Source organism: Polyodon spathula, chromosome 6 (assembly GCF_017654505.1).
Source record: "Polyodon spathula isolate WHYD16114869_AA chromosome 6, ASM1765450v1, whole genome shotgun sequence".
Lineage (NCBI taxonomy): Eukaryota > Metazoa > Chordata > Actinopteri > Acipenseriformes > Polyodontidae > Polyodon > Polyodon spathula.
Window position 1 is genome coordinate 4,651,561 of NC_054539.1, and position 72,089 is coordinate 4,723,649.

The following is a 72,089-nucleotide window of genomic DNA, read 5'->3' on the forward strand; positions in this document are numbered from 1 at the left end:
AAATATTTAACGTCTTACAGTTTAATAGCCTATTATGTGTAATTATCTATTGTTGTCTCTGTTCACGCTTATTTGCCATTCTTACTACGTAGTCTAGCAAAAAAGAAAACTTCACTCCAGGCTCTGAAGCAGGATCTGAAAGTGTAATCTCACCCAACTGAAAACTCATGCCCATTGATGACCAACACATAGCTGCCTTGATCTACAACAAATGCCGTATCACAGCTCCACATTAAAACTGCAACAAGCTACTCAGTACAAGATGAAATTACCCTAGTTCCATATATGATTGAGATCCTGACAACTCACTATAGGGTCTCTTAGATGTCTACACTCACAGGGAAATAGTAAAAAAAGTAATCTTTCTGTAATCTTTCTTCTCTCTTTCTCTCTCTCTCTCTCTCTCTCGGTTTGCAATAAGATTGAAATTGTCACAATTCTATAATGTGCTGCACACAAAGCCCAGCAGGGATACAAACTTGTAACATTGATTAGCAAAAACAGAGCTGGCTAGTTTACCATAACTGCACTAAATTGTAACATTGTATACAAATTTGGCATTGGTATTAGAAACAAAAACATAATGTTTACAGCATTACAATTAATATTATAAATCACTTGACATTAGAAAGAGACGTGAAATAGATTTGTCTTGAATTAACACAGAAAGTGTTTCAACTTTTCAGGAATTTCCAACAGGGAGTAAATCTATGATTAATAAAATATAAAAAATGAAATAAAAGTTAAAAAAGACACTACAAATTAACAAATGAACCTATGAAAGAAAAAAAAAAGATTTGAAAACTCTGTTGACCAGTTTTATATTACAAAAGGTAATGGTGCAAGGGGAGCTTTGTTACATCAGAATAAACAACAACAACAACAACAAAACTTTTAACTATTTTAATTTATTAATAAGATTCCACAAATGCAAATGGCATGTGTTCCATAAACAAGTGGCCTGAAAATAGCAAAGCAAAAAAAAAAACCTCTTGTCTGGAAGTTCCAAGCTCATAGTAACTCACAGTATAACTCTCTGGCCAGTATCAGGTCACAGGCATAGCATATACATCACCAATGCTTGGTCACTGTAGGCCTATCCACTAACTCAGTGCAAGCCATGACCAAAATATTTGTTACTGTTCTTTTGTTTAGTAACACCCCTGTGTGTCGTCACTGAATAATACTGAGTCAATCACAGAGCACTGGGTGTTGACACGCTGCACAGGTGTGCAGATTTAATACCAACACAAGTGCTGCCACTAGGGTACCAGCAATGGTAGCCCTAGTGTCAGATCTAATAAAAAACAAAAAAACAACACAAAGCTAAAAATAAAAGTTTGCCACACAAGGTGAGCGCTAGTCTCACGGAAAGGCACGTTCTGGTCCAGGAAACTACTACACTACAAAACCCTATACTGGTGGGGATCAGCATCCCTTAAACTAACCTACTGCTGTTGCTCCCGAAGTCCAGAACAACCTCTATTTATATTACAACCATGTCTCAAATGAGGTAATTAAAGAGATGATGCACTGTAAAAAAATGTGTAACACTCACAAAGAACACTTTAGTGTTATTTTTATATAAATATTATGGAAGTTTGTTATCCATTACTCAAGGTAGGAGATGGATCATCTTACTTATAGTGTGAGTCATCAAGCATCTACGATGCCTTCAAAAGACTAAACCCTTGACTGTACTGTGTGTACCTGATATGAGCTGTTTGATCCATCATGTACCATCCAGGAATATCCCTTCTGATCTCACACCATCTAATTTGTTCATAGTCATCTCAGAGTCCATAACTAAGCACAGGACATTTTTTTAAAAAGATGATTCTATTCAACTAGGATAAGTCTAGGTCACAAATAATTATTTCAGATATAATGCTAGCTGCGCCTAATGTTCTTACCAGATAATCAATGGTAACAGTTCTGTTTTGTTATTGTTTGACCTACCAATTGTATCGTACACCGATAATTCATTGCAGTGTATGAGTGTGTTTTTTGTTTTTTTTTGTGCTATCCCAGTGGCATTTATTAAACATTAAATAATGGTAAAAACAGTTGCTGTTATTTCTAGCTGTCTCAGACTGTGAATGGATTAAGCCTTCGTCCCATTGAAACATCACAGCCTGTTGTTGTTTCCCCTGACAAACATCAGGCAGGTCCCTGTGCAAAAATATTCCATTCAGGTAGACCACTGAAATGTTTATGTGAAATTGGTTTCTTTTACGTACTGGGCTTTAAATCTGTTATTTTCTTTAACACAATGGACATTTTCCGGTATTTCTGTAGATCCCATTACCTTATATGTCCCCTAGACTGTTTTATCCTCATAATTTTTCCCACTTAAAATTCATTCATTCCTACTTAATTTGGCAACCAGGGCACATACACTTACCCAGCTGCAGTATCCTTCCAGTCCCATTTCTCTGAACTTTCCATGCATAGTTGTAAGTGATCCCATTCTGAATGTCAACATTTAAAGCAATCATGATACATTCTGACAGTTGCCTCTTTCTGAGGTTGCATTTGGTAGCTTTCCTCTTTAGATAATGTCAACAAGAACTAGCATATGGGTTAGACCTCCTTTTCCTTCTACGTCCTCAATAACAAGTGCCCCTTGTTATAATAACTTTTTTTTTACACCTCTTAATTTTCCTAAAGTATTTTAAAAAAATCCATCACCAGCTGTCAGCATGTCATAATTCAACCTTTTCTCTTCAAGATGACAAAAGAAAACTTCATTAACAGTTGCTTAAACACTTCCTGTAAAACCAGTGACTAAACTGTAAAAAAAAACAACAAGGGTCGCTATTAAAAACACTTTAAATTAAAATATCAGTGAAGCAAATCAGATTTGCAAAGCTATTTTCCATGAGTAAGGGGAAGAACATTTCTCACCATTCCAACTCTGTTTTCCACCTAGTCAACACACACATCTACAGTTTTCTAGCACAATCTAATTTTACAGATAACTTTACTAAATAAGGTTCATTATTAGGAATTCATATAAATGTGCAGCCATAATTGTTACCAGATAGGTTATGGATTTCTCTCAGACATCATCCAGGATGAAAATACCTTACTGCATCTGTCATCCCTGCTGGACTGCAGCATTACCTTATATCAGTTAGTCTAATGTATACCATTGTTTTCATTGAGACGTGACATCATATTATTTCATATACATTTTTAATGTATGCATCGAAGGAACCCGCAGAAAGCAGAGACAAACGTTGCTTCTAAAAGGACGTCCTTGTAGGGGGAGAAGCATCCTGTGTGCTATATCGATGAGGGATTCCAGGATTTCCTTAGTGATGGGCAGTTGTTAGCTGATGGATTGGGAACAGATTTTTTTAAATGCCTCGTAGTAAAATTTGTATCCGTGGTAGAGAACTTAAAAGTGGAACTGTAAGCTTGATAAATAGTGGTGTACTGTGGAGAGAGACAGTTTGCATTGGTTAAAACAAAAAGTAATACATTTTATTATAGTTTTCTATAGGTGACATCAAGTTGAAATAAGATTGAGCACAGAATCTAATGAACAGTTGCAATCCTGAACCATGGGAAACTGAGTTAGCCATTAGATTGAATGCATGATCAGAAACGTGTGTCACTGAATTGGGAGGTTGAACCAGTACAGAATGAGATCCTTGAATTGAGAGCATGGAACAGGTAGGAGGTTAAATATAAAGCAAGATAATGAGTAGCCAATAACATTCTTTATACCTGGTATGTGAGAGGTTTTGATTCTGAAGTTACCTAACACTGAAACCCAACCAAAAACAATGTCAAGAGGGAGTAAACAAAAAGGGCTTTTACAGGGCTGATGATTACGCTATTGATTAATGGGTGGATACTCCTATTCAGAAAAACAACAAATTTCCAAGGAAACTAAGGAAATGAAAACCACAAGTCTTCAGTACTATGTAGGGAAAACTAGTAACTATTATCACTATCATCATTAGGAAACTAATTAAAAGAGAAACAGATGGAGAACAGGCTTTTTCCATCACATCCCCTCAATGCAATTATACAACATTCACTGCCTATCATTTATAATTCCCCCTCTATATATGCTATTAGATAGCTAAAGACACATAATACAAATTATCCCTTCAGTGAGGCAAAAACCTTCATGACAGCCAGTGGTGGGGTGAAGCCTAGCAGTGCACATCTACAGAACCTAGTATTAGAGAACTCAGCTGGAGTGGATACTGTCTGATCAGTAGAGGTTGCAGTGAGGAAGTGAAGAGAGCCAACCGCTGCCAATCCCCCCCCCCCAGCCCCTGTGAACACAAAGGCCAATGCAGGGCTTCCAACGTATCCCCAGTCAAGTTCAGTAATTCTGGGCAACGGGGATTCAAATGAGACGTTCGTTGCTGCATGACTCAACCCTAATTTGTGCAGTCATATTGTCCTACATGCTTAAAAAATGGCAATTAAACTGTAACTTCACATTAAGCCCTTATCATCATAGCTTTACTCATCATAATTCATACTTCACATCTCTGTCTTTAAAATGATCACTTTCCTCATCTTGAAAAATATGTATAAATAAAACAGGTACTTTACAATCACTGACTGACTGTTTGGAACAGCAAAGACACTATCGCGAGAGCATTTGTAGGTCAAATAAACAACATATGGCAATTTGGGTGTTGCCTTTTATAAAATATAAATTATGCGTTCAATGTTTTGGGAATGTTTCCAGTGTAAACTTGTGGTTACAAGGATGAGAGTTTCAGTTGTAATTTCATTACAGTCATCAATTTCTAAGTGCAAGAATCCACAACAAATTGTAAATGTAGTATGTACAGATATACCTACAGACTTTGAATCCCTCACTTGCCAAAACACACAACAGACTTGTAGATATATACATTGTAGATATATGTGTGCATATGACTCATTTAAAAGTCTTGCCAATATGTAAAATAAATGGGTTTACTGTAAATCACTGAGCAGTTGTGTGCTTCTTTTTAATGTTACTTTATTTACTTTCCATTTGTAGTCAAATAGCAAGTAGCTTCAAATGAAAGTTTCTTAATTTTGTTCACTGTCGGTTTATGATGTTTACAATCTATCTTAGTGGTTCTGTCTAATACACTGAAATACTGCGTGTTGTGTATACATTTATGTTAGTAAAATCAGGAGTTCAGGTGCTCTTCAGGTGTAGTTGCCTGCCATATATCTATATGTAACCTGGACTGATCTGCCGAAGTGTCTTTATAGCAATAAGACCCACAGCCACCAAGTGCATTCCCTTTTGTTTTGCTGGCAATACACATCCTGTGCACTAGATGGTGTTGTGGCTGACAAATATAAAGACACTTTGGCTGATCTTGCCAACATTACACATGTCTTTTGGCAAGAACTAGGACCTGAAAAAATGCTATAAGAACCGCTAAGAATGATTGGAAACAACATGAAAAGGTAAAGGGACTGCAAAATGTAATACAAGCTCTTTATTGTCTGATGATTACATAAGCTTACCACAGTAAATGTGTCCGATATTTGTTTCAATTGCACATGCATATATTATACTGAACATGGGTTTTACAATGCTTTACTTTTGAATGATTTATAATGCATTGGTTGTCTTTGCAATGACTTTACCTCACTGCAAGCACTCTCCAGTGTGTTTAAGTGCATGTCTGTTTGACACATTCTTCTCAGGCTTCTGTGCACCCAACTGACTTTAATTACATTCCCCAAATGCTGCAGAGACACTTGCTTCCTCTTGGCCCTTGGAACCTACTTGCAACTTGACACTTATCAACCAAACAAGCTGGCTATGAATGGCATGTACAAAGTTCTTGTTATAGCCCTGGAAGCAAAACAGAATTAATTCATCATACTGGTAATGCTGTTATACCATAATGGGCACATGCAATTTAAACATGTAAAGATCATTTAAAAACCAAATGGAGCACGGCATCTTTTAAATGTACAAAACAACTTCACCTCAGCATACAATTCAGCAAAAGTTATTTAAGGCAACCATTGCAAATTATTAGCAAGGTATATGCACCCAACTGATTTTACCTGTAAAGATAATTTAATCTGACAGATTCCTTCAGTACTGCTGTGTAACTATTATAAAGCAATGCTTTCTTAAACAATCCTCATAATGCTGTTTGTTAAAACAAATGCATTTCTATTTTATATATTTGTGTATTAAAGGGAAGTATACTAATTATACTAAATATATTTTATTTGTTAAGTGTATGGTAAAACAGGATGTGAATTTACTCAATGTCACTCCCAATTAATCAGAACTCCCAATTCTATGTTCAATTTATGTGATGAACTCTCTCAAGACTACCTGGACACGAGGTTGAAAGACTGTGCTGAAGATTCACCTGATCTTAAAGAAGATGGTGAAACGGATTAGGAGACAGCCTCACTTGCCGAGGGCTAGTGGATTCCTGAGGTGCCTGTTTATGCAAACAAGTGTTGGTTTTCTTGGACAGATGTCTGACTTCAAACCAATGAAACAGTTTATTCCACCATTCATGAGAAATAAGAAAGATGACTCAACCAATCAAAACACACTATTGGGCAAGAGCAGTAATGGAAGTCAACAGTACAAATGCCCTGTCAACTGGATTTTACAAAGTCTTCCAAGTAGTTTAAACCATAGACATCTATCATGATACCAGCCTCTTGTGAGCTTTGAACATGAGCTACAGAGACAGCTTTGATAGGCATGTTTACAGTAGCTCAAAATATGTGAAGAACTGCTGCTGTTGGTATCTGTAGTTGAGGTCACAATCAGTGTACTGATTGTTTTCTGAATTTGTACAGGAACCTAAAGTGAATACAATTTAAATGTACAGAAAATTTAAAACCCCCTGCTATAATAAGAGTATTGTATGTAGACCACAGGAAGCAAGCTCCGGGCAGATGTGATGAGTGTACAGCGTTTGTATGTTTTATAGTTCAGCATGTGAGCTGTTTTGCTTAACAAATTAACCAATCATGTCATGTGCAGTTAATTTGCACAAAGTGTGTGCTGCACTCTAATTTGTTTATCCAATACCAGTTGATTTTCTGGGTGCAGAAAGCAAAATTTAAGAATATGCAACTTGCATTAAATATGAGACATTTCCAATAGGAAAATTTGTGTATGACTTGTTTTTTTTTTTTTTGTTAATGAATAAGTAAGGTGTGGGCAATGCTTCTAGTATTATTTGGGACACTGCTTATATGCTGCCAACATCTAACAAGGAAGCATGAACTGTAGCAATGTATTCTGGATGACCAGACGACCAGGAGCCCCAAACATAATGTTACAGTTGACTAAAGGCTGGAAAGTGGAATCATTTAAACAAGCTGTTCGACTCCATCAAGGATGCTAAAGCTGTGATTTCTCAAATATGCGAATGCATCCTGTAATGTAGCATGAGCCCAACAACATACATCCTACAATATAGAATTTGCTGATATCAGTTTTATATACATGTTCTAGGTCTTCATCAGTTAAATTACCAGTAACTAAAATATTCTGTATGGGTTTGTGTTGTGAAATCATTATCTAAAATTGTTTCCAATTACCACACCATTGCTTTTGTTTTTCATGTCTCAGTCAGCAGATAAATCTAAATGTTACTACAACTGCACCAAATATTAATGACCTAAAAGTAACGGTAATGTGATTATCACATTTGTTTTTTCCATCACTATATTTCTTCTGAGTCATTGTTTTTTTTTTTTTTTTTTTTTTTTTTTTTTTTTTTTATACCATACTTGGTCATGTATCTAGAAATTGTTTTGCGTAATGTCTTCTTTTAATGGTACTTATCATCTCGGTATGTGTCATTATTCGGAACGGTTGATCCTAAAATCTCCAGGAATGTTAGATTTTAGCAGCGCGAGTGAAATATACAAACACTCCTGTTCTAACACTGACTGGGGAGGCAGCAGTCTGAGCGCAATAAAAGCTAATTTCTTCCAGATACACACAGCCAATGCTGCCAGCAATGAAAAGCAATCCAAAATTTCAAAATCCACGTCACGTTTTATGTTTTAACCCTTGCTTGAATAGAAAACAGAGCCGTTCTTTCTTTGAATCTCAATGACTCGTCTATTTGGATTGCTTTTTAAAAACATTGCCAACAAAAAAGCCTAGTTTGAAATACCTGTAATCATGAAACTAACAAATGAATTCCCTATTATTAACAGGATTGCTTTCAAAAGGGTAGCCCAATAGGTCTTGAAATTAAATGTATCCACGCTACTGTTCTGGGGAGCAGTTATTTTTTATACGCGTTATTTCTAAGCCACTTCCTCTACAGACACACCTGGCTCTCCAAACTAAAACTTAAAAAAAAAAAAAAAAAAAAAAAAAAAAAGGGAGAATTTTTCATATTGGTTGACATGGATGACATACCCTCCATAATATTCAGTGTCGTAACCACTGCTGACATTCTAAAGAGGTTTCAAGTTATAGTTGGCAGTATGTATATGGGGGCTTGCTATTTACTATTTCCAAATCCTTGTTACACGGCAAACCAACAGAGAAAATTAATGAGTATTGTGTACTTTACCAGAATTTGTACATGAGCATCAGCTTTGATGATGCAAAAAAAAAAAAAAAAAAAAACCGAGGACACGACCTCAGTGTCCTCACAGCTAGTTCCGGTTATGATAATACTGGAAGTAACATTCTTACCCTTGATGTGTGTACATGTAACAGAAACTTAGTTGTTCACTGTCAAATAGTCATATGGATTTACCAGTCTGCTCTTGTCCGGACTACCGTTTCATTCCTCTCTCTCTCTCTCTCTCTCTCTCTCTCTCTCTCTCTCTCTCTCTCTCTCTCTCTCTCTCTCTCTGACTCCTCCCTTGAACAGAATCGGGACTGTCAACTTTAAACGAGTGGGATCGGTCTGGAAGTACAAAGGGGCAGGATTTGGGATTACCGTCAGGTATATGATAGCAAATTACTTGATCAGGGGAATTATGTAATTCCGCTGGAGGAATGGACCCAGACATCTTTCATTTAAAGTGACTGACAGCTCCCGAGAAAGAGTATAAAAGAAAGAGAGAGAGAGAGAGATAGAGAGAGAAAGAGAACGCATCTCAAGATCCACTTACATCATAAAGCCTTAACGCGCCTCTAACAAGTGGACTTAAAGCCTATACTGTGAAACCCACGTTTTATAATTGAAGTTCTATTTGGCATTTTAGTTTTTCCAAGCAATTTTCTACTCGTATCTTTCATCAGTGGACTATTAAGGAAACGTTTAGGAAGCTTCCAGGGCTGGAGTGTTTTTGTTCTTTTTTTTTTTTACCAGGTGAGTTTACTCATGAGGTTAATTATTCTGTATTTATATCTCATTATTTTTAAACTAGTCATTGAACCATTGACGCTAAAGTCAGTTTTCCTCAAATCAACTGCAATGGCTGGTGTAATTGAATCATATCAGAGGTTATTGTTATGAATTTAAGTTACAATGGGTAGATATTATTTTAAAGATCATATTGAATAAGAAACAAATCTGTAATGATCAGTTGTATTTACTCGTTAAATGTTTTTTTTTGTATTAGCATTACTTAAAAGAAAGCAAAACACACACACACACACACACACACACACACACACACACATATATATATGTGTGTGTGTGTGTGTGTGTGTGTGTGTGTGTGTGTGTGTGTGTGTGTGTGTGTGTGTGTGTGTGTGTGTTTGTGTATACTGTGATATATATAAGATATATAGATAATCTATATATATATATATTATATATATATATATATATCTTATATATATTACATATATACACACATATATCCATCCTAATGTGTTAAAATGCAGGAAATGTGTACTAAATAACCAAAGAAATAAAACGAATTCTCGACAAGAACAGAAGTATTAGTTTCTGAAAATGTCATTTTCTTTCTGTAGGCGTTATGGTCCACAGGAGGAGACTGTTACTGCTGTCTGTTTTATTTATTATTTGTGCTTCTGCAAAGGCTCAAGGTAAAACAATTCTACAAAATACACACATTTAATGGTTTTAAATGGTCTCATTGTTTTACTGTACTTGCTGTGTTATTTGATGAAGTTTGAAATTGCAGTTGTATAATTTTTTTTTCAAATGCTGTTGGAAAACGTTTTCGTTTTTGCATTATTGTGAAGTGGGCACTGATTAGCCAACAGCCACCCTGAACAGTTGCATAGTATGTGATGTGTTATACATAGTCTTAAAGTGGTCATTTGAACGATCTACCAGTATGGCTACTGTGCTAAGTATCAAGCAATCAATCAATATGTATTTTATATAGCACCTTTCATAGTGGACCACCATCATAAAGCTTGTTACAAGATGCAAATACATTAAATATAGGCACAATACTTAAATACATGGCTAGGGCACATGCTAATCCATTGTGGATTAGTGTGTCATACAGAATCATATGAATCAGATGGAGTGAAAAACCTGAAATAGCAATTATCACAATAAACTAAACCAAAGCGGGGTTTCATGAGCCAATAGAAGATTTAATGCGATGGCAATTTAATAAGTTAACACATATTTCTACCTGAAACTGGAAAACCTGTTGTCTCCGTTTAAAAAAAAAAAAAAAAAATATAATAAAATACCAGCTGTTTGGAAATTCTGCTAAAACAATAGATGTCACAAATACAATTTTGATCCAAACATGTTAATATTGCCAGACGTTCAATTTCCCTAGATAAAACATTAAATCGAGCCAGTTTCTGCTATGTTGGTGGGAAGTACATTTATTTATATGTTGCTGGGAAGCAGTATTTATTTCAACACATTATTGTTGCTTCTAGATGGAGAATTAGAAGATGAGACCATTTTTGACCTGTTTGAAATCAGTAAAATTCACCGCAAGACATTGGGGGCAAAGCTGTTTCGTGGCCCAGACCCAGACTCCCCTGCTTACCGCTTCATTCGATTCGATCACTTACCTCCAGTCCAGCCAGACATTCTCAACCAGATGCTTCAGCTAATACAGAACAACGAGGGCTTCATCTTCACAGCCACCATGCGCCAAGATAAGGGCTCTCGGGGTACCCTAATAGCTCTTGAAGGACCCGGCGCCACTCAGCGCCAGTTTGAGTTAGTGTCCAATGGCAGGGCGAACACCTTGGATCTGGTTTACTGGGTGGATGGCTCCCAGAACGTTGTATCTTTTGAGGATGTAGACCTGTCGGACTCTCAGTGGAAGAACATCACTCTGCATATCCACGGAGAGAGCGCTAACCTCTACATTGGCTGCAACCACATCGACGGCTTCATATTGGATGAGCCCTTTTATGAGCACCTGAGGTCAGACAGAAGCAAAATGTATGTTGCTAAGGGAGCAATTCGTGAAAATCACTTCAGGGTAAGAAACATATTTAAAATCCAAGGCTTCCAGTTATATTGGCTAGTCGTGGTAGAAGCACAGCACATATGGTCTAATCTTGGTAAAAGGACAGTATCTGTAGTCTAATAATAATAAAAAGCACAGTAAACTGCAAAATTACCATACACATTCTTTTGGTAAACTTTTTTTTTTTTTTTAATTCTCTACAGGGTTTGCTGCAGAATGTGCGTTTCATTTTTGACACTTCAGTTGATGACATTCTTCGCAACAAAGGCTGCCAGCTGAGCAAGCCAGGTAAGATATCACTTCCACAACAGAAAAATAAAACATCAAGAAGTTGCAATGAGAACAGTTATCCTGAAGGTTTTTACATGATAGGATGTTTCCTTGCTGTTTCAAGTGGTGGTGTTAACAAAAAAATAAAAATAAAATATGTACCAGCATTTGACCAACAGGTGGAAAAAGTAAAAATTACTTTGAAATCAAATAATCAAACTAAAAACCCTGTCAGAGTAAAAGATAACCACTAACACACGTCAAATGAATGGTAACCACTACTTTAAACCAGGTTTGTATTGCTTATGTTTTTCAGTAGATCTCTTAATTTACAAGAAATGATTCTTGCTTTGAATAGTGTATGTAGTTGTTTCATAAAAAAATTAGGTTTTAACGTATTGGTTAAAAGGGAAATACCTTCAGCAACAATATCCATGTCATCACACTGACCAATGACTACTTTAGAAGGTGGTTTGTTTTAAATTAGATCCAGACAAACCATAGTAATCTCAAAGGTTTGAACTCTGTTTCCATTCCTTGTTCAAATGTGGAAATTAAGCAATATTTGTTGTTTTCTTTTCTTTTTTTGAGAGGAATGTGAACCCCAGCTCCTTGTAAAAATCCCTTTGTGGAACAGTCTGAAGACAATCTTTCTCCTTGATAGCTGAACACTGGTCAGCAAACACAATAGTTTCTGATGCTGAGAAATGATGATAGTTACTGCCCTGCTTGATTGACACAGATTAAATGTATGTTGTTTACAGTTTGCTCACTACAGAAGCTCCCTGAAATATGGGCAGATTGCACGATATTAATCTGTATGGTTGTGAGTTGAAAGTGGTCTAGTTTTTATTAGGGCAAACTTCAGCTTTGTCATTTGGTAATGACACTTTGAAGTTGTAACTGAAGCACTCACTGGGTACATTTAATTGTTATAGGACTGATTTATACTTATATGTAACTGTAGGTTGAATATAGTAACTGTGCTTTTAAGAGATAAGTGGAATTATAAACATCATATTTTCTCAGCTGTAACTACGTAAACACAGGATTTCTTTCCTCTGGGAATTTGCCACTTTAAGGTTTTTTTTGGCATGGCTAAAATCTTAGTTCACATATACATCAACAATTAGCTCATAAGTAGAATTTCCAGCAGAGAGTCTGGGAAGAGAAGCAAAAGCCCTGGCAGTCCTGCTTTCTCACAGATGGGTGGGGTTGTGCAGTCTCATTTGTAACAATAGGAAACCAGTACGCTTGCACAGATACCCCAGCAAACAGTGTTTCCTTTGGGATCAAGCCATCTCGCCTGGTTGTTGCCAGCAGGTCATAGGTTTTGAATCTGATTCTTGGACACGATGCATGGAAGTTCTCACTGGAGTTAACACATAAAACATGGGGGGGAAAGGAGTATATCTCCTTTCCACAGTAGCTCTGATTTATACCAGTCACAATAGAATACTGCATATATGGCATAACGCTCCAAATAGAATCACTCCTAATGTAGTGCTGCAAAACGGACAATAAAAGTTTCATATGCCAAAGACTTTAGTTGGCACTAGGACTTTGTAACAATTCAAGTACGATCATTTCTTTATGTATGTTCTGCTAAACTCCCATTTAAATATATTGGAATATGTACTGACATCTAAAGGGTTGCATTCCTACCCCAAAAGTAATAGGTGATTTTTAAAACAGATGATCACATCAAAACTGCAACGTTATCTAAAGGTTTACATAACCAATATTATGTGCAATATTTTCCCAGATCTGACATAAATGACTGGTCTAATGATAGTATTCATTTATAGTGTCTGCTTGATCAGGTGGTTTAAAAAAAAAAATCTAATTAATGATCTGTAAAGCACCTGTAACTTCTACCTCTACCAAAACATTCTGTGTTTTCTTTTCAATAACAGCTTATTAAAAAAACAAAAAAACAAGCAAACATTGTTTCTCCCATAATATTTAAATTGTTTGATAGTGTTATTCATTTTTTGGGAAATGTTTACTCATTACCCCTTCAGTTTTACTGCATTTTGGTTTCTTCAAACTTGTCTGCATTAGGATGACAAACATGAAGAGGGAGAATATGCCAATTATTATTCAAATATGACATACACCTTTGATATTGATTTGCGTGCAATATTACAGTACTGGTGCTCATTTGCACTTTGTGATACTTGTTTGAGGTGGCAGAGTGCTCCCTCTTGTTATTTCTATACAATATACTGTAACTGTTTCTGGCTTCTATGTTTTGTTTTTTTCAGATGAAATGAATACAGTCAGTGAAAGCACAGAGATAGTTGATGTCAGTCCAGCCATAACCACCAACGTCATTGGTCATAAGACGGATAAGGTTAATGATTTCTGTGACCACTCATGTGAAGAGTTTGGAAACATGTTTCAGGAACTTCAAGGACTGCGTGTTGTTGTTAGCAACCTCATTGATGGGCTACAGAAAGTGGTAAGTATATAAGATCCAGTAAGTATATAGATTTACATTTAATAGGCAAGTAAGTAGTAATTAACTTATATTAGCCTGTGAGAAGGGCTTTTACAGCTGTCTTAATGGTGAAGTATTATTTCCTGACTGATCCAATAGCATACATATTGAAATACTTCATCTAGGTCCATTATAAAGGAAAACAGCGCACAAAAAAAAAAAAAATCTTGGGGGAAAAGATATTCTTGAATTATATGATAGTTTAAAGGTGTAATCTGTTGATTGGTTAGGCACCACTGGGCTTCAGAAATCTTTTATTTGGATTTTATGGGCTGACTCCTGTTATTTTGCTTTCAGTCAGAGGAGAATGAGATCTTGCGTGATATGCTGGAAACAAGCAAAAACCTCAGTGAAAAAGGCATGTGCTGGCAAGATGGCCGCTCGTTTGAAGACAATGAGGACTGGATTGTGGACAGCTGTACCAAGTGTACCTGTACGGTGAGGCAGCATTCATTTATCAGGTCTTTACAGCACACAATACATTACCAAGTGTACTGGCACAGTGAGGCAGCATTCATTTATCAGGTCTTAGTGCTAACAAAGGAGTTCTGTCTTTAAGATTACGTTGAAACACAGCATTTCCAAAGACACACTGAAGTTGGTGTAATGTTGATCAGTGACAACAGGTCACAGCTGAATTCAGAAAACACCAAAATCAGATTATCGCAAGGTTACGACGAGGTGATGTGACATAGGAACATTGTCAGCTGATCATATTGTCTGCAAAAGTAGCTGTCAGCTATGAGTAGTATATTCTATGTTTCTGAAAAGTCTGTGTAAGAACACCCCAGCAAACTCAGGGTGTCAACTGAAGTCAACAAAATGTAATCAAAGAAATGTAAACCAGGTATTCAGTGGTGCCACATGGTGGTCGCTGAACAATGGACACATGGATTTTTTAAATCTGTCCAAATAACTGTTTGTGTTTTAGCTTGTCTACCATGAAATTTGACCCATCAGTGCACAAGAAGTTGTGCAGCCAGTGTTCATGACTTCCATCCAGTCAAGGAAGTGAGACATTGTTCTCCATACCAAGGTTAATGTAGTAGGTATGGGAATAGTGATTTTTTGAAATTCCCTCATGTTTACATGCGATACCTCCAGCCTACTAAATGAGGAATTGAAAGTGATGTTTTTACAATTCTGGAGGGACGACCACTCCCAAGTGAATAAGTGTGTTCAAATGTAAAAGACAACCGAGGGAAGCCTTCACAGCTACATTGACTGTTGATGTGCTAGTCATTACCATGTTGATATTCCTTGCATCATGTTAGCTCTTGTTAGTTTCCTCCCCTGCATTGCTCTGGCATCACTGTAGTTGAAGATGACAGCTGTATTCATGACTGCACAAGTGGTATTGAATGCATTTTTTTTAAATTACTTTCCACTTTTAATATTGGGCAGCAATTTGGTGAAGATTGCCCTCCTCATATCCCACATTTAATGTTGACAAAGCTGCTATTCCCTTTTCTCTGTTGCAATCCAAACAGTACCTTGATTCTCACGTGTTTTAGAAATAACAGCCTTCTTAAACATAGTAGTATTACCACCCACTCTGTACCTGTTGGTGTTTTGGTGACCGTGCCCTTTATAACTGAGGGAAACTGAAAGAGGGCTATAATGCCAGAAGCCATCGCAGTTAACAATAGTTTTCCTGAGAGGCACTTAATTCACTATGGCTGAGTTTGCAGTACATATTTAATACATGAATCAGTCAAGAAAAGAAGCGAGGCAAGCTTGGATAGTAAATACTACTTTATATATTTTGTTTAAATACCGCTAATACAGCATACGTAAATAAATATTGACTTATATATTTTGTTTAAATATAGCGGATACAGCATGAGTAAATGAATAAATAATAGAAAGTGTTTTTGAAGCTCATACCATATAGTTAGCAAAGTTTTTCTCTGTCTCTGTCTGGTTTGCTGGCTGCTGCATAATCCAGTTTATATCCCACCCGTTTCCAATCACTGATTCATGTATAGTATTCTGCAATGTATCCACCTGTCACATATCCACCCTCACCGTTTATCTGCCATGATCAATCTCTTAAGCAACATTAGTTTATTACTGAACAGAAAAGATTAGTTCAGAAATTGTAGATCCTAACAAGGTTTTCGTACACTGTGTTGTATGTACTCTGTGTGCCACCATTGCTGGTAGTGTCACGTGAGCTGTTCAGTGTGTTGATATGTAAATAAATCCTGTTCGCCTGCGGGGAGTATCAACTTCAACCACCATCTTGATCCCCTGCCTGTCACTCAGCAGTGAATGCACACGCCCACACGGCAGACAGCTGCCCTGTGACAAGCATTAATACCCTGTATCTGTCTAAAAAAGGGACTTAGGGGAGCTCCGTAATAAAAGCTGAATCTCAAAACAATAATTGTGTGAATATAGTAATTGTTTTATCTGTATACAATGGTATTTAAAATGATTAATTTATCTGCCGTTTTACGTATTACTGACAGATTACTATTTCCCATTGGATAATGACATTAAGTTGTTGAGATCCTTACTGTTTACGTTAATCTGTATGTTAAACTCAACAAAATATATTAACTTGAGCATACGTATGGAATGTTTTCTTTTATAGGTTATATCATTAAAAAGGCATGACAATTAAATGGCACTATAAATATGAATGTTTTCTTTGAACAGGCATCCAAAATAGTTTGTCGCCAGATCACCTGCCCAGCTGTGTCTTGTGCAAGTCCATCCTTCATCGAAGGTGAATGCTGCCCAGTGTGCCTGCGTAAGTACAATCAGATGCATTGTTTTATTGTTGTTCTTAATGCCTAACCATTTAAAACGGCCACCATAGTTAGTTTTCTATTTTCATAACCTTGGCAGAACATTTGAGTGGTTTGAGTTGGATTCTGTTTTGGCATTCACCCCTGAAGGTTGAAGAACTGCAGACTGAGAAATATCAGAGGCTTGAAATGATATGATCAGACCTCAGCTCACCGTATTGTAGTGTCAGAGAACACAGCACATTCAATCCATTAGAATATGGTATTCCTGGAAGGCATAACCAGGAGTCTCAATCAAAGACGTTGGAAAACAAATAGAGCATATTAATAACTGTACCAGGCCCTGCTGGTAATGTTGATTGATTAATATGGTTGTGAGAAAATATGATGCTAAAATGATATCAAGAAACCAAATCCAGAAAACTATAATAAATTGAAGTAGGTATGCATTTTGATATTTGTGAAGATGAAATCTAGATTTCACAGGTTTAAAACAGTCTACCATATTTTAAATTTGAGTAACCCTAATTGTATACAATCCATGTGGAGACTCAATTCCATCAAAACCGAACTACAACCCAGCTTCATATTAGGAGTTTGAATAACATAGGGTGGTTAAAGTAAGTTCTCTTTCAAGGATAAGGCATACTTGTATGATTCACCACTGGAAGATGAACCACAGGCTGGCTGCTGTTAGAGCTTTATGTGGTTTGTGTTTTTTTTTTTTTTTAATACCACATACTGTTTTGAAAGTTTATTACTCCCTTGTAGAAAATTATATTCCTCAGCTTAAAATAATGAAATGACGTTTTGCATATAAAGATTTTATTATATATTTCATGTTTTTTTTGTTTTTTTTTAAACAGCCAAGGACAGCGAAGATGGCTGGTCACCATGGTCCGAATGGACTGAATGTACTGTGACTTGTGGCACTGGAACTCAACAGAGAGGAAGGTCTTGTGACGCCACAAGCAATCCCTGTGGAGGACCATCTATCCAAACAAGGAGATGCAGCCTTGGGAAGTGTGACAGCCGTTGTAAGTACAACAGGAACACCATTGTGATACCATCTTAATATCAGTGTATTACCCTAAAGAAACTTGAACATCGATGGCCAATGTTAAATGTTGAACTCCTGGTCTTTGTTCCAACCCTGTTCTAAATTGTTTAACTGAATGAATTAAACCTCACCCAGACCATAAAGTAGGTAATTATCTCATTATACCTGTTAAACCTGGAGTGGAATGGCCCTCCAGAACTCTGATTGGACACCACCTGCTCTAGAAGAACCATTAGCAGACCACAGCATCAGCAATGGCAAAACATTTTGGAATGCCAAAATGCTAATTTTACCTCTGTAGTAAACCAAACATTCCAGCTTCACTTGTGCTTCTGTTACAACTTTGTACAAAAAACATTGCCATACCATTATAATGACATTGCTGCAATGCCACTGAAGATCATTAACTCGTAATGAGATGTGAAGTAAAGAGTTGTGCTTAAAAGTCTAAATTAAAATGCTGATCTGTGGTTTTCAACCTTTAACAGGAGTGCTGCATTTGTTCTATGTGCCAGATAACTTGATAAAAAATGATTTTTTTTTTGGTTTATAGCAATCAAAGCAGAAAGAAAACAGCTTAAAATGATAATAAAAAAGCTCCTGAACCAGACGCCTAGGGGCTAAATTATTACATAAAGTCTTAGCAGCATAAGACTTCAATTAGATGCAATTCCTGTTTAAATGCAATGTGATACAGTGGGACCATTCAGAAGGAAAGTTTGGAATGATACCCTAATCCTTAACCATGTTTAATGCAACTAAACCTATAGGGAAAATAAACAGTCGACCCGGACAGTTGGACTGAGAACAAAAAGGTTTTGTTAAAAGTAAAATAATGTTCCATAGTGACTGCTGATAGCAAACCTAAAGTTTTATGGGTACTTTGGGGCTATATTAATAGCGTAGAAAAAAATGTTGCATGCAAACTGCTGAGTCATCAGTTCTTGTTTGTTTCTTTTTAGTGAAGATCCTACTGAAAATAATAATTAAAATAATAATACATTACCAGGAGTTATTTCTACTGTTCCTCACATGTGGCTTCTCCTTTACAAATTGGCACAGTAAAATCCCCAGTAGTCTTAGTAAGGGTGATATTACACAGTTTACAACTCATGCCTTCCTGAGGCATATTTTCTTAACTCCAGGGGATTCTGCAGCAAAAGTGTTTACAATAGGATAAAAAGCTGGTGAAGTTTAATGCATAATATGTTCCATGACATAGTTCCTTTCTACTTTCCACACTCATGGTTTATATTTCATATGGACAATTGTGCCTCTCTATAATAAAAAAAGTCCCAAAACTGATGGAATAACCCTTCCGTCACTCAAATGTCTTCTGCACAGCCACACGGTTCTTTAAAGTTTTTAGTACGAGACAGCTGTGTCCATGTAAGTTTTTATAAAGCAATTGTAAGTGTTATTACAGGTTATAACTTTTTTTTTGCACAATGTGTGTACGTATACAGTATATCTCTATCTGTCGATCGATGGAGAATTTGCTGTCTTTAACAGTGTTTTGTATTGCTATTCAGTTCGTCAGGATGGTGGTTGGAGCCATTGGTCCCCTTGGTCCCCATGCTCTGTCACCTGTGGAGATGGCATCATCACCCGCATCCGCCTCTGCAACTCTCCGGTACCCCAGCTGGGTGGCAAGGACTGCAAAGGAAGCGGGAGAGAGACCCAACGCTGTGACGCTGACCCTTGTCCTAGTAAGTGCGTCTCAAAATTAAGAGGGAAGGAAGAGCAAAAAGTCACTGGAGTTGTTATTTTACATCTTATTCCCAGAGCCATGTTGCCACATTTTACAGAATGGTCAGCTTGAAGATAGGACTGTAGGAGAGTTTGCTGTACATGTCAGAAATTGACACTGCACGTTTCGTCGGTTTATGCAGACCCATTGCAGTAGATTGATAGGAGAGTTCATGAGGATCACACTCCTTCAGCATGAGGCACACAAAAGCCAAAAGACACAGCACTTTCTTAATTGTATCTGGTTTTAATTTTGCCCCTCATGATTATCTAAAGAGAATTCAACTGCGGTTTATCAAGATGTTCCAGGACACATCTTTAATTATAACCTATTTTTGGTATTATTATTGTTAATGTCCTCCTTATCTATAGGCACCGTATTACATAATAATAACAATTACCCAGGAGGATCAGATAGATATAAATTAATATTAACTATATATATATATATATATATATATATATATATATATAGATATATATATATATATATATATATATATATATATATATATATATATAAAAAACTACGCCAAGTACGTACAAACTTTTACGTCTACGGGCCCGAAAGTATTCAAGAACAGTTTATAAAATCAGGGGTGCCTCGTCCTGGCATACAGGTAATTAGTTAAATAAGTCTCCTCCAGTGAGAAATCCCATCGAAGGAGAAATGAAGACAGCAACTCCCATTACAATTAAGTCCACACTACGCAAAGGAATTCTCAATAAAAGCAATAGTCTTTATTTAAACATATTAAAATCCACAACAATGGCTTATGCATTTCCACCTGTAGGACTTCCTCATAGCACAATATCAGAGAATATCTATTGTGCTTTCAGGAAGACCTACGGGTCGAAACGCGAAAGCCATTGTTGTGGTTTTTAATATGCTTAAATAAAGACTATTGCTTTTATTGAGAATTCCTTTGCGTAGTGTGGACTTAATTGCAATAGGAGTTGCTGTCTTCATTTCTCCTTCGATGGGATTTCTCACTGGAGGAGACTTCTAATTTTATATAAAATACTGGCAGGCTTTTTTCAAACATTTGCTTCCTTTATACAATTTTCCATTGGTAGATAATACAATCCTGGCATTGTTGTAGGATGCGGGTTTATTTTCTTTTGCTTAATAACTGTGGCTAGACACCAACTGCGTTTTTAATGATAGACGTGATAACATTTGTTTCCAGCATTCTGATCTAAAGAAAATGTAATTATTTTGAGATATGTGATTTGTTTCCTTTTTTCTAAACATTCTTTCTGCTGTATAAATAATATCCAGAAAGCCGTGTTATTTCACCAAACAAACATATATTTCTTTTAATCATTCATAGCCTATTTAAATACATTTGTCAAATAGCCCTATTTTATTTATTTATTTATTTTAGCTTCGTAGCAATCATTTAACTTGATTTGTTATTTTCTGGATAAGTTTAACCCATATTAATTGTGGTGCAGAGAAATGGTAAGAAAGTAAATAAAATATATTTTTTTATAAATTGTATTTGGACCTAAGAACGATCAGTTAGGACAAACCATTTTCATAATTTTATATTATATTAAAATATACCATTTTTGGCTAATAACATTGTTGCTGCCTCTGTTCTACCATTGTGCATTGTGTCACTATTGTTTCTTAAAACATTCTGTACATTTCAAGCAGCCTAAGTACTCCAGACCAAAATGTAACCTAAAAGCACATTCACATTCATACACAAAAAAAAAAACTACATTTCTAATAGCATTAATATCTTCTGCAAAAGTCATTATGTGAAGATAATTGACTTTGTCTTTTGTTAACTGCCCTCCCCTTTGGCCTGGGACACTGAGCTGTTGCTGTGTTCAATGATTAAGCAGCTGATTTCCGCAGCATATCAATACACATTTATTCATATAGTTGCTTTTTTTCTGTCGCTTTGCAGTTGATGGTGGCTGGGGTCCCTGGTCCCCATGGGCCACCTGCTCTCATACCTGTGGAGGAGGCCTGCAAGGAAGGTCCCGAATCTGCAACAGCCCCAAGCCTCAGTATGGGGGCAAGAAGTGTTTGGGAGAGTCCAAGGAGAATGAGCTCTGTAATAACCATGACTGCCCTGTTGGTATGTACATACTTATCTCAGTACTAAAAAACAGCATCTGCAGCCATGCTTTCACAATGTGAAAACTATATTGCCATCAATATATCATATTTCCAGGACAGTATAATTTTTCCAGTCTGTGCGGGTTGCATTGTGTTCTGGTGAAGCACATACATCCGTAGCAGTTAATAGCTGTCCATTTTACAATGTTAGGCAGAAAAAAAAAAATGTAAAAGAAAAACTTGCAAAATCTATTTGTGGACACTTTGGTCAGTGGCAGTTTGTTGAACTTGAGGCTGGAATAGCAACAGATTACATATCTGTTTTAACTGTAGTTTTACTGTAATTTTTCCCAGTTGACATGTTTTTGCCACTGTCTGTAGTCTTCCTGGACAGAAAGGGTCATTTGAAAGCCTCCAGATAGAGCAGAATTGCTCTTATAATAAATAAAATAAAGGCTTTTAATATGGGTTTCAGGCTTTAGGGTAAAAGATCTGAGAGCCTTGCGTTAACAACTTAACTGTACGTGAATATATCCAATGCTGTACGTGTTTATACAGTTACAATGACACTGATGGAGTACTGAAACCATCAAGATGTTCATAAAGTTCTGGGTTTTTAATTGACACTTCCACAGATGGATGCCTCTCCAACCCTTGCTTTGCCGGTACGGAGTGCAACAGCTCTCCTGATGGCTCCTGGGAGTGTGGACCCTGCCCTCTCGGTTTCCGCGGCAATGGAACATTCTGCGAAGATCTCAATGAGGTAAGAGGAGCAATTGAAACATTTAGCAGCATCATTTGTAAAACATGTGACTCATGCCAAGATAATTGGGCACAGCTAACTATACTTTTCCTTTTCCCAACCCTACAGTGTGATCTGGTGTCTGATGTGTGCTACAAGGTGCACGGGGCTCAGCGCTGTATAAACACCAATCCAGGATTCCACTGCTTGCCTTGCCCTCCTCGATACAAAGGAACCCAACCTTTTGGCATGGGAGTGGAGGCAGCCAAGAAAAGCAAGCAAGTAAGGCTTAATGGAATTCACTCTGCAAGCGAAAACAAGCATCTACGAAGATCAAACCTCTTTTTGTATTACTGTGGATTTCCTGTGCAGCATACTGTAGGAGAGAAGAATGTCAATGATTTTTAAAGAACATTTAAGATGTGCAGTATAAGATCAAATGGGATCAAAGGTAAAACGACCAAATATCATAGCGGTAGTTTGGATGACAAAACTAGCATAAATTCAGTATGTTACAGTGAAGGCGGTCTAAGTAGTACATAAAAGTTAGCCACCACATACAGTGGAGTTTCAATTTGAATAACCATTGAAGTTCTCTTTAACCAGAAGGAGATATACAGTACTCATAAAGAGTAAGACTTTATTTTGCAAAGATGGAGTTTACATTTCACACCAGTAGCACTGGAAGCGTACAATTGTTTTATCACACATTTTTAACAAAGGTGGTATTTCAAAAGAGCTACTTTATGGACTTTGAATAACAATGACCATTAAACTTTACTGATATTGTATTTGATTATGTGTAAATAATTGAAACTAATTGCGTGCTTTCTTTTATTTGACTATCCATATGATTTGAACTAACATCTTATTTTTATGAGTTTTTCCACCCTCCCCTTAAAGGTAGTTTTGTGTGATGAAAGCAGAGTGTCTTAAAGCAGTCCCAAGTTTAGTAAAGCATAGTAAGAGTATGATAAGCACAGGACATCTTAGATTAGTGTTGTTAATGCAAAATATTGCAAAAAAACATGGTAAAGTGCAGAATGGCAGTTATAAGGAAACATAGACTGTTTCATTTTAAAAGCAAACCCTGCAAACTCACTTAAGTCAACTTTGAGACAAAGGACCCCTTGTGTCCCGTCAGATTGATGTTCCCCTGAATGACCTGCTGCTCATCCACCTTAAGCAGTAGGTTTAGACTCCCCCATTGATGTGGCTGTTATTGAATGTCCAGCAGACATGTAAATATGACCTTAACATCTTGCAAGTTTTAGAAACCCATTGATCAGCCATCAGACCTCAAGCTAACTCCACTTGGCCCATTTAGCTGCTGTTTATTTAATTAATTAAAATTGATAACATTTGCATTCTTACCCAACCCCACTCCCCATTTGGTACTGACGGTTTTTATTCTTGTGAGATAACGTCACTGTGACGTAATTGAAACCACTTAATAAAACAGCATTGAAAGGTTGATAAAGCAGAAAAAGAGCATCGTTTTATGTACCCCTACTGCCAGGAATGTTTTGTGTTCTTAGTTAAACCTAAAACAAAGCTGTAGGACACCTGATTAATGCACAGCTGACTTAATTGTAACAGTGTGCAGTTGTGTTTTGCGTGTGAGCAATGGCAATAGTTCCCTTTTTTTCCAGGATGTAATTTCTAGATGAAGCTGTAGCTGGAAGTGACCTGAGCATAACTCAAGGAGCAGGACCCAGGATAATTTATAACACAGCCTAGGCAGAAACAATACTTAAGCAACATGAGAGACATAGGAGTTTCACATTTCTTCTGCAATTCATTTCATTAAAAAAAAATTGTGTTTTATAATCTTATATTATCTTATATTTCTACACCCTATACAATTACAAATATAGGGCATACGCCATAGAGGGCCTGCTGTTTTACGACAAGGTATTGCTTGCTCTTCTGATGATTATAAATCATCCGAAGGTGAAGTGGGTTAACGACATTTTGCTCTAATGGGACAAGGGCTCAGATCTCATTTGAAAAGGACCCTTTCTGCAGATAATGAGTAATAGATGAGAGGTACAATTACAGTCGAAACTCAAACAAAGCTCTTTGTCTCTGCAGGTATGTGAACCTGAGAACCCCTGCAAGGACAAGACTCACAGCTGCCACAAGTCTGCAGAGTGCATCTACCTTGGCCACTTTGTCGAGCCCATGTACAAGTGTGAGTGTAAGATTGGGTATGCTGGAGATGGAATCATCTGTGGAGAAGACTCTGACTTGGATGGCTGGCCCAACCAGAACCTGGTTTGTGGGGCTAATGACACCTACCACTGTAAAAAGGTAAGAGACAGAAGTGGGAGCAGACACAATAGTTTAAAACAGGGTTTCTCAAACTTGGTCCTGGTGACCCATTTTGGCAGCTAGTTTTCATTCCAACCGAGCTCTCAATTACTTAACTAGACCCCTAACTGAACTGATAATTTGCTTAATTGTACCTTTTTTTAACTTGTTTTCAGCTCTTAAACAGTTGCAGTTCAAGTTACTTGTCAAATGTTACAGCTAACTTGAAATACGCAACTGTTTAAGAGCTGAAAACAAGTAAAAAAGGTACAATTAAGCAAATTATCAGTTGAATTAAGGGTCTAGTTAAGTAACTGAGAGCTCGGTTGGAGTAAAAACCAGCAGCCACAGGGGTCCCCAGGACCGAGTTTGAGAAGCCCTGGTTTAAAGAAACTACCTGCTACCCCTTAACCATAAAAAAAAGTATTATATCCACAAAGCAAGGTGTATGCTAAGCATGAAAAAGCATGATAAACAAGTATTATAAACTCAGTAAATGCACAATAAAAGCATGACAGACTTCAACATTCAAATGGCAAACATAAGTCTAAGTGAATTATAATATGAGCGAGAAGGTGTTAGTGATTGGGTGACACTACTCTTTAAAATTGTGGGTTCATGTGACCTGAGAGATGATACCTGTCACCAGTCCTGATGGGTGGTTGTTTATGCAGGTGGTTTTAGTAAAAGGAATGTTGTTGAGTGGATCCTTTTGCACCCTGGGGTCTAACACCACTGTCTTCAGAGTCATTGTGGAACAATGAGGTCAGCAGGAATAATACAGGATTAGATATAGGAGTACAGATGTGAGAAAATAAACTCTGACACCTTTTTAACAGGAGGAACATCATTTGAAACCCAATAGCACATATTCTGAAAATGACGAGTGGATTTATTTAAAAAAAAAAAATGTGTGCAAGTGCAAAGGCTACATTTTCAGAGAGGAATAACGCAATTATAGCAGAGTAATACTAGCACAAAGCAACTTAGTAATAGTAGGAGCTGTAAATAATTGTTCTGAGCAATTTCATGCTAGTTTCATACTTTTTAAAAATGGTTTTACCTTTCAGAAACTTTGCCTTTTCACTTGCTTCATTAAATGGCTCTATGAGTTGTTTACTACTAGAAAAACTCTGTAAAAAGTGTCTGTAAAAAACACACAAGCAAGCAAATAAAAACTGACAGAAAACAGACACATCGACCAGTGCTAATGAGTCCAAGGTCAAGTTCATCTTCAGGGTTACTCGCCTAAAAAAGAACTGCAGGGTCAGGCATGTGCAGGTGATTAAAAAGACGGGGAACCATGTGCTAAGTTATTCAAAGAGAAAATATGTCTTTGAAGTGTTCAGAATGGAACCCTTTCACAATGGGATAGAGTTTGGAAGTAGGCTACCCAAATTTCCATTGTTCTTTAGAAGCAGAGTGCTCATTTTAGAGATTAGCTAATGGCTAAGAAGGAGATATTTAATATTTCAGAAGAGACAGGAAGTGAAGGTCCCACCTGATTATGTTAACAAGTTAAGAATAACAGCTTTTGTAACTACTACACTGTTTTTGTGTTTCTAAGGCCAGTAGAGTTGGCCAAGGAAAGCTATCAGGTTTTTCATATTGGGTTCTAATCCCACAGGTACAGAATACAGATGTTTGCTGGGCTGTGCTGTGAGTTGCTGTATCAGTCCGAATTTTATACAATGGCACTACTGCAGTCAGTGAAGTAATCAAATGTATTTATAAAGAGGGGCATGTGAAACAGCATCAACTTATTGTAAAATCTGGACTACTTCATTACATGATGGATCAGCTGATGCAGTAACATTTTTCTCACTTAAGGATTTCCAAGTTACAGTATATTAGGAGAACATTTTGTTTTTAGAAATTGAAGAAGCCAAAAAGCATGTTTAAGCAATACGAATAGCAAGTTAAACAAACCACCTTTTGCTGTGCACAGGATAACTGTCCCGACCTGCCCAATTCTGGCCAAGAAGACTTTGATAATGATGGCCAAGGTGACGCTTGTGACAAGGACGATGACAACGACAACATTGTTGATGAGAGAGTGAGTTGAACAAGTCCTTCATTTACTTTTGAGTTCACAAAAATTGGCCACCCATCAACATACACAACACCTAGGTGAACCGATATGTATAACTTGTGCCGTGTCATTTCTAGGACAACTGCCCCCTCCTGTACAACCCTCGTCAGTTTGATTATGATAAGGACGATGTTGGTGACCGTTGTGATAACTGTCCTTATGAGCATAACCCTGCCCAGATTGACACAGACAATAATGGAGAGGGCGATGCCTGTGCTGTCGATATTGATGGAGATGGTACGTAGAATGTTCTTGTTACATTGAGATCAAAATGTAATTTCGATAGGGGATAAAACTGCAAGACAACCGTATATGAGGGATAGATATGTAAATATCATGTTAGAATACCTAAACGGTGAATATTAATATTACCATAATGTTAAGGTAGAGCTGGACTGTTGTTTAATATGATTAGGCTACTCGGCTATATTGTCTCAAGAGTGGGTAGGTAAACAAAAAAAAATGAAATGGTTACTTAGGATGCAATATTCATTAATATGGCCTGTTTTAAAAAAATAAACGTCCCTGGAGTCCATCAATTCACTAACTGGGACAGCGGCAGCAGTTTTACTTAGACTAGTTAGTATTATTATTATTTTTAATCCTTTCTTTATTTCCAGGACAACATTTTTTTATTTTGTTTTTACATTTATTTCTACAGTACCGCGGACTGAAAAGGTTAACAACGATCTTCGTCAGCCCAGATCCAGTCAGATCTGGAACAAATGTACCTTACTCGGTTCCAGTAACGCTTCCAGATCCCTTTCTCTGTTAGTTTTCAGTATGTGTTAATTGTTTTATGTTTCTTTCCAGAGATTCTGAATGAACATGATAACTGTCCGTATGTTTACAACACCGACCAGAAGGACACTGACCTGGATGGAGTCGGTGACCAGTGTGACAACTGCCCTCTGTTACACAACCCTGATCAGGTACAGTAAAACCAGCAGGGCAGCTTGCAATTAGTGAAACACAGGTAAAAATCACGCTGGCCAGTGCTGGCTTTGTGGCACAACTGAATTGAGAATAAATCCAGTTCAGTACACATCCAGTTAAGATAACAAATCAGAAAGCTTCTGGTGTCTCTCTAGACATTGTATTATTTTGTTTTGTCTATGTAATATATCTTTATACAACTAATTAGATTATGTAAGCATGTTGCCTAAGTAATTTCTGTCAATAATGTTTTGCAAAAACAGAGCAGATACAGTACACTATGAGATTCTTTGACTGACTTACATTTGAATGTACTGTAGTTTCTTACAACCTGCTCATTCATTCACGGTCCATGCACAACACTGAAGGTTAACAGGAGATATTTCTGTACACCCTGCATCAGTTTCAAATTAAGCACGACTTGTATTGTGTTTGTTTAAAAATTGAAAATATTAACACATGTATTTCAATGAAAGATCAGTACAATATCATAGTAATTATTATACTTTTTATTCTAGTTGTGCCGTTGCAATGTTTGTACGTTTTTACAGAGTGTGTCAGTTTGAGACAGTTCTCAAGAATATAATATCCATTTTGAAATTCTCCAACTGAGGTTGAATTCTGGCTACCGGTAGATTAAAGCACCTCTTTTCTCTTCAGATGGACTCAGACAATGACCTTGTCGGCGACAAGTGTGACAACAACCAAGACATAGATGAAGACGGCCATCAGAACAACCTGGACAACTGTCCCTACATTCCTAACGCCAACCAGGCCGACCATGACAAAGATGGCAAAGGTGATGCCTGCGATCACGATGACGACAATGACGGGATCCCCGACGACAGAGATAACTGCCGACTCGTGCCTAACGCTGACCAGGTGGACTCTGATGGTGAGACTCTTCACCCATACCTATATCTTGAGAATGAGAGCATTCCTTAGGGAGTCCAATGCATTTTAATGTTTGTTTGATAGTTTATTATAATTAAGCAATAGAAATTGCTCAGAGGGCATTAATGTCTACTAGTTAATTCTAAAGTACAATAAAGTCAGTAGCAGATAAATCAAATAAGAGCAAAATAAAGAATACAGTAAATTACATTTAAGAGCGAGTTTGACTAAAAGCAGTTAACTTACAGTAAAAATATTTACAACAATTCATGTCCACTGTTATTCAGAACTATTGTAGCATGAAGTCTGTCGGTAATAAAATTAGTAATATTCTGAAGACACATTGATCATCTTGTCAGTCACTGGTTTTTCATGTGTTGAACTTGGCACCCATTTTACTTTGGTGCAATAAGTCTTTTCTGTGTTTTTTTTTTTTTTGGAAGGAGTTCTCTAATAATTTAAGACATTCAATTTTCTATGTCCTCTCCTTTCTCCTTAAGGATTAGAAAAAGCACAACAATGTTCAGACTATATTTATCTGTCAGCTAGGAATGAGTAGCTATTGGAATGATTTGTGACTGGTGTGGTATTCCTATCGAACTGATACAGCAGGAGAGCGGTAAATATTGGAAACCAAATTACGACGATTATGTTCCTTTGGGCTCTTGGCAACCTAAGCTTGGGAAAGTAAAAATGATTTATCAAATAATTAGAAAAGAAATGTGGAAATATTTCTCATGTTTCACTCTGCTCTGCTCTTCACAGTTTCTACATCTGGAAGTTGAGACATGGTGTATTTAATTATAAATTCTCTAACGAGTGACACCAAAGCTTTTCTTTTAAATCTAATAATTGAATTACTAGGCTCATCTCCAAATCGTTAACATGTGAGTGAACCCGTTATCCAGAAAGGAAATTTAGTCTGGGAGGAGTTTTTTTTTTTTTTTATTTGGATCTTCTTTCCCATTATCAGTTATTGGGATTATTTTAAACAAATTGAATTTGTTCAGATTGGAACACAAGTTGAATATAACACTGCTGTAGGTTACATAATAACCAACAAGTGATAACTAACCAGAGTTTTGAAGTATAATTGTGGTTAAATGTGAAGTCAATGGCATTTGATATATAATTGACTAACACAAGTTTATGGGGTCTGTTACAGAAATTTCTATCATTAGTATAAGATTTTGTATCTCAGGGATATGGAAACCCAACTTTTTTTGTTAAATGGCGGCAGTACTTGGATCTGCCAACAATCAGTTGAATAGAAGACCTTGATCTGGAATGGCCTGTATTACAGCAAGCACTTTTCATGTGGTGTTACTTTAATACGATGACTTGATGCACACTGGCAATGAGAGAACTCATTCTATTTAATCTGATTGATTTTTCTACTCCAGGCGACGGCCGAGGGGATGCCTGCAAGGATGACTTTGACAATGACAGCATTCCTGATATCTTTGATGTCTGCCCCGAGAATGATGCCATCAGTGTGACTGACTTCAGGAAGTTCCAGATGGTGCACCTTGATCCAAAGGGCACCACACAGATTGATCCTAACTGGGTGGTTCGGCACCAGGGTAAAGAATTGGTCCAGACAGCCAACTCAGACCCTGGTATTGCCGTTGGTAAGTGGTAGAAAACTATGAAAAACAATATATATATATATATATATATATATATATATATATATATATATATATATATATATATATATATATATGGCTTGGAAAAATAACCACCTCTGATTGGTTAAACAGCATCACATGACCGTGCGTATATATAGCGTATATCATGGCTTGCATACTAATGAGCCGCTTCACACTGAATAAATCACTACACACCACTGCATTCTAAATTCCATGACAAACTGCCATTTTATTTGTTATTAGTTACAAAACCACAGCCAAAAATTAATGGCATTTCACCTATATCCTTTAATATATTTGGGGATGAAAATCTACATAACTGGTACAACACCAACTTTCTAAGTGAAGACAGCAGTCCATCTGAAAAAAAATAATTAATAAAATAAGTGCACCAGTAAGAATAGACACAACAGTTGATGAGGAACAGCTAAATGAAACAGAAGAAAACAAAGATTGAAAAAAAAACACACACAAAAAAAAACTAAAAAAAAACTACAGCATGGGCTGGTTAATGTACTTAAAGAAAAAAATATGGACATTCATTTTATGGAAATAAATCCAAAAAAATCTCAACAACATTAAGGGAATTTTATTCCAGTGCAAGAAGTTCAACTGAGAACCAGTATTCAGTCTCCAGTTTCAGAACGCTGAGCTGGACTAAATACATATTTTAACAGTAGAAGTTTAAACAGCTCTCCTGACAGCGAGTTTAAAACCAGCAATAATATATTCCTGTCAGTCAGAAAAACTCTTAGAAAAGCAGGTAACGACAAGGCCAGACACGACCCCCCCGATTTACACTGCGGTCGGATTGGTGTGTAAAGTCATGTTCGATCGTTAACTTAATCTGGCACAACTTGGACGCGAGGGTGTCCGACAAATAACGCTTTTGAAATCCAAAAGAATGAAAACATACTAAAATATGTGTGCCTCGCATATAACGAGTTAACAAACTCACTTCAAGGTCCAGCTTCAGTCTCCACCGCAGCTGCTCTGCTTACTTCTTTAGTGTCATTTGAAATTTGCCCATCATCACAGTTTGTACTCAGCCCACTAGTTTCTAGTGAGATGGCACTTTCGATGCAGAAATTCACAATAAGCAAACATGTGCAATTTATTTTTAATAAGTGAACAATAAATTAAATTAAATTTGGGACTATATTACGCTGCGGATGTATACACAATAAAAGTTTTTGATTTTGTCTTAATTTAAATGTGTGTTAATTATTTTTTATTATTTTTCATCCCACAAATGACAGGTAGCCGTGTTATAAGTGGTATGAATCACTTCAGGCCATGGTGTTGCAATGATATATACCACTTCTTGGGTGGTATATATCATGAGAACTGTACGGCCCGTCGTGGTTTATACCTTGCATATATATATATACAGGAGAATGTCAGTACAGCTTGGTTTCTGATGGCACAGGTTCAATGACCAAGGGTTCCAAGGATCATTGCATTGATGAATCCCAACAAACCTAATCAGCTTGAGTCTATGCATATATATAGGTTTTTAGTAGCCTATAAAGAACACAGTACTAGTTTTCCATTAGCTTCGGTATCTCAAACGAATTTAAGATCTCAGATATTTTTGGGAAAATAAATTGGTTTAATTTATCAAGTTTGCTTTTCTTTCTTTCTTTCTTTCTTTCTTTCTTTCTTTCTTTCTTTCTTTCTTTCTTTCTTTTATAGAAGTTCATTTGGTAATTAGAGTTTAAGGAAACCTGGAAAGACAGTATCACCCTAAAGCTGATGGTTCATGTTTTCTACTTTAACTCTGCCAGGTTTTGACGAGTTCAATGCCGTAGATTTCAGTGGCACCTTCTATGTGAACACAGACCGTGATGACGACTACGCAGGTTTTGTGTTTGGCTACCAGTCCAGTGGCCGCTTTTATGTAGTCATGTGGAAGCAGATCACCCAGACCTACTGGGAAGATAAACCATCCCGGGCCTATGGCTACTCAGGAGTGTCTCTTAAAGTGGTGAACTCTACCACCGGCACTGGAGAGAACTTGAGAAACGCCCTGTGGCACACAGGAAATACCCCTGGACAGGTGAGTCTCCATCCTGTTTGTGTCACTTGCAGGCAGGAACACGTTCAAGTTGGTGTAAGAGTAACATAAATGTGTCACGCAAATTCATCATATCAATCATATAAGTTTTTTTTTTTTTTTTTAAGTTTTTGTCTCTTATGCAAAAACATGCAATCTTCTTTTCCATTATGCATAATAAGAAATGCCATTGTAAATATTTGTATTGCCACCCTCCTTCCTCCATTTGACCTAATGTAATTTCACAGTGTCTATAAGTATATATATATATATATATTGGCTATATATATCAAATTAGAATATATTAATAATATATTATAATATTTATATATATTGGTTTTACTTTAGTTAAGCTCAAAAGAGTAATCTCTGAATGCCCAGTGTACTGGAATAGAAAATGGATTGCTTTCCTGTTGAAGGGCTACCTAGTTAAATAACCAGTGTATGCTGTATACTGCTGTATACGACATAGGGTTTAAAATAACTGGAAAATAACCTGCTGATTTTAATTAATTCAATATGTGAAACATCTAATGTATTTATATTCTGTAAAGTTACAGGTGTTATTATGCTGACTATGATGGTGATGATAATTATTAATACAAAGTTATGCACATATGGATATTACTTGTAAAGCACTTTGTATTGATATGAGTATTTAAACGACGATATTACAAATGATATTACTACAAAATGTATTACTTGTAACATTTGGAATAACAAGTTATAATTAACATGGCGTTTTTACAGAAGACAAATCTTGTGAAATGTTATCTTGCTTTCAATACTATGTAAATATTTAAGATTATTAAAACTATAACCTGTATATTGTAGTTAATTAGTTAGATCTGTCAAGAGAAGCAGCTGGCTCAGAGAAATTTTGCCTGCGGAAAAAGTAATTTTCCAATACCCTCCTGCCTTAGCAAGCTAATAGACCAAACTTTTTTAGCATTGGAACTAAATGATCTCCTAGTAAAAAGGTTTTTGGGAGTTTATGGACTGTTTCTATATTGACATCTGGAAGTTAAGGGATGGAGAAAAGTCTTATGATTTCGTGTTTCTAAAGTAGCTTTGTTTCTGAAATTTTCTTTGGTGTCTTTTCTAGTAATTCCTATTTGGCACCAGGAAACAGTGCTTGTATTAAAACCTTCAAGGGACAAGTATTAGACCATTTAAGTGAACTTAACATTTCTTCTTCATTTATATTCTGGTTGATTTGACTGAATATTTACCAACATGGGACGGGGTTGTAACGTAAAACTCGATCTTTCTTCATTTGGTAAATTCATTCTTACTTGTGGGAACTTTCCCAATTGTTTCTTTCGTACCAATCAAACCTGACCACAGGCCACACCATGGGTGTTAAATATTACATATTATTCTTATATAAAATCTTATATCACGTTCTTCTATATCCACATAATTGATAGTTATTAACATTGTAGTCATTTTTTATTACTGTTTTGACCTATTTTAAGTCAGGGCAAACATGATTGCCCCAGGCCATTTAACATTTCTGAGATATTTAAACCTTTTTTTTTTTTTTTTTTTCTGATGAACCTTCACATTCCTAACAGATTCCAACATAGTCAATTTATAATACATGTTAAAACGACACCTGATTCTAATGTACGCTTATTTTAGAAAACAGCGCCATCTGTTGTTATATTCCAGTATTATTATATATTCCTTTCTCTCAATACAGTGCTAAGACTAAAAGTTGCATATTCTTAAAGACAGCAAACTTTGCTTGGGTAATACGCTAAACCTACTTGCTGTACCCATCTCCATATAAAAAACAGTCCATCACTACAAGCCACAGTGTGCCATTGCAATAACTACTTTCCCTCTAGTAACACAGGCTCTCTATTAAAACAATTTTACACAATCCCTTTGGTAGTCACAATAGATTCCCCTGTACAAGTGAAATAACAGTTATTCCTAAAGCATTGGCTTTTGTCCTGCTATAAACCATTCTATTTATAATGCAAATCCGACATTTCTTTTAATTCTGAAATGAAATGGTGACTGATTTACTTGTCTCCAGGTTCGCACCCTGTGGCACGACCCCAAGAATATTGGTTGGAAGGATTACACTGCTTACAGGTGGCACCTGATCCACAGACCTAAGACTGGCTTCATCAGGTAAGAATGGGAAGATACTTTACAATGATGTGTAAAACCAATATAAGAATATAATTCTAAGAATATAATGAAAATGTTGCATCTAAAGTCTAAAATTAGATCATTTGCTACAGTAATTGCTAATATACAATGCACCCCCCTGTATAATACACATTACTGAGCAGCCTTAGGTAACATCCCTTGTATACTATACTGGAAAATATATTGTGGCAAACGTTATAGAATACTATTATCTAAGTATACTGCGCCATGAATATATAAAGTGCAGCCCATATTTAACACACACAAATGTTCTCAATATTTGTAAAAGGGTGCTTGTTATATGCATCATCCACACACTTTAATGCCATTAGACACAGTTAGAAATTTCAGTCATTGGCTAACTAAAGTGTAAATGATGTAACACACCTTTGTTGCTTTGAAGAACACATTTGCTCTATAGTTCTTTTTTTATATATAATATGCAGCCGCTCTTAGTGATCACTGTTAAACTCTTCAGGGGAGCCAGACAGGTGCTTGTGGTGCATCAATAATTATCATAGTGGTTTCATCTTTCAATTGACTTAAGCTTGAGCTGTTTGAATAATATTAATATTCCACCTTTCCCAGGGTGGTGGTGTACGAAGGCAAGCAGATCATGGCTGACTCAGGCCCCATCTATGACAAGACGTTTGCAGGTGGAAGGTTAGGGCTGTTTGTCTTCTCTCAAGAGCTGGTGTTCTTCTCAGACCTCAAATACGAGTGCAGAGGTAAGTTCCCAAGATGAGTTATTTTGCTTATGGGTTTTTTTTGTTTGTTTGTTTTGTTTTTTAATGAATGTACCAGGTACATATTGTGCACATTACAACAAGCAAGGGCAGTACTAGGTATCATTCTGAAAGCAAACTGATCATGTTTAAATCCATTTAATTCTGATGATGGCTATTTGCATTATTCAACTTTAATTGTTGTTACACTGTTCTTCCAGATCTATTTTTTGTACAGTTATAACTCAAAAGTCTATTTATATGTTTTATCAAAAAACTAAAACTTTCAAAAAATGGCAAACAGCTAATGCTAATTTGACATATACATGACTGTATAGCCTGAAATGTGCAGAATGAAATTATGATTTTTGAATACCATTTCCACTTTGTTTCAATATCTAGATATGCCAGAGTTTCCCACAGTATTCATCAGGTAAAATAAAACAAAGGATTTTCACAATTTGTTTTGGCTGTAAATCGGTGTCTGTCACTTTAGGGTCTTTTCAATGTACAGCGAACAAACACTGCAATTATGAGGCTGTGCTTTATCTGCTTGTACGCTTATTGTATTGTCTTTTCGATTATAATCAGTTTTTATAATCTCATCAAAAGTCTTTAAAGGCAAGGCTTTAGATGAATACCTACAGCTGTGGTAAAAAAAATTGCATCACCTTATAGAATTAACTCTTTTTGCTTCATAAAGTAGAATGAAACCTGCTGAATAATGTTCCATGAACATACTGAATTACACATTGCTTTGTAGTTTTCCATATAACTTAATGAAAAACAAACACAAATTTTATAATTGTGACATTTCGAAATCTAACATCAAATACTGTACTAATATTATGGCTTCCGGTAGACTTTTTGTGATATAATTGTGTAGTTACTTTGATTATTTAAATTATGTTAATGTAGTTTTTGCTTTTCATGATATCTCAATCCTAAAATTCTATGTGATGCAAAACTTTTGGCCTTAGCTGTATAGGCACAGGGCCATAAAAATCTAACCAGATGCAATATTACGTGCTCTATTCACAATATTTTAACATGCTTCTCATGTAAAGACTGTTTTAACACCTGTTTGTTATGAATACGATCTGAATTCATCTTTTGGCTCATTTAAAGATGGTTTGGAACTTATTTGCCTGTTCAGGTATCTTTACAAACACCCTTAAAGAGTCTCTCTTAAAGATGTGTGAAAAGGGCCTAGCTGTGCACTAGATTAATACAAGTTCTCTGGTAACAGCTGGTTTCACTTATAATTCCACACAGATAGTAACGCAGGGTGTATTGTATTGCCACAGCAAGCTTATGTTTTTGTGCTGTTGGGCTGAAAAGCCTTAACCCAAAATCTTCACACCAAGATTGTGCTTATAGTAAATATCACTAAACTATCAACTTTGTTCCTCTAGATAACTGAGCTTTGTTTGCTGCAGAAGTGGTGAAGTACTGTACAGGCTGTGCAACCTAGTCACCTCAGTAAGATCCTTTCCAAGCCCTTCTGTCTCCTGCCTTCCTCCTGCCCTGCCTTCGAGACAGACTTTCCTCTTTCTCTTGGCTGAAGAGTCGCCACGGTGAATTCCATGCTCAAAAATGGCATCTTCCAATTTTGGCAACTGGCCCTGAGCTTGAGCTTCAACCCAAAGGAGTGGACTGATTTGTAGAAGGTTTCTTTTCTCTAGATACACTAGCATTATTCCAACTGTCATCTTGTACGAAACACCACACCTTAAAACTAAATGTACTCCTTTATTTAAGAAGAGACAGCTGTCACTGTAAAAGGGATGGTTCAAGAGTGCTACAACCACTTTTTATCGTTCTTTATGTTATTTTATTGAATTTTTGCCTTTAAGGGCTCTATATAAGCCTGATTTCTAAAGGGATGCTAGCATCTGTTAAACCCAGATACCACAGCTAGAAATATTATGTTATGCAGATTTATGTATGTGTTGTAAGGATACACATGCAGTTAGAGGGCTTTACATCTGACTTTGTCGGCTAAAGGACCCCTTCTTAGTTGCTGCTTTGGTAAAGGGAGGGACTTTGGCTCATTTTAATAGAATCTATTGTATTCCATAACCACGTCACATTGCTCCAGCTTTATTGCACATTATATAGCCTTTCATTGTTACCAGCAGTTTTTTTTTCTCTCCTGCCATCTTGAATCTTGTCCTGTAAACCTGATTTTTCTTCTTAATTTTTTTTAAATTTTTTTTGTACCCCTAAATTTTAACAGGGATGGATTTCATTAAATATACCAGTTATAATGGAAGTCAAGTTTTTTTCAAGGTAAAAAATAAGTATAGGGGATGAAGATGTTAATATTTAGATTGTATCATATTGTTTCTCTGTGTAAATGATGTATGTTTTCTTTCCTTTTTTGTTTTGTGGGAAGCAGTGAAATTTTTTTTTTTTTTTTTTTTTTTTTTGCCAAAGATTGTAAATAATTATTTATTTGTTTACACTGACGAAATTTTACAATTGAAGAAAAAAAAAAACACTAGTACAAGACCCTCGTTTTTTCCATAAGTTGGGCTACAACAATAGGATAATAAACTATCAATTACGTCACTTTGTTTTATTTTCTGGTCTGACTGCTAACTGCAACCAAAAAGGTTGATGTGTTCCACAGTTGAAATACTGCGTTGTCTGGTATATACTAATGTTTCACATACTGCTTTACTAGGCTATTCAGCAACAACTGTTAAAGGAGTGAAAACAATGAAATAATTAGCAAGGGGTTATTTCGTTAGGTCACTGCTTGTATTGGTTATAAACATGTTAAATATGTCAAAGATTTTTTAAACAGTTCTTTTATTATTATTAATTAACTAATTATTATTATACATCACGTATGAGATACCAACCAATCATTGTTCAGGATTTGGCTTGATTTAATAGGCGTTCCTGAGTACAGTATTTATTCCCGTTGATTTTATAAGAAGTGCATACATTGTGTCTCTTATAACAGAAAGCTTTGTCTTGCAGTCTTCTTACCCGGACACCTGGAGATGATATAAGAGAAACCCAACCCACAAAGTATTACCTTATCTTAAGAGCTAAGAATTATTTACAGGCTGACAACCATCTGTATATGAGACAAAATAAATAATTGGTCAAAATTGGCAAAAGGAAATGTATAGATCTCAGAACGACTGTCCAACCTATTGTCCCATGTGAAAAAGCGAGGTGCTCTGACTGTGGTCTGCTGTGAAGAAGCTTTGGAAGGGAAAGTTGTCTTGATGGTTGCAGGGTGGGGTTGATAAATGTACAGTGTAAAGGATCAGTTCAAGCAGAGATTTTTATTCAGAAGACTTTAATTTGCGATATCTTGTCTTGTGAGAACTTTTGGCAGTTATTTATCATAGAATTTTAACACGGTTCCCTCCTCCTTGGAAACTGCTTCATCATAATTAATTCATTAATTTCATTACAATTAACACAATATAGTATATGAAAAATATCAATATTCAATAATGTGGAGGAATAAGTAACTTAACAACACTAGCTATATATAATAGGGTATATTCAACCAGCCTAATGAAGGGTATATCATTAAAACAAAGTAGTGAAAACCAACCTCTCTAGTAGCATGTGTGACTCACTTTAGATTATTTTTGCCTTTTAAAGTAAGTAGCATACCAGGTGTGTTCTTGTTTAATATTTAAACAGTGGTAAGATCAGTACTGTTTATTAGATAAATTGAATAGACGTGTATGTCTTTTTGCAGAAAATTAATAAATACATAGTTGCAATATGATATTGATATTTGATGTGATATGATATCAAATTGGTTTATAGTCCCTGGTAATCTGTTGTTAATCCATAAAAATTACTCTTGCTACTCAATGGCCAGATGCACAAACATTAAGGTGCCTGGACCGATCACAGCATTCACATACACTTTGTATATTTTATAAAAGAGAAACTTCTCTCTTCACTATAACCCTAGTATGTTTTAGAATATGCTAAGTAGGTGGCACATTTTTTAAATTTATTTTCCTGTTAGACACGTACAATATGTGATACACAAAATGTACATGTTCAGGTATTCACCTTTTAAAGATTTTTTTTAAAACATTATTTTCAATTGTTCACCAATAAAACAGGAGATCTTGTTTGATAAAACAATATTTCAAACTTTGCTTACTTTGTGTTGAGTTGTTGAACACTTAATTGCATAGTGAAACTAAAGAGCAAACGACACTTACCTAAGGAAGCTGTGATGATTATCTGTACTAAAGCAATCAGGTGGGCTATGCTAGTTATAATTACAATGTATACATACTTTAAACATAGTGTGCTCCTCTTTTCACCCATCGCAACCTCTGCTGACTCTCTAACTGTCACACAGATACACTGTGACTTACAAGGACTGGGGGAAAACATGATCTTTGACCTCCAAATGGACAAATGTTTCAGCTAGTGCCTTTTTTACAGTACTTTTGTTACTTGACTTTTGTTTCATACTACATTTATATGGTCTTTGTCAAGGCTGATACTGACTGTTTTATTGTATTACATGCTTTCTGACACTGTTATAACAAGTGTAATGATGACAATACGGCACAATAAATCAGTATTATAGGATTTCATACATTAAGTCTTACACTATCTTGCCACATAAAAAAAAAAAAAAAAGTCTGGTGTCTTTTTTAGATTTTTATTTAAAACCTTATGTTCTATTCTAGTATCTGCAAGCTATTTTGTTTTAATTAATTAAACATTTTCTTTCTTGGTAGAAATGAGTAGAAATTTCACATTTATCGATCTTGCCATGTGGTCTCTATTATTAATATTAAATACTGTAATAGTAAATGACTCCCCACTCGATGTGGCATGGACTGGATGTGTGAGAGTAGCCCTAATGTGAGCTGCACAGTGCTTGCAATCTGGAGTCTATGTCTCTGTAATGTAATGCCTGCCCTTATTCTGCTGCATTGGTTATTTTGGTACTTTATGAAGCTGGGAGTGGGTGTGTGAGACAACACTTTAAAGCCAAGCCAACTATACAGGCCTTGCACAATATATTTGAATCTCTTCACATTGGGTATCCAGGATTGAATTTGGGAGCAAAGATCTGCAACAAAACCTCTATAATGACTCTTCGACTCACACCCTCTATAAGTCAGACCTGCTGGCTTGCTAAGCTCCCTGTAAACATTTCAGGGTTTAGCTGCATTAGCTGCCCACTTACTCAAAAACTGTTTGGTCGGCTCTACACGTGTAGTGTTCTGTGTCTGTTGTGGCTGGCGGCCATATTGGCTCAGGAGTGAAGGAGCAGCCGGGAGTCAGCCTCATTGTTTGAGTGTTTCAGTGGAAAGGGTTGAATGTTCCTAATTGGAAAAGTGTGGCATGTGCCCAGGTGGTGATTTGGTGATTAATTGTCAATCAACCCCTAACCACATAATACAAAAGACAAAGGAGTGTTTGTGGTGAGTGTGTGCAGGAGAGTGGAGAGTGACAGAAAGAAAGAAATAATAATTTAAAAAAAGCACTGTGATAGCCATTGGTGTTGTATTGTGTTTATAGTGTTTTGTTTATCTGTTTGATTTGTTTGTTTCTTTTTGTGTTATAAAAAAGTGCTACAGTCAAGGCAACTACATGTAGACCCGCCCACCCCAGCAAATCATGCTGTTTGCAGGTCTGACTTATAGAGGGTGTAAGTCAGAGAGTCATTATGGAGGCTTTGTTGCAGATCTCTGCTCCCAAATTCAATCATGGCTACCCAGATCACATGTCCTTTCACTGTCACTATCATTGAAGACACAACAGATGAAAAATTGGTTCAGAAACTCCCATACAATATTCATAAGTATTGAGCGATGTCAAACAGTGATGTCAAACGAGTGGATCCGGCCAGAGGCTGCTGCTTTCTTCCATTGAAACCAGTGCTGTACACCACTAGACAGTTGGTCTGCAGTCACTGGTCTATGGGTTGAGGTCCACAAGAGGTTGCGATGCTGTACAGTAGATGTGGCATTGATGGAGGTCTGACGCAGTTGCGTTGTTGGAAATGTGGCTTGGCTGCAGGCGCTGTCTGGTTGTGCAGCGGTAGAGGGGACACGTGGCTGAAGGCCTAGGCCGGTTGTCAGGAGGCAGTTAGACTATGGCAGGAAGCCCAGACTACATGTCCTGTGGCAGATGTGGCATTGATGGAAACCTACATTTGGTTACACTGAGTCAGATGGGCCGTAGCTGAAGGCCCATACTGATTTTTTTAAATAGCTTTGTTAAATATGTGGTTTGGCCGGTAATTGATGTTAAACCCTGTGTGAGTTGCCTAACAAAAATTGTATGTGTCAAGCAAGGTAGATTAATGTGCCGAGAGAAATCTGGATGAAGCCCCAGTAGATTATTTAGCTAATGAGTAATACATATGTATCCATAACCATGTTAAAACTCTTTTTAACAATTTGGTCAAGTATGTGAGACTCCAAAGTGAGCTACTTAGTGTTTACTGTACATGTCATAGAATGAGGGTGTGGAACAAGACTATAGTCTGATGCATCGGATAAACAAACTAAATGTGCTTTTACCTGTACCAGACATCTGTGCCTGGACGTGACAATACACACACGTACCAGACACATGCATGAAAAAACAAGTCAATATTAAACTATTCACAACTACTGGGTCCAAATTGCTTACATTTCCAGACAGCTGTCAAATGAAATAAATGCTGGAAGCAGGAACACTTCCAAATCTCTTTATATGTCTTATATACAGGCTTTGTTCCATCCAAAAAAACAAGTCTTAAGTAGGACTGTACTGTTTCAAGCAATTCAGCAAGCATAATTTATCAAGAAGGGAGACGTCACATGGTTGATATATCTGCCACTCTTTAAGATCTCTTGACATCAAAGCTTTTGTCGGAGGGTGTAACAGGGTGAGCAGCCCCGTACATTTAGTTTATTTTTAGAACGGGGTGACCTTGGGTTTTGTTATTGTTTGTGTGCAATATTTGTTTTGTTTAACCCTTTATTTTCCTGCTCTGTGAGCGTGTTTATTTTTGTTTTTTAATAAACAGTGCGATGCGCGTCTGTAAACTGCAAGTACCTACCTCTGTGTTTTTGTTCCACCTTCTAGCCTGACGTCACCGCAACGCCATTTCCTACCACAGAGGGTCACTTAAAAAAATGCACAAGCTGTTAAGTTTTTTACTACATTCTCAGCCACTTTGGAAAAACATTTTAATATTGTCTTTTAGAATATTAAAATGTCATTTTTTCCATAACTTTCTGATCCCTTCTCTTCCAAATATGTAAAATTAGCATGTCTAAACAAACAAACAAAAAGAAAGAAAGAAACATGCGACTGATTCATCCACTTCATGAGCAATTCAATTAGGATCTAAATTAGGAGCCTGCTTTTAAAGTTGAATTAAGGTTTAATTCAGGCTGGCTGCAATCAAAATTCAACAAAGTTCGAAATAAGTAAGAAAATTCCACTTTGAATTTATCATCAACATCTGCACACTCACACACTATTATTGAGAATATTATTTGTGGAAATCTTTTAGGTGATGCTTGATCATTTCCAAGTAAATTGGCTTCAGGGCTGAAAAAATCACTGCAGTTCCTTTAGCTCTGGATGTGTTAAAAGAAAACAGGTGATGTCATAGTTGAGGATCAAAACTTGGATGCTAAAGTTTGGGTTACTGTCCAAACAATCATTGGACTAGTAGTGTTGACTGAAGAATTTCTTCTATTCCAACACCAGTGAGTAAAATGAAGAGTGCTCTGGCATATGCTGTGTAGCCTGTGTGAAACACAACTCGCGTTCCTCCTTTCCAAGCTTGTCACACCACTTCACTCACAGCTCAGTCTCTCAGGGAGAGCCTCTCTTCTCCAAGACTAACAGTCTCGTCTGTTTCATCTTCCAGCTCATCAGCACTAAATTAAAGTTGTCTGAAGACAAACGACAGACTATTCTAAGAACCACTGTAAAACATAGCACATAAATAAAACTAGCCTTGGTTCTCTGTAGCCGTTGTTCAGGATTATACTGTGCACATACAAATCCATCTGTCCAACCATATCCTAAGGGACCCATGGGAATAGTCTGTTTTTTTTTTATTTTAAAAGCAGAAGATTTGCATTTACTCTGCCCAGAGACAGTGTAATATAAAAAACCTATTCATTTTAGTCTCAAAATACTGATTTAAAATCTTTAATTAGTTGTTGTTTTGTTAGTGTATTTTCCCCTGTAGTATCAAAATACTAGTGTACTGGTCTAGTTTCTGAGAAATCAATCCAAAGAACATGGCAGATCTTTTGCTGATTCAGCCATAACTTCAATATTCAATCATACATATGATTAGAACTGTGAGAAACCAAGTCAACCAGACAAGCAGTTGGGCTTGTACCTTTATCTATGAGTTCATTGTAGTTATACTCTAGATCACTTGCTGATGAATGAGTCTTGATGACATCCAGGTCTCCAATAAGAAGTGTTATGTTGCACAAGTGAAGTTCCTCAAGGCAAAATATCAAGGGAGCCCTTAATTTCATATTGAAAGGTTTTGTTTCCTGGGGTCCTGTGGTGAGACATTGGCAATAATTAGAGCTAAGAGGTGTCTAATGCACCAAAGTGCATTTGTGTCAACACTGCACATGCTATTGCTAGGACTGTTCAGAATGAGGAGAGGTAATGTTGCATGAGCCCCCACTCCTGCAGGTGTTATTTTACACTACACTCATGTTCTGTTTTTATATCTTCTTATAATTCAAATTTAACAATGTACATGGTTTGGGAAAGCCTACTTCGTATGCCTAACTAAAAGCTACTGAAGTATTACTAAAATATTTATCTAATTGTAACATTAATTATACTTAGGGCTTCTGTTGTTCTTGTTGTTCTGTTTTTATTAATTTTTCGGTGCTTATTGTTCTGCTATTTTCGAGTTTTATGTAAATCCCCCCCCCCCCCCAGGGGTTTTGAAACTATGAAATTATTGTTTTTGGTTACTTACATTTTTTTCTGTCACACTATATATAATAACTCTACAGTACTTGTACACATCAATTGTACCTTCTTTCCTTTTTTACATTTCGCTACAAATTGTAATTCTGTTTTAAATACCATGAGTGTGTAAATACTCCCCATCATACTGTAACATAGCTTTAAATCTCGTGAGCAAGAACATCTCATTTTAAATCTCTTGAGGTGGGTTTAAAATATTCAGAACGAATCAATACGAGATACAAATCAGGAAGGAGGGACATTGCCCCACTACTCTCGGAACATCTTTTTTCTTTTTTTTTTAGGTATTTTACTGATTTATTTTTTCACATGGAAAGAGGTCAAGTCAAGGTGAATTGAGTAAAAGTTTTTTTTGTTTTGTTTTGTATGCTATTATATGTCTTCTAAATGTCTTAGAACCATCAACATTTGTTCCAGCCAAAATAATCCTTATTATCCTTTTACATTTTGAAACATTTGGGTTTGATTTGATCTTTTTTTTATTGGAAAATTTGGACTACTTTTTTGGATCACTCTTTGACTCCAAAATCTATATATATATATACACTAGTTTGCAAATTGAAGACTCAACTGTATGTATACAAATTCCAGGGTTTTCACTACCTTCTCAAAATGTCAGTGCCTTTAAGAATTAAACTAATATCCCAGGCTGGCTACCGGCAGGAAATGTTAGACAGAAAGCTGCAGTTTTAAAATGCTGTTGCACATTTTATTAAACAAACTAACACAAAACACAGGAACAAAGAAAACACGACACAAAAGCCAAAATAAAGGTTCAAACAAAAGATTAAACACACTTGTAGGCTGGGCATTAGCCTTCACTACTAATACAAATACTATACATTTGTACATTCAATACAAATAGTACAGCTCGCTCACTCACTCACTTACTCACCCACACACCCACCTACTCACTCACTCACCCACCCAGCTACTCACTCACTCAATCACTCACTCACTTACTCACCCACTCACTCACCTACTGACACACCCACTCACTCACCCACCTACTCACTCACTCAATCACTCACTCACTCGCTCACGCACTCACCCACCTACTCATTCACTCACTCACCCACTCACTCACTCACCTACTCACACACCCACTCACTCACTCACCCACCTACTCACTCATTCACTCACTCACTCACTCACTCGCTCACGCACTCACCCACTCACCGTACTCCTACTCACTCACTCATCCACTCACTCACTCACCCACTCACCTACTCACTCACTCACTCACTCACTCACTCACTCACTCACAAAACTCTTCCAACAAACAAATTGCTGGCAGGGACAGATTTAACCCCATCCCTGCCAACCTTACATTCCCACACACATTTCACATGAGCAGAGCTTCTACCCTGCCATACTGATATTTGGATAAGAAATACTATCTACCACTAAAAGAATATACTTTTTTTATGGCATATTACAATGCTTTATTGTATTATTTTGTTGTTACTTTAAAGCATTTTTCAAATGGTTTACCCCGGTCTTTAATTAACTGAAAGTAAAAAACACATTTTACAAAATTGGAAACAAACAACAACATAATATATAGTCTCTTAAGAGGTCTCAGAATGTTTGGTTCTCATTTCTTAACCTTAACAAAAAATTCTCTCTTTTTTTAAAAGATTCAACAATTCAATTCTTCTTCGTTAGAAACCAAACCTAACATTTAATAAGGAAAATACAAGGTTAGTGCTAATCAAGCTCTATGAAACCAGCCCAACAAAAATAAAATAAAGTATGGAATTGTGACAGAAAGTATTGGTCATAGCTTGTTGGTTTGGCAAGTCTTTCCAAACTCGTGAAATGCTGTAGATATGAAGAAACTGATAACAGATGCGTGTCAGCAGTAAAACAGGCAGGACTCTGTGATGTCCTCTTTTTAGCTGTTACAAAAAAAATACTTTTCCTGCACCTCATAAAGAATCCTACAAGACAGCAAGCCTCACACTGGATGTCTCAATATAAACATCTGTCACCCCTGTTCAAATCAATATTGACTCTTTTTTTGGTTAGAACTGGGGTTTGCCAAACTGGAAATGTTTCTTTATAGGATTAACAAAGTATCTTTCAAATGATTTATTGCATGGAAAATATGTGCCGCTCCAGTTGCCTAGGAACTTCTGAGATTTGAGAAACTTTATTGCTTGCTGCTGAAAAGATTTTTCATGTATACAATTTTGTTTTATGCAAGAGTTAATGAAATTAAAAGTCTAATACACTGGAGAAAGACACATTCGGTATTCAGTAACACTTTATATTAAGGTGCTGCTTATTAGTGTTTTATAAATGTTTTATAAATATATAATATATGCTTAATGACTATTATAGAGTGTTAATATAGCATGATAGATGATTTATAACCATGCAATAGCCATAGACAGAATTACCCTTTTATAAAGGGGACAGTTTTTTGCCACCTATTGTACTTTGGGATGTTTAAATGCAATTCTGTCTATGGTTATTGCATGGTTATAAACCATCTATAATGCTTTATTAACTCTCTATAACATAGTTGTTAAGCATCTATGATATATTTCTAAAACATTAATAAGCATCACTGTAATATAAAGTGTTTCCCGGTATTCTCCTTAATTCTATATTGTAATTACTTTAGTGTTTATTATTGTATCTCCTATTATCTATATAATAGTATATATATGATATATTATATATATATATATATATATATATATATATATATATATATATATATATATATATATATATATATAATATATATATCGATAAAAAGGTGGGAGAAAGCAGTAACTATAGAATTATAGGTAATCAGTATATGCAAATTTCAGCATTACAAGAGCTAATCAAATCGCGTGAAAGTCACCAAAAGGCTACTTGTATTTGTTTACTCTCCTGAGCTTTTCATTAGTCGTAGTACAGTTACACTGCACTGATGAGCACCAAACAAGGTGAAACATGTGTGCAGTTGCTGTACTCTGACTTTTAAGACACTGTTAATGTAGAAAGCTTTATGTTTGCATTCAGCAGCAACATGACATGTTAAGTGTGTCAGCCACTAGTGAGTTGACAGCTGAGACAGAGTTCATCAAACATGTTCTTGTTATTAAATACAAAATTTACTTTCAATACCGGATTCGTGTTTTTTATTTAAAGAAGAACAGCACACATTTGAGGGATATTGATGCGCATCTGGGCAGATATAGGATTTGAATCGGGTTCATTGAATCCTAAGTAATCCTAAGTATCCGAATCTGAACCCTGCTCAAAACTCTCATCCACGGTCTGCAATGGAATGGTATGGACTTGAAACAGCAACCTCCAGGCTGTAGGATTTATCCTGCACTCCACACGGACAGCCTTTTCCAGATGCGCCGCTCGGGAGCCCATAAACTTAAAATCTTGCTTACAGGTGTTTCCTGGAGTTTGAAACAGTTTTGCAAACGATTTCGGGTGAGATTCAAAGCCGTGCATGTTTATTTCATTAGTGAATTGCGTTGTTATGCATTTTTTTGAAAATGTTTCGTAAGATGAGTTATAAAACAAGTTTAATTGCATGGCATTTTTAGGGGTTTTTTTATGCCGCTCCATAAACTTGTTACAAATGATGATAATGATTATTATTTTTACTTTTTTATTATTATTATTAAAATATAATATTCTTAACCTTATTAATACAGTGTTTGCCCTATTACTGCCAGCATGGGATATGGACAGCTTCCCTTTTTTTAATACCGTAAACAAAACTAAAGCTACACTGCATTTCACTGGAGTTTTTTTGAAGGAGCATAGAAGCATTTAGGTTAATTGGAATGACTTTTACATTGATTTGCTAGCGTTAAAATTGTTTCCAGGAAATTTATAAATAACTTCTCAGCAAATACTTTTCAGAGTCTGAGGTTTTGGTTAAAGTTATCTGAAGACCAAAGCTGTCTTACAATGCCAGCGCATGTTAAATGATTATAGCTGCCCTGAGTAAAAATAAGACTATATTTAAAAGTCAAACCATTTTAATGTAATGCAAATATAGAATTACTTTTAAGAAACTATATTTATATTAGCTAACCCAGTTTCACTTTTAGAGATCATCACAAAATGGAACCCTTGTGCTGATTTGCAAACTTTTAGTTTCAAAACAAACAAACCATTTTCATATCAACAATTCAAATCTACAAGTCATTTGTTTGCTTAGCAATCCATAACCCAATACTTCCCGATTAAAAAAAGAACTGTGCCTCAATGTGCTATTACTATGCTATTTCACTCCCATTCTCCTTGCAGAGTTTATAAAGCAAAAGAATCCGTGGACAATTTATCTTATAAAATCCTGCAAGGGACAGATACAGTAATGTCTCGGAACAGCCTACGTCAACCAACAGGTTATAAAGAAAATTAAAAAAAGCCTCATCCTTCTGATAAACCTTCCAGTGTTTCAACATTGCCACTGCATCTATTCCAACACCCTCCCCCTCCTGTCACCGTAATATAAGCACTAATAGGACTGATGCTCACCTCTGTTCACCTGTTTGAATTGTGATTGGATCCATATATAATAGATGTCCCATCAGACAGCTGAGCAAAAATAAACGTAGTAGTTATTTAATAAATACATATGTAATTACACATAATTACAATGTTAGTATGCACAGTTACACAGTACTTAATGTGTCAATCATTGTGCATGATATAACTCTAACTCTAACCCATTTTCTGATACAAATGTGTTCTTATAGTATATGTAGCATGCAGAATGATGTACATATTAATTTCATTGTTACACTGCATAATAACATTGTAATTATGTGTAAATGCACATAGATTAATAAGTAATCACTATGTATATGTTACAGATATAGAATGAGGGGTGCAGACAAAATTCAGGGGCAATAGATTGAGTTGTTTTTATTATTCACAGCTGCCAGAAAAACATAAGAAAAGTTCTCTTGAACTTTCAGAACACACGTCAGCTACCTTCATTAACTCCATGCACTCTGACCTCTAAGGTTACCGAGGTCCGTGAAGTCACTGCCACTGCTGATTGCAAGCTCCTACACTGCCACCTAATGACAAAAAGGTATACAAGCCTCTATATCAGTCTTTACTGGCATATTCAAAACGTAGTGATTATTACATGTGCCACATAAATACACACTGACGAGAGTCACTTTATGTAGTGTTACCTAGTTCCAGATGCATCAGTGGAGGACCGTATTGCTCTTCAGCTACATATTTCCTGTCAGTTTGTAGCAGTTACTAGAACACTTGTGTAAGAAATGTAACACCTGCAAGTAAGGAACTCTCAAAACCGCAAGCATCTTTACTCCCTACTATGTAGGCGTTAGATCTCAGCTTGTAAAAATCAAAGGATGCGTACCTTCGGATGGATATATAATAAAAGTAAAGCTGTTTCTACTGTTGTTTGGAATTAAAATACCTGGGATGATGGGAGTACCATATGTAGTGTCTAGTGCTCTAAAACATTAATAACTAAGTAAGACACCTTTATAGATTTTATTCATCTTGTATTTCAGTTTAATCTTACAGATTGTTTCGGACAAGGGCGCACATGTTTGTTTTTTGTATAAAGGCTATTTATGCATCTTGAAAAATGTAATATTAAAATTGTTACAATAGATCTGTGGGCTAACTTACTGGTGTGTGTTTTAATGCTGATTTATTTTAGGAATACTTTCGTAGTGAATGACTGTGATACATGTCTCTCTAAGGTCTGCCTGAGTGTTTATTGCAGTGTATTTCATTTTAAGATACAGTGCATTGTGATCAAATTAAAAGCATTCTAGTTCCTGGGACCTTTCTTATAAGTATAACTAGAGTACTACATGTTCCTGTGTGGTGCCAGTGGAAATATATGATCACAACATATCCCTTTACCTTCTGATGGCTTTTGCAGTAATGTAACTCTCTGTTGTAATGAAACTAGATATTGTTATGGCAGTGGTTTCAAAAGATATGAACATTTGTGTAGCCTATTATAGAGAATTTTGGAAAACCTGCTACAGATTTCCAAAGAGAGTGCCAGAGCTGTTATTATTTAAACTGTGTGTCTTTGAACTGTAAAAAAAAATAGAAATAAATAAAAAAAAAAAGTCATGCCTCCTCTTTTCAAAGTTTCCTCGGTGGAAGGTTAAGCATGCAAAGTTTCAGTCTTTCTCTTTTAAACATGTCCTCCGAAATGTACACGGTTCCCAATCTTTTAGTTTCCTTGTTTTATATTGTACCTATGTAAGCTGGACGGTGAGGTTAATTACGTCTGTTAAAGTCAGTGACCTGTGGTTCTAGAGCTGATTAGACAGTTGCACTCACACTCACTGAAGGACAGCCTCCACTTTGAGAGCGACAAAGACATTTTTTTTTAGATACCTAAAGTAAAATATTTGTTTCCAGTATGAAACTACTCTGAACAATATTGTTCTTTTATAGTTGTATACCATTACAATTGTTTTATTTATGTATTTATTTTTTACAAAATTGCCTTTTCATTTGCTTTAAAATTGACCCATGTGCTGCAAACCATGAAAAGTAGTCCCAGAGGACACTAGCACATTTTTTGAGAAGGAGTTTTTGATTTTGAGTGCTGAGTGCCAGGCCACTGCTACAGCAAGTGCTGAGAGTGCTGAATCACTGCTACAGGAAGTGATGAGAGTGCTGAGAATGCTGGGTCACTGCTACAGGAAGGGCTGAGAGTGCGGGGTTACTGCTACAGGAAGGGCTGAGAGTTCCGGGTCACTGCTACAGGAAGGGCTAAGAGTGCCAGGTCACTGCTACAGGAAGTGCTGAGAGTGTCGGGTTACTGCTACAGGAAGTGCTGAGTGCTGAGAGTGCTGGGTCACTGTTACAGGAAGTGCCAAGTGCTGAGAGTGCCAGGCAAATACTACAGCAAGTGCTGAGAGTGCTGGGTCACTGCTACAGCAAGTGCTGAGAATGTCGGGTCACTGCTACAGGAAGTGCTGAGTGCTGAGAGTGCCAGATCACTGCTACAGGAAGTGCTGAGCGTGCTGAGTCACTGCAACTAGAAGTGCTGAGAGCTGAGAGTGCTGGGTACTCTCTTAATTGTATTTTTTGTTACAGTATGGGAACAAGCACTGTTTCCTTGCCTGTCCCAACTTGAGTCGGTGTTTCCTTAATGAAAAGCACTGTCTGAGTTGAGAGCAGTTACACAGGGGCAGGTGCAGCACACAGTGGGTTGAAAGTGAATGCGCTGTTGAAGGAAGCTACAGTAGTTACAGGTTGCCTAAGAACAAAAGCTTGTAAAAATAGTTAAACATTTAATTAGATATTGAATAATAGTAGGAGTTTCTGATTTTGAGTGCTGAGTGCCGTGCCACTGCTACAGCAGGTGTTGAGAGTGCTGAGCCATTGCTACAGGAAGAGCTGAGAGTGCTAGGTCACTCCTACAGGAAGTGCTGAGAGTGCCGGGTCACTGCTAAAGGAAGTGTAGAGTTCTGAGAGTGCTGAGAGTGCCGGGTCACTACTATAGCAAGTGCTTAGAGTACCGGATCACTGCTACAGGAAGTGCAGAGTGCTAAAAGTGCCAGGTCACTGCTACAGGAAGTGCTGAGAGTGCTGAGAGAATTAACTTCACATTTAGTAATGAGTGCCGCTAAACACCTAATTAACCCTTTCCAGTCCAATGTTGGACCCTGTCTGACATCATCGAAAAGACGTAAAGCACAGGTTTCTAGTCATTTTTTTTTTCTGGAAAAAGCTGAGAAAACCATTCAATGACCGAGTGAGACCGCTAGGAGATGAATGAAATCGAAAAAAAGGGGGCGTGTGAGCAATAGCCCTAGTAGCTTCACCATACAGAGACAAGCTGACATAAACAAAGGAGGTAGCTGCTTCCGCATCCAGCGCTAAAAGAATATCACAGACATTTGCAGAGCTTTTTTAGATGTTATAGTAATAAAATAATGACTTGGATCGCATTATTGAGGAGTTTGGTGATAAAACGAGTGATCAGGAGAGGATTTATCAGCATGCACATCTACAAAGAGGTATGTGAAAAATACAGTGAACATGGGGTGGGGCTTGGCTGGAGATTCATCACTGATGTCACTCAGCATTGCAATGCCCTTTAAACCAGTTTTACTCTGAAAACAAAATTAAAAATAAACAGCATGTGTAAAATAAACAGTGCGTGTGAAAATAAATTAGACCTGACCTGCCTGACAGGCACTGAATAAATGGGCCACAAAGGATTAAACAAAGAAATAAGCTTTCCACTAATCTCCAGTAGGAATTCATGTTCACAGGACAGAACACACTGTCAAAGACATCTATGGGAGGCTGCATAAAAAGATATGTCATTACAGTTATAGTATTATTTAAAAAGTGCTTTGGTCATTTTCCCATTGACAAATTGCATTTGAATTCCAAAACTTTATTTTTGATAATCTGTACATTCCTTTGAAAATGGAAGCAAATATAAATGTTGGGCTGTTCTGTAAAACAAGCACAACGAATTGTAGTGTTAGTGTCCTGTGAAACAGTTGTAAGAAAACTCTATAAAAAAAAAACAATCATGGCTATAGTTCTTTATCTGTATACCATTTTATGGGATACACTCAGTTTATTTTTGTTGCAACGGGGATAGAAATGTATAATGTTCATGTTATGCAAAAAAGTAATTTAAAAATCTTCAGATATTATCTTACCTTGGAGAACTCTTTGCACAACACAAAGAAAAAAGCATCAATGGCCTGAAAAATACAATTAGACACAGCAGTTATCTTTAAAACAAAATTACCTTCAATCTGTTTGCTTGGTGAAGCACATCAAAATGATATATGCAACCGATCAATATCAATACATTTTTAAAGTGTAGTATATTCTTGCATTTAATGACAATCTGTTTGGGGTTGCATTGACAGACTTCCAAAGGCTGGTGAACTCTGAGACGTGGGGCATTAATATAAAAATTAAAAAAAATATATACAGAAATTATCCTTAAAAGGACACAGCAGTAATACTGAAAGAGCATTTCTATTTTGGAAGCCTGCTAATTCTACAACGAGTTAGTCATAACTTATATTAGTTTAACTACAGTAATTTTCACATTCATTGTTCATAATTTATCATGTTAGTTTGAGCACATCCCCTTGATAACATACTTACAGTTTTTTTTTTTTGAGTGAGCATGACATACTATGTTCTGTATAGTGTATACTACATTTTAATGGTGGTTTTTGTTCTCTCATCCAAGCCAATAGTCTGGGGGTGATAGACAATAGTCACAGACCTTCCAATTTGCAAAACCCTACATAACGCCTTATTAATCTACAAACCCAAATATATATATATATATATATATATATATATATATATATATATATATATATATATATATATATATATATATATATAATAACACACAACACAAATGGGAATGCAGAAATAATATGTTATATATGTATTATATCTCGGTGCTATCATAGTACTGTGACATACACAGTTGTGAGTATAAAGTTACTAATTCCAGTGTTGAATGTCTTCCAAGCATAGACAAATCATTGTTAAGTCAGTGTACTTCTAACCCAGGTGAGGTGGTTAATCCTGGAACATTTACACATTACCCAAATATAAGCACCAGAGGTATTTCAATTATTTGGTTATTTAAAATGGTTTGCATACCTTACAGGTTATCTTCCCTGATCACTAAGTATCTGTTTTGGGCACCCAAATCTATAGATCAGTAGCAGGATTTTAGAGGCCACTTCTTCAGCATTTTATACTTCTGTGGAAAAGCTTCCATCCACTTGGAAAAATAGTCAGTGGCAGTGAAAATGTAAGCATTTCCATTTGGTATTTTAGGAAAAGGCCCAACTAGATCAACTCCAACTAATTCCTAGGAGTAAATCTGAAAAAGAACAGAACAAGTTACACACCATTAAAAAAAACAAAACAAAAATGCAGTGAACATTCTTAGGCCACATCTTAATAACAACCTTTCAGCACTTTATGGATATATATATATATATATATATATATATATATATATATATATATATATATATACCATATACACACACACACACACACACACACACACACACACACATTATTATTGAATTAAACATTTATAATTAACCATTTCTCAACATCAACAGTCATTGATGGCCAAAAAAATCTGCTGGTAATTGCATCTTTAGATTTATTAATGCCTGGAAACTCTTGGAAAACAACAAATCAGCCTGCTTGCTTTTTAGCACTTGCACATTTTTTCCATTTAATATATAGTTCAATTCCTCAGCTGGAAGAAAAAAAGATGTAAAACACTAAAATCAGCAGTATTTTGTACAAGGTTATAAATGTTTTATGCAGCATGTACCTTGAAATTAAAATGTAATTTGTGTCTATGAAGAATAAGGCAAATATAATAAGTGTATAAAGAGGTTAGATTTATATTTAAAAAAATAAACAAATCTTGCATTCACTTCTATTACAATTGCTATCTGTTGTAATCTAATGCTACAACATGTGTGATGTCAAAATGACCTGGAGTGACATTTTGGTTTTCTAACAGCTGCTTTTACAGATGTATCACATTAATTGAGTGCTTATTCTATGTGGTGATTTATAAATTGCAAAGCATTTTATGTAGCGTAGTTTTCAATTTTAAGAAAATGTTGACTGCACTGAACAAACCCCTGTTAGTGAGAAGTTACATGAAAATGTCTCTTGCATTTTTTCTTTACATGTCGTCCTCCATATTTCACAATGCTTCTACAGTGTTGTGCGATTTATGAATCACCTTGTATAGATTGTAATTTAAGAAATGTAAGGCTTACATTCTATCAGCTACAACGATATGTTAACTACCTTGCTTTATATATATATATATATATATATATATATATATATATTCCCAGTTATGATTTATGATCAAACATTTCCATTTGGTGTGTGTAAGATTTACTACAGAAAGATATTTTCAGCTCAAACCAAACTTTTCTCCGTGACTCTAAAGCAAACAAGGGTGAACAAGGAAAAAAAAAAATTAAAACTCAATTTCAAACTTAAGGCAATTTTAGAAAATCCTTTAGGCATTTTAAATTGGAGTCGGATATCTATTCTAAATGATCACTATGTAACACAATTTTTGTTCCTGGGTAGTAAGTGTTATTTTCTAATTGCTTATGCCTCAAAAGTATAGAAAATGGCTATTATTCCCCACAAACTTTGCTTTTGTGACCAGGACAGTGATATTTTGAAATGTACCTATTTCCAATGAGAAAACGGGCTTTTCATTCACATAAAGTCAGTGAAAAACAACATATGAATCCAAATTAACATGTATTTATACTAAAGTAATACAAAAATGACTACAAAAGATTTAGAAATGAGTAGTTTTTCGGGATTTATGATTATACTGTAAATCACTTTCACGAATCAGCCCCCATCATGTTCTCGTTGTACTGTCCTTGGTAGTGGCGTTCAAAGTCCAGTATATCCTGGTGGAAGCGCTCGCCTTGCTCCTCCGAGTAAGCTCCCATGTTCTCCTTGAATTTATCAAGATGAGCATCAAGGATATGGACTTTGAGGGACATCCTACAGCCCATTGTGCCGTAGTTCTTCACCAGAGTCTCAACCAGCTCCACATGGTTTTCGGCCTTTTGATTGCCAAGGAACCCCCGAACCACTGCGACAAAGCTGTTCCAAGCCGCTTTCTCCTTACTAGTGAGCTTCTTGGAGAATTCATTGCACTCCAGGATCTTCTTTATCTGTGGTCCAACGAAGACACCGGCTTTGACCTTTGCCTCAGACAACTTAGGGAAGAAGTCCTGAAGGTACTTGAAGGCTGCCGACTCCTTATCTAGAGCTCTGACAAATTGTTTCTTAAGGCCCAATTTGATGTGCAGTGATGGCATCAGCACCTTCCGGGGGTCCACCAGTGGCTCCCACTTGACATTGCTCCTCCCCACAGAGAACTCGATCCGCTGTGTCCAGTCCCGCCTGTGGTAGTGCGCCTTGGTGCCCCTGCTGTCCCAAAGGCAAAGATAGCAGGGAAACTTGGTAAAACCGCCTTGGAGACCCATCAGGAATGCCACCATTGCAGCCTCTTGATGCCATCTCAGAAAAATGCAGATATGTATCCACTTAGGCAGCTGGAACTAAACTGAAGTGGTGGGCTTAAGGCCACTGTGTTTATACTACTATTACTCCAAGTTTACTCAGCACTGAATCTATCTGGAATGTTCTGGAAAATAGGTAAGTTTCAAAATATCACTGTCCTGGTCACAAAAGCAAAGTTTGTGGGGAATAATAGCCATTTTCTATACTTTTGAGGCATAAGCAATTAGGAAATAGCACTTACTACCCAGGAACCAAAAAAAAAAAAAAAAATTGTTACACGGTGTATATTTTCAATATAAACCCTAAACATAAAATGCATGAAGTAGTGTTATATGCACCAAAATTGTATCATGATTTGCTAAAGGTAATACTATCAAAATGTAATCAATTAACATAAAAGTCATACAGTGCTGCTCACCCCCACACTACTTTTTTATTGTAGTTACTTCATGTTTGAGAGATGCACCATAAACTTCATGAAGCTACATTAGTTTTATAATAGCTACTTTGATTTTGCTTTAACAAATCAAAGTGCTTCAAAATATGGTGTTTTCATTTCAGTATGTAATTTGACAAACCAATAGGCTTTAAACTGCTAGATTTCCTATAAATTTCAAAACAGTCAAATTTAGGTTTTTTTCTGTGAAAAAGGTTGCAGTTGAAAGAAAGTGTGATTGTACCTGTGTGGTACAGTATATAGTTCGACTGTGTGTGTGTGTGTGTGTGTGTGTATTCCACACATTTTTTTTGTGGTAAATTATTACTAATGCTATTAAAATTTTAAAAAGAAGGGGTTCCAGAGTGGTGCATCCGGTAAAGGTACTCTGCATGGAGTTGCAGGATGTGCCCTATAGCCTGGAGGTCACTGGTTCAGGTCCAGGCTATTCCACTGCTGACCATGGATGGGAGTTCACAGGGGGTGGCACACAATTGGCCAAGTGCAGCACAGGTGGGGAGGGTCTAGGTCAGCCAGGGTGCTCTCATGCACCATGCACCATGCAATAGCAACCCCTGTACACTGTCCAAGTGCCTGCAGGCCCGCAGAGTGAAAAGAAGCAGACAGCTGAGGGCACATGTGTTTCAGAGGATTTATGTGTCCATCTTCATCCCTCATGAGTCAGAGTAGGGGCAGCAGCTGTGAGCCAGGTTGAAATAAAATTAATTGAACATTTCAAATTGGGGAAAAAATAAGAAAAATAATTGCCAATTTCAAATTTATGAGAAAAAAAAGATTTAAAAAAAGAAAAAAAAAATTCCCTAAATTAGTAAAAAAAATAAATAAATAAATAAATAAACAGCACTCAAAACAAGAGGCATATTTTAAATGTTTCTAAGATTTTTTAAATTTTTTAAAATGCTTTTTCTAAGATATCCTATTTACAACCCACAATAATGTTCACACAAGCTCCCCCCCCCCCCCCCCCAGGGGGTGGGTGCTATCGTCCCTGTGCCCCGAAGATTTTGGACATTCTGCTACCCAGTCTAATGCATACCCACAACACGTGGATCATTTCTAAATACTGAAGAAAGAGACACTACATGTTACATTAATATGACTGGTTAAAACACCACGGTGGAGATACTTTTGGGTAGCTTCATCTATCTGAATGGAATAGACTCATTGGATCTATGTCTGTCTCTGGTGGGAGGGAGGAAACCTCTGGGGATCCTAGTTTGTTATTCCTCCCCCTAACGGGCATGTTCATATGCTTGGAAAGTCTTGTACAAATTTCCTAAAATTAAAATATCTTTCTAGGAACACAAATCTCCTGTTCTCATAAATATCCCCTTCATTTGGCAACATGTTTAAAATGAACAACCAGGACTATAACATGAAAAAAATCTGGAATTTATAGAGATTTTTTTCTACAATTGGGCTGCACTCCAGTTAATTTGAAATTCACACATTGATCTTATTTCAATAGCCTTAAAATAGATATGTAGATCAACTAATATAAATACAGTAGCATAGCTCACTGGGATACATTTTAAAGCTGCTGCAAAAACACAGTGGATGAAACAATTTTAATTCAGAGAAGCTGGAAAAGTAGTATTTCATATGACAAGATACAGAAGTGATTTGTACATTATATATTTATTAACAAATAGGGTATAATTTATTAATACAAATATGTGTAAATCATACTACTTTACATGCCAGGGGTGTGAGTAATGTTGTGCAAGAACACCCAGCTGTGTCCCGAAACAGAAACAGCTATTATTGTAACAATACAGATCTGCTGTTCTGTAGTGTTTCTGGAAAATATTTTGAGGATATAAACATTTCTTATGATGTTACATTTTGAAAAAGCATGTCTGTATTTGTGCATTTGTCTTTTATAATGTTCGTGGTGTTACACACATTGCATTAAATCAGCATTTCTAAAACTGGTGGTCCCAACCCAGAATGGGGTTGCAAGGCTATTGTAGGTGGGTCGCTTGATCACAAAAAATACTGACATAGCCTTAAGATCTTTAACACTACACTACATTTCAGTCCATATATACTTAATCTTTAACCCTATGTCAGACCAGGTCTGACATTGCAATTTTCCCTTTCCTGTCCAACATCATCAAAAAGACATAAAGCAAAGGTCTCTAGTCATTTTTTTCTCCAGAAAAAGTTGAGAAAACCTTTCATTGGCTGAGTGAGACCGATAGGAGTGAAATGAAGCTGAAAAAAGGGCATATTTGATAACCCTATGCACCACAGAGATAACACAGACATAAACAAAGGAGATAGCTCCTGCTGCATCTAACGCTCAAAGAATATCACAGACATTTGCAGAGCTTTTTGAGATGTTATAGTAATAAAAAAATGACTTGGATCACATTGTTGAGGAGTTTGGTAATAAAACGAGTGATCAGGAGAGGATTTATCAGTATGCATGTCTATAAAGAGGTATGTGAAAAATACAGCGAACAAGGGATGGGGCTTGGCTGAAGATACAGTACTGGGTGTCCTTTTGCAATTTGGTGCCTTTTTAAACCTGTTTTACGCTGAATAAATGGACCGCTAAGGGTTAACAGTAAAGGATATAATATGAAGCTAGACCTGCCGTGTTTTCTAAGTGTCCAGGCGTTTGTTTGTATGTGTATATAGTTGTGTATAAATTTCTAGCACTGGTCACACTGTTTCTTATTTTGACACAATCCTTGGAAAATATTATGATCATTGGTGAACACTGTTTGTTTGCAAGTACTTCCAACTCCCGGAACTGCATCATGTTGTCTGCAAAAGGTAAGACGGAAAATTTTTAGACAGAAACACGTTTCTTACATGTCTACATACCCCTGAAAAAGAGACTTTGAAAGTGGAGCTTAAAGAAACAGGCATTATTTACAAATCACAGGAGTCAACAAGTAGATGGTACTGGTACTATATGCAAGTTTTCGGGTCATCACAGCCTGAAACATTTCTAAAGGGGGAGCCCAGAAAAAAAAAAAAAAAAAAAAAAGTTTGAGAACTCCTGCATTAAACCATGCATATTGAGTTAGAAAAGCCAATATTAACAGTGCGATTACATGGCTTTTCTTGTCTTGGTTTCTGGGGACATACAGTTGCCATTGTTTAGAACAGGCCCATTTGTGTTAACGTGATTCATCCACAGTAGGCAATGGATGGTATAAACTCCCACACACTAAACTGACAAAATGTCCCCCAATCACAAGTACAGTAATCAAAACAAACACACGTATATGCGGTTAAATCTTTATTAACACACCCATTCACCAAAAAAAATATATTAAAACATATCAATGTAATAAAAATTAAGTGCAAAAAAGTAATGCAAGTGCAGAAATGTACAATACAGGCAGGCTACTTTGCTGCAAATTGTTTCCAGCGAAGAACTCTGGATGGTCTGTTTTTACAGGTGATGTGGCTAAGTGATCTGGTTGTGAAAGACCTGTAAAGTATGGTAAAAGCCAAAAGTAACCATGAGTTTTTACCATTGGAACTGTTTGGACTGTTGTTATTAAGCACTGCCTCAACTCTACACCTGTGCACTACAAACCAAATTGTCACAATTACTTATAGTGCCAAGGCTCTGTTGACGGACTACAAGTTTAATAGTGTCAAAATGCACTATCAGGTAGGGTGAGCAACCGGCTATCATCTAAATATATAATAATATATATATATATATATATCATATAAAGGACAGTATATAGATAAGGTGGTAGTCCCGATTATAGTATATATATATATATATATATATATATATATATATATATATATATATATATATATATTTTTTATTTTACTGAAAGATAAAAACTATTTGATCCTAATTTGCACATCCACTCTAAAAGGAGGTTTAAAAGATTGTGTAATTTGCAGGTGAGATTTTACACTAAATTGAGAAAGTCAATATAGCAGTGCCATTAGTCTTACCTCATTATATATGGCAATATAAAGACTAATGGCAATTCCACAATGTGCTTGAGAAAACAATGAGGTAATCTAGGAACAAAATTACTTCCTGAAGATTGAGTCCAGCTACCAGATACCATGGTTCACTGCAATGCAGAAAGAAACCAGTAACCTTCGGTCATTTTCTCAAATTGCCAAAAGGTCTCGTGAAAGCAGTTGTTAACTTATCTTTTTTATATTTATGTTACTAATACAGAAAATTATGTCTAAATGTTAGTATTCAGTTTAGAAGAAAAGAACCACCATCCATGTTAGTCAAGGCAATACAGTATATCTTCTTCTCATCTAGAGTAACAATAAATCTCATTCTATGCACAAGTTAGTTTTGTTTTACTGAATTAAACTACTTAGTATTTGCATTAACGGATGTATTCCCCGGTATCTCAAGGTGGTATGTTTGTGTAAATATCAATGCTCTGTTATACTTGTTAAAAGCTCTAAAACCACGAACGCAGATGAGCCTGTCTCTTTTGCCTCACTTGCGGTGGGCAGGGTTGCCTTTCCTCTGTGTTACATTTGTACAGTATGTGCGGGTAGATGCTTCATACAAGGATACTGCATGGTCTAGTACAGTATTTAGTAATATATTTTTTTTTCACATGCATGAGGCTGGTCTTTAAACATAAACTTGTGGCTGTGACACTTGTGTGTTATTAGGCCAATCCTTGCTAGAGTAGAGATTTAAACCAAAAAGAAGAAAGTGAGCACTTCCACAATTGAGTTTGTTCCTGTGTAAGATAAACTGCACATGTATGCTTTATAACCTCCCCTATTAATTTCCTTTGCATTGTACCTACCTCATAACAGAAACTTCAGTTAAGGACTTGAACTTGGAGCATGCTGTGTGCCGCCTTCATTGATGTGCATGGGGATATGGCATGGAAGTAAAAAGGGAAGCTGTCTTGCAAAAATATGTTATTGTTTTTTCAAAACAAATTAAGGTTTTTTCTGGCTTTTAAGTAAGACTTCTGTGTGGTTATGTTTACAACACCTTGTGACAAGCTGGCTGTAGTGGTGGTGACATCAGAATCAGAAAATGAAACACAGAGTGGTGAGTGAGTTGACTTGCGTTTTGCTTGAGTTGCTTGGTTTATTATTAAACAAAAAAATAAATAGTTTGAACAAAAACACAGAAAAAACGTCGTGTTGGCCAAACAAACAGACAAACAGTGGACGAACCCCAAACAAGTATTGTGCGAGTCCTCAAGCACGAATAGCATTAAATTAATTCTCCTCTCTCTCCAATCCTATTCTTCACTTATTGAACACACAACCCCGAGTGAGTGAAAAGGTGCCTCTTTTATGCAGCTGTACCGAGACTCGATTACTAATCAATCATTCAACTGGAATCTCGGTACAACTGCATGTGAATTGAATTAGTGCTCCCTGTGCTTCTACACTAAATACCTACTTTAGTATTCACGTGGAGTCCTCGTGCCTAAATACAAACATACAATTTAAACACTTGTGCTCATAACCCACATTATATCCTGTGTACCAACTACAATACATCAACATTAACACACCACACACAACACAATAAATAAAAACACAGGGGCGGGGCACATTGCCACACACCCAGAGGTCCCATGAAGTCAGCAGACAGTTATTTGTTTTTACCCTTGAAAAATCTTGTGCTGGGTAGATTTTATGTGTAAAGCCACATATTTTGTCATTATCCAAATCCATGGTTATGAAACATATACCAGTACATGTGAGTGTGTTTAATGTATTTCTTTATATAAAAATAGTTGTTTAGATCAACTTAATAGACCTCATCAGTGTTTTTATAACAAGACAGGTTTAATGAGGCTACATCTCTGAGCACCTATTGACCTGTAGTATTTACTTACTTATATGAAGTTTATGGTGTCCCTTTTAAAAAAAAAAAAAAAAAAAAAAAAAAAAACTTGAAGGTTAAGGCATAGGTTTTTTTTTTTTTTATGTATTGATGCATTTCACAATGGCACTTCAGGGAAGAGACACAGATGCACAAACTGGCTATCTGTCCCAAGGATTTTAAAGCAAAGGACAGGTGGTAGAGCATTTAGTCATAGGGCACCTGAACTCTGGAGTGCTCTACCATGCACAGTGAGAGAAGCACCTACACTGGCAATTTTTTAAAATAATTTGAAAACATACTTTTATAATAGGGCTTTTAAATCTTTACACGTATATGTATATGTTTATGTATGTATGTGTGTGTGTGTGTGTATATATATATAGTTTTATCCCTATTTATTCGGTTTAAGTGCTTCCTCTTTTGCTTTATTTGCTATAATTTTAAAATGTTCTTTTCTTTTGTTGTTTTTATTGTTTATATTGTTTTTATTGTACTAAATGTACTTCTGAATGTTCTTTTCTTTGTTAAAAGTGCCTTGGGATGGCTTGCCACGAAAGACTCTTTATAAATAAAGTTTGATTTGATTTGATAAAAAGGTCATGCCATTACTTTCCTTGCATTACTTTGCAAAAAGTTTAGGCAAGATTCCATTAAATTAATATCGACATATTTAAGTTGAAAGTTAATTACAGTGAGCCTTTTTAGCAGCAATGTAATTAATTTCTAATGTAATTGACTTGTATGTAATAAGGCACACATGACTTCTGGACTTTGTAATGCGTTATGTTAAGTGTCAAATCCATTTCAACATCAGCACCTCTGGTCTTAACTGCATTTATGCTGACAATCCCATAATAGTTAAATGTTTTTTTTGGCAAAATATCTGGAAAATACTGTAACATTTCAAAGAAATTAGGCTTAAAAGTGTCTGAAGAATAAAATGACTGTCGAGATTATTGTGTTATTAATGGTTCAGCCCATAGCGATTCCTAAGCAAGGAACATAAATACATGTTTTAATGCCTTGGAATGAAGGCAAGTCATTTTTAATTTATTGTTTTAAATGATGTGCAAGTACACATGTAATTACTAAGTAAAATGTTACGGAAGTAACAACTTATGTTAAACTTTAGTTGAAGAGTTTGCTTCTTTCTTATAACATTTATTTTATACTTTGCCTTATTAAAGTATAGAACTTGAACTTGGACCCAAACACAAGCCTTCTTGACTACCATGCATCTGCATGGTAACTAATTCGTAAAATTTTACCCTTCAAAAAAAGAAATTAATCTGGGAATTAATTGCAGATAGTATTTAAAGGGGTACCTTACAATCCATGCAAGGGTGTTGCTCCCAATTAATGTGGTTATAAGGAGTCTCACTGTATGTGTGATGCTGCAATTATTGTGTATCCTCCTGAAGATAAAAAAGGCATGTTCTTTTACAGGTTTTTTTTTTGTTTGTTTATTTTTCCACATGTACTGTAGTACAGAAAAGATGATATTATGTGCTAATCATTTTTCTCACATGCGTGAGAGAGGCCTGCTATACGAAACTTTTGGCTGTGACACTTACTAAGCCAATCCTTACTTGTGCGATTCACAAAATCAGGAATACAGACATAATAAAAAAAATATAAGAAAGTAAGTACTTCCAAAACTGAGGTTTTTTCTGGGAGAGATAAACTTCACACTTATGCTCTACAATGCCCCCTATTCATTTGCTTTGTATTGTACTGACCTCATAACTTGAGTTGTGAATTTGAACTTAAAGTATGCCATATCCCTCCTTAATTTTATGCAGATGCGTGTATGGAATGGGAGTTAAAAAATATCTGTAAAAGGTAAATTGAGGACAGACCATTTTTGTGTTTTTTTCCATGGCTTTCCAGTGAGGTTTATGTGTGGTTATGTTCATGTCACCTAGAGATCCCATTTATAAAATATGTAGCCTTTAAGTTTCAGTTTGGTGTAAAAAATACTTTCTAGTCTGGCTTTACGTTAAAAGACAAAGAGGAATGAGATCAGACAGACAGTTTTGTAAGAATGTTTGCCAGCTACAGTTGCGGGGGAATGTGAAGCCATAAAATGGCATTTTTCCAGTGGAAAGAAAGTAAAGCTAAATATGAAGTAAACATGTTAAAATTGGAGCAGCGATGACCGTGGTACGGTACAATAGACGTCAAAGGGTAGGTAAGATTATATAAGTAAACAAATGAATAACATACCTTTGTGGCTAACTGTTTATAGAGTATGTCCTGTGCATTTCAGACAAGATATACTAAAACAGGCAACAATTCAACAGATGACAAAAACACTGTCTATTTGTTGTGCTTCCATCAGAAATAGGCATTCCAATTATATACAATGTCTGGCAGTATATGCATTAATTAATAACACTCATGTGCACTATAATGAACTGTAAAAGAAGCTGGGCAGACATTTGACACATATATTGGGCATGCATAATACATGGCATTCGACACCTGTGTTTTTCCTTGTTTGAAACGCTCATTACTTCTGAAATGTGTTGCAGATCTCTAGCTGGTAATTCACTCATTTCCTTTCCTTCTTTTTTAATGTGTTTTCAAAGGTTTCAATGGTGCCCATTAATCATAGACTTTGACAATTCATTATGCCTTTCACTTCCCTCATTCACTTGATCTGCATGCCATTACGTGATTACTCCAATATTTACAGGACTTACTTCATCCACATATGGGTGTCCAACATGCAACAACCACTTTAAAAGACTAACATAGTCCAATCTATGCTTATAAATAATACAAATTGTATTGACTACTGACTAAATGTCCTTTTGTACCAACAGGGAGTGGAACTTTCAACATTTCATCGACATAGGAAATCTGGTAGGCCCTGAACACCCCTTTATCTGGACACCTGTTTATAAAGACAACTTTTAGATAAAGTGTGCTCTATTGTTTTGAATAAAAGTCAAGATAAACTTGTTATAGAAGAACTGCATACTGCAGGTGAAGCTGGAGTGTGTTTCCACTGATGCTCAGCTATCCCTTAGCTACATCTCAGACAGTACATCTCATACCCACAGGGCCAAACTGTGCTGAAAGGAAGTACATCATTGAAAGGCTTGTGCTAAAGAGGAAAACGGTTTTCAACAATGGCGGCTGTTTTCCACTGCTTTTCTCTTATTGTGTGACAAAACCTAATTGATAAGACTGCTGACAACTGTGTAAAGGCCAAAAAGCAAAAACAGCCACAAATGTTTGTTCAACTTCGTCCATCTTTGCTTGTTTGCATATATTTAATCAATCCCATAACCCAACATGACCTTTTACTGCTGTACTATGATCTTTATTGGTGGACTTCGTTAGCTATACCTGACAAAATTCCACTGGAAAGCAGACAGCCATCTTTAACTACAGACCAACCAGCTCTGCTACACTTGGGAAAACTCCACTGGAACGCAGACAGCCATCTTTAACTAGACCTCACCCAGACCGGCCAGCTCAGCTACACCTGGGAAAAGGCAGTGGAAATGAGACATAGGTACAACCATTAATGGTAGTTTTCATGAGATAATTAAGGGGCAGGTGCTAAAAGATCACGTTCTAATTGGGTTAACAGGTGATTTAGTGCATTTTGAATTCAATGACAGATGTCACAATTCTGGTCCAGACAGAGTTTAAAATAAAATAGTAGCAATGACTTGTACACGAGTTGCCACAACATAATATTAATAAAGTTTTTGTTTCTTGAATATGCAAGTTAGTTAATTCTACCAAAATGACACTTTGAAGCTGAATCTGAGTTTGAAAACCTATGGTAGCGAAGAACAGTCCCCTTTCTAAAAGTGAACCTAACTGAAACACATACGAGGCACATGTGAACAACATGACAGGATTGTACATCAGATCATGACTCAATCTATTACAATTAAAATGTCAATCAGTCAGTCAATCTAGCTTTATTTAATGTAGCACCTTTCAAAAAAGCAATGCCTCAAAGCTAAAACAGAAAATACAAGCAAGAAATACAATAATCACAGTAAATGAAAATACATGAGCTGGAGGGTAAATGCATAAATAAATAGATAAAACGGAAGTAAATAAAAACAAGATCAATAAAACAATAAGAATGCAGTGAAATTAAATGCATAAATAAGTAGATAAAACATATAAATAAAATACAATGTATGTAAATCACAGCACTGATATGAAAACCACATGATCCCAGTTCACAATACCAAATCCATATGTGGATTTTCTATATCACTTCCAGGGGGCCATTATTGAAAATTCAGAAATGTTAAAATGATGATTAAAACCCAATCCTGAATATTATTCAGGATCAAAAGTAGAATAATGAGAAAAAAAGGTTTTGAAAGGTAACTATTCTGTCTTATTCTATGTAATACATTCATTTTGATGGGCTAAAACTTTGGAATCACTTTCCATGAATTACAGTAATACATAAAAAAAATAAAAAAAATAAAATAAAAAGTCTGATGGATTAACCCAGAACACTTGCAAAAAACAAACAAACTGTAAACTGAATAATTTAGAAGCATTTACAGAATATGACAACTCTTGGATATTCTTTAGAATGTGTTGGCAAGGGGAGCACTTAAACTGAACCCAGTCACTCCACTCCCAAACCTTTCACAAATGAGGAAGCACAGGGTTTAACAGGGTTTAATAAAGGGTTACACTCTTAAGAAAATAAGTAGGTTCAACATATTACACTATCAAATCAGGCTTAACAAATGTTGATCATTTGTGTGAACAGTTAGTTAATATATAGTAACCTATTTAAACACTAACAAAACAGGTTAGCTAATAAAAAGCAGACTTCAAGCCTCTACTTAGGGATTTCAACACTAATAACTACAATACATTTTTCTCATATGGGAATACTTAGTAACCAATACTAAGTGTTAAGCTAGCATAAGTAATATATCTGATAAGTGAAGAGATTTCAAAATTAAGACCTAAATTAGCAAGAACACACTCAAAGTAAAGTTGTATGAGCTGTTTCTTGGGAAGAGTAGATTGACTACAGTCACAATCGTATAAAATCACTAGTGGAGAATTTGAGATAGACATTCACTTAACCTGTATTGAAGCTACTGCACTAATAAGTAACTATGATGAGACGGAGGGTTAGCGTCAAAAATAGTCTTAAATCTGGAATAAAAAAACAACCCAAAATCAATATGGGTCACAATAATGGACAAAAATACAAATGCATGTGACAAGGATGGTGAGTGAGTTCTGGTGAAATTAACACAAACAACAAGGGTTTACTCCCCAAAATGTCTGTGTTATTATATATATATATATATATATATATATATATATATATATATATATATATATATATATATATATATATATATATATAATGAAAGTAATTACAAAAATAAAGCAGGTCTCCCCTATACCAGCAACGACAAAACAATAACACTCATGTACCACAATCCTCTGTCCACAAAACTGTGCTCTGTGGTCATGCTGGATGTGGTTCCAGTGTTCGTGCTCTGCTATTCTGTGTAGTGCTGTGCAGTGATGTGGTGAAGTGTAGTTGTGAGCTGGCTCCACGGCTGCAGCTCCTGTTCTCTGTCTCACTCCTCTGCAACAACAAACAAATCAAAAACAACAAATACGGCTCAGGCCATATAGCTTGTTTCAGTGCAAGGGGCCTGTACTCATGCAACTGCATCCCCTTTGTAGCACCAAACTCCTCCCTGCAACCAGCCCATTGCCATGGTTTATCCATTCGCTGCCTGACCCGTATCTGATCGCAATGGAGTTGTTTAGAATACTTGCAGTTACGCACTTCCCCAAGATAGCCAACGTCCAGTTTCCGCCCACCACCAAGTCAACCCGTCTATGAGGAAGTGTACTGTCAGCATGCATGGTATAGACTGCCAAATTCAGACACCAAGTTAAATAACCTGTTATACAATGACATTAGAAATGCATGTAGAAAAGGAGAAGCCATGCTTATGGGGGATTTCAACTTCCCCCATATAAAATGGGAAAATGCTTTGGAAAGCACAACTGATGAAAGTGACATAGCAAATGACTGCTTCCTAACGCAACTTGTCAATGCACCGACTAGAGGGGAGGCATGCCTTGATTTAGTCTTTTCAAATAATGAAGACAAAATAACTAAAACAGAGGTTAGCGGACCATTGACAAATTCAGATCACAACATGGTCTCATTTGAAGCGCAAGCTAAAACCTCGAAAATAACTACACCTAAAGTTTATAATTTTAAAAAGGCAAACTATGAAGGAATGAAACAGAGACTAACATAAGTAGATTAAAATAGAGAAAACATTTCTCAGAAAAAAGGATGGCTGTTTTTCAAAAATGTAGTACTAGAGGCGAAAAACAATTACATCCCAAAAGTAGACAAATCAAAATCTAAAACAAAAAGGCCAATATGGTTTAATAAATCTTTTTTTTTTTTTTTAAAAAAAGAAGCACTTTATACAGCATTTAAAAGGAACCAAGAACAAAGTACACAGAAAGAGCACTGCAAACACAAGTCAAAAAGGAAGTTAGGAAGGCCAAGAGCGAGATAAAAATGAACATTGCCAAGGGGGCTAAAACCAATTCCAAGAAGTTTTTTTCAATATTATTTCAGCAAAAAAAAACATTCAAGGATGAAGTAAAATGTCTAAGAGATATAAATCGCAAAATTGGAGATGAAGAGAAAAAAAATAGCTTATATATTAAAAGATTACTTTTCACACATTTTTACAAAGGAGGATATGAACAACATGCCCCACATGTCGAGATGTTCTTATCTAGTTTTAACTTACTTTAGCATAACTGTTAAAGGGACTAGGAGATCTTAAAATAAACAAATCCCCTGAGCTGGATAAGATCCTCCCAATAGTACTCAAGGAAATGAAAGAAGTTATTTACAAACCGCTAACAAAGATCATGCAACAGCCTCTTGAGACAAGGGTTGTGACGACAGGCTGAAGAATTTCAAACGTAATACCGATCCACAAAAAGGGAGATAAAACTGAGCCAGGTAACTACAGTCCAATAAACCTGACCTCTATTATATGTAAACTTATGGAAACTATAATAAGATCCAAAATGGAAAATGACTCATATGATAATAGTATCCGGGAGACAGTCAGTATGGTTTTAGGAAAGGGAGATTGTGTCTAACTAACCTGCTTGATTTTTTTGAGGATGCAACATCGACAATGAATTTCCAGAAAGCTTTTGACAAAGTCACACATAAAAGATTAATTCTAAAATTGAGCGCAGTAGGGATTAACAAGTATAAAGTATGATGAGAGGAGAAACCTCAAAATGGAGTGAGGTAACCAGTGGAGTACAACAGGGATCAATATTAGGTCCTCTGCTCTTCCTCATCTACATTAATGACTTAGATTCTGGTATAGTAAGCAAACTTGTTAAATTTGCAGACGACACAAAAATAGGAGGAGTGGCAAACACCGTTGTAGCAGCATTCAGAACTGGGCAAACATATGGTTTGTGAGAGGGTGACTGGGTGGACAGAGACTCAGAGACAGTAAAACTGCTGTTTAAGCGCTGCTTCTCAGGGTTATTAAACAAAAATAAGAAAACAAAACACAGCTCACAGAGCAAAATAAAAGTTGTAACAAAACAATCACGTACCACAAAAATGAACAAACAAAAGAACCCTCACCCAGGCAGTGCTATCACGGTGAGGTTTTCAAACAAACATTCAGGCGCACGCGTCTCTCTCTCAAGTTCTCTCTCTAAATGGAGTTCTTTAGCTCCCGTAAATACCATATGGCCAGGGTTGATTAAGAAATAGTAACCCAATCAACACCTGGCTACATTATGCACATGCATTTGGCAGGGATAGGAATCAACCCTATCCCTGCCAACCACCACCACCAACACACCCAAGACAACCATGGCTGGAATCTTAATTTCCAGCCCTGCCATATCTAACACACACTTTCATATTTACACTTTATATTTACACATTATTTACACATGCAAGGCTTCTGCCCTGCCACAATGGCATATGATTTCATAGAGAAAAATGTAAGGCACTGCACGCAGGCTATAATGTACATTATAAATGACATATGGGAGATACTGAAATTGAAGGAGGAATCTATGAAAATGACCTAGGAGTTTATGTTGACTCAGAAATGTCTTCATTTGGACAAGAGGTTTTCAACCTTTTTTTTTGAAATTGTACCCCTTCTCTCGGGAGGTTTCAGCTAAAGCACTCTTTATAATTTGGATATTACCACAGTTGCAAAAAAAGGCAGAATAATCTGGTTAACACATTGCCTTTTTCTCCTGTTTATTTAATATATAATTTTACACAAAAGTCTGGGACTGATAAATTGCTGAAATAGAAAACCAAATAGCAGGCTTCATTTTTAAAGCTTGGATGTATTTAGGAATCTTTTCACTTTCTATTGGGAAAAGACATTATAAATAATACAAAACAGCCTGCACTGTAAATGTTTATCACGTTACTATTTCCTTCCCACCTCAGCATAATTATGTGTGCCATTTAAAACTTTTACAGTATCAAAAACATTAACCTCAAGATAAAACTATAATTAATTGATAACTAAAAATGATCCAAAGGGACTCTATAACTTTATCATTTTGCACTTCCTTTTTTCCTTTGTTTTTCTATTGCAAGTAAGAAAAGTATCAAACATAGAACACATATTCAACCAGCCACTATTGCTGTTAATAAAATGCAGCCGGGGTAATAAACAACAACCGTCAAATTATGAGTATTGTGATGACTATTTATATTTTCCAGACCATTTACACTTGAAACACTGCGCTTCACTGATACGAGAAGTTGAAAACAGCAAAGATCTTGAGGTGCAGAGAGCACTCTCCAGGCACAATCGGCAGAGGCCTGCTTCACCTGTATATCAGAGTGGAAATCCATGTAATCGAAACCGCGCGTGGGTACAGCTGGAAAATGTGGACATGATAGACAGATTTTTTTTTTTTCATTAGACGTTAACTTTGAGCTGCTAAACAAAGATTAAATAAGAATACATTGTGGTTTGGAGAGTATATAATACTGTTAATTCAAGATCATTATTTTCTCTTACTTTTGTTTTTATTTGTGCATTTCTGAGTTTTCCTGTGTATACCCTATGACCCTTAGGATGACCCCCAGGGGTAAACGTACCCTGGTTGAAAACCTGTGATCTAGGGGAAAGCTATGTATGGGCAGTTGTGTGGCTAAAAACATTAATGTACTGATGTACTTCCGTTAATTGAAATGAAAGGGAAACCCCAGATTTCTCATATCACTGCAGAACAAGGCATCATCCAAACAAGTTGTTCTATTGCACAGAATTGAATTAAAGGTGGCCAATATAAAAACCATACCATCTT

General features: G+C 36.2%; 1 protein-coding gene across 3 annotated transcripts; it reads left to right on the forward strand.

Annotated features, from left to right (window-relative positions):
• The first annotated feature begins 8,866 nt into the window (after window positions 1–8,866).
• Window positions 8,867–37,923, forward strand: LOC121316711 (thrombospondin-2-like). Of its 3 annotated transcripts, XM_041251808.1 has the most exons (23): window positions 8,867–9,309; window positions 9,921–9,994; window positions 10,817–11,373; window positions 11,565–11,649; window positions 13,899–14,095; window positions 14,432–14,572; window positions 16,799–16,892; window positions 17,757–17,927; window positions 19,483–19,659; window positions 21,622–21,795; window positions 22,412–22,539; window positions 22,648–22,800; window positions 24,613–24,831; window positions 26,780–26,887; window positions 27,001–27,160; window positions 27,737–27,855; window positions 28,520–28,754; window positions 30,157–30,384; window positions 32,193–32,464; window positions 34,509–34,606; window positions 35,216–35,355; window positions 35,755–35,785; window positions 36,768–37,923. In XM_041251808.1, the coding sequence occupies exons 2-23, from the start codon at window positions 9,925–9,927 to the stop codon at window positions 36,769–36,771; spliced, it is 3,561 nt and encodes a 1,186-aa protein (XP_041107742.1). In that variant the 5' UTR covers window positions 8,867–9,309; window positions 9,921–9,924; the 3' UTR covers window positions 36,772–37,923. The 3 variants fall into 3 exon arrangements, with proteins under 3 accessions (XP_041107742.1, XP_041107744.1, XP_041107743.1); XM_041251810.1 differs by lacking the exon at window positions 35,755–35,785 and having other exon boundaries at window positions 8,867–9,308; window positions 9,920–9,994; XM_041251809.1 differs by lacking the exon at window positions 36,768–37,923 and having other exon boundaries at window positions 8,867–9,308; window positions 9,920–9,994; window positions 35,755–35,789.
• The last annotated feature ends 34,166 nt before the right edge of the window (window positions 37,924–72,089 follow it).

What these genes read in the sequence shown, in the direction of transcription:
- LOC121316711 (XM_041251808.1), top strand. Translation starts at nt 9,925, where the DNA reads ATGGTCCACAGGAGGAGACTGTTACTGCTGTCTGTTTTATTTATTATT. An exon ending in GTACCAAGTGTACCTGTACG is followed by an intron (nt 14,573 to 16,798) that starts GTGAGGCAGCAT and finishes TTCTTTGAACAG; the next exon opens with GCATCCAAAATAGTTTGTCG. An exon ending in AGACCCTGGTATTGCCGTTG is followed by an intron (nt 30,385 to 32,192) that starts GTAAGTGGTAGA and finishes TAACTCTGCCAG; the next exon opens with GTTTTGACGAGTTCAATGCC.